General features: G+C 43.0%; 3 protein-coding genes and 1 long non-coding RNA gene across 6 annotated transcripts; 3 read left to right on the forward strand and 1 right to left on the reverse strand.

Annotated features, from left to right (window-relative positions):
• Positions 1-480: 480 nt before the first annotated feature.
• LOC309362621 lies at positions 481-5,005 on the reverse strand. The gene is made up of 2 exons (XR_014165042.1): positions 4,890-5,005; positions 481-692 (listed from the first exon to the last, which is right to left on the reverse strand). It is a non-coding gene; the product is annotated as an uncharacterized lncRNA (long non-coding RNA).
• On the forward strand, positions 4,891-7,498 carry CNBP (CCHC-type zinc finger nucleic acid binding protein). Of its 3 annotated transcripts, none has more exons than XM_081898249.1 (4): positions 4,891-5,004; positions 5,483-5,575; positions 5,670-5,909; positions 6,356-7,498. In XM_081898249.1, exons 1-3 carry the CDS (start codon positions 4,902-4,904, stop codon positions 5,897-5,899), a joined length of 426 nt encoding a protein of 141 aa, XP_081754375.1. In that variant the 5' UTR covers positions 4,891-4,901; the 3' UTR covers positions 5,900-5,909; positions 6,356-7,498. The 3 variants fall into 3 exon arrangements, with proteins under 3 accessions (XP_081754375.1, XP_081754374.1, XP_081754373.1); XM_081898248.1 differs by having other exon boundaries at positions 5,711-5,909; XM_081898247.1 differs by having other exon boundaries at positions 5,483-5,574; positions 5,707-5,909.
• Positions 7,499-13,499: 6,001 nt separating this feature from the next.
• On the forward strand, positions 13,500-33,724 carry ISY1 (ISY1 splicing factor homolog). Its single transcript, XM_081898352.1, has 11 exons — positions 13,500-13,626; positions 15,011-15,033; positions 15,384-15,435; positions 17,490-17,555; positions 18,409-18,451; positions 19,191-19,303; positions 20,064-20,181; positions 21,199-21,321; positions 30,910-31,022; positions 32,061-32,147; positions 32,969-33,724. Exons 1-11 carry the CDS (start codon positions 13,624-13,626, stop codon positions 33,074-33,076), a joined length of 849 nt encoding a protein of 282 aa, XP_081754478.1. The 5' UTR covers positions 13,500-13,623; the 3' UTR covers positions 33,077-33,724.
• A 2,566-nt stretch (positions 33,725-36,290) lies between these two features.
• LOC309362641 (haloacid dehalogenase-like hydrolase domain-containing 5) lies at positions 36,291-53,250 on the forward strand. The gene is made up of 8 exons (XM_081898345.1): positions 36,291-36,444; positions 44,329-44,538; positions 45,085-45,197; positions 46,039-46,132; positions 47,470-47,503; positions 48,597-48,771; positions 49,944-50,132; positions 51,683-53,250. The coding sequence occupies exons 1-8, from the start codon at positions 36,316-36,318 to the stop codon at positions 52,098-52,100; spliced, it is 1,362 nt and encodes a 453-aa protein (XP_081754471.1). The 5' UTR covers positions 36,291-36,315; the 3' UTR covers positions 52,101-53,250.
• The last annotated feature ends 1,372 nt before the right edge of the window (positions 53,251-54,622 follow it).

Genomic DNA, 54,622 nt, shown 5'->3' on the forward strand with positions numbered 1-54,622 from the left:
GGCTTCCCTGCCGATAAAATGTGTGCAGGAGTGCAGCCTTCAGGCATCCTGAGGGAAAATTTAAAAGTAACGCGGAAAACTATGCCGCTCCTGGTGTATTTTTGTACGCTGCGACATTTTTCAACAACCCCGACGCCGCCTTTCCCAATTCAGGTGCGACAAAAGGGCTGCCGGCGAACGAGCGAGCGCCTCCCGCGGAAAAGCCGAGAGGCCGAGAAAGGCAGCGAGCGGGAAAAGCGCCTCTTCTCGCGCTCTCCCCTCCCGCCCACTCCCTTTCTTCGTCCCTCCCCTCGGCTCACGCTAGGAGAATGAACGTAGGAGATTCCGGTAGGCGGACTCCTCCCCCATTTCCACGGTGCTGATTGGCCCTTTCCAGCCCTGTCGTCGATAGGCCACGCGGAAGAATCGGCGGGCGGCCATTGGCCGGGGGTGATCGGAATTAGGGAGCCGTGCGCACATCAGCAGGGAGGGTGCGCGGGGTCGTGTGCAAACCGCGTGTGGCGCAGCCAGCAGGGACTCAACGGCAGCGGGTGGAAGAGAGAGAGAGAGAGAGAGAGAGGCCAATTCAAGTCGCGCGCACGCGGAGCAGCGGAGAGGGGGGGCAGGAGAGTAGGAGCGGGGAGAGTCCATCGCCGCGCGGGGGAGGTCCAGCTTCAACCGACGACAGAACCGAAATCGAGAGAGAGGTAACCCTCGGTGAGGCAGGCCGACGGGGTTGGCGTAGTTTGAGGGGGGGGGATATTGAGTGAGGAGAAAAGCTCTCTGGGCGGGGTGAGGGAAGGAGGGCGCTGGCTCGTTCCGGCCTACTGCGCGGGAAAAGGAAAAAAACACCGTACTCGGCCGCGGTTGTTTCTGAGGAAGACGGAAAGAAGGGCTCGCTGAGGGCGCTCTGTGGTCGACCCCCTCGCGGGAGGGCTGAGGCGGTTGCAGGTAGGTGGGCTCCTCGTTCCCGCCTTCTGGGCCGGGAAGGAGACGGGGGCCACCTCCCGCGCTCGGGAGGGAGACGGGACGGGCGGGTCCTGCCCGTCACGAGAAGCGCTCGTTTGGTCTGGGCCCTGTGCAGGCCCTGCGCGCCTGCGCGTGAGATTTCAAACGGGCCGCGAGGGTTGGAGTTGGACGCGGACACATCATGAGGCGGAGGGAGAAGAGGCCTTCGCTCAGCACGCGAGGCTGCTCTCTCCCCCCCCCCCCCACGGCCGCTCCCCATAACAGTGTCGTCGTGGGAGTGTGTCCTCGTGGGGAGGCTCGGGACCTCAAAGCGAGGCGTTCCGCCTGGGGCCGCCCTCTAGCTAGTTGGGGAAAGGTGCTCGTCTCCGATGGCGCCGCCGCCTTCCCCGCGCGTCCCCCACGTGTTCGGCTGAGTAACTCGCAAGAGGAGCCAGCTATTTAGCCGATCCATTGTAATTCACGGCCGTGTCTGTGACGCTCGAAGATGGCGTGTGCTGCTGTCCGCCCATTGGTGAGTGTGGCGCGCTCCTCGGTCGCGGAAAGGCGGCGCGCCCGACCCTCAGTTGGAAAACAAGCTCCTCTGGCTCCAGTGGGACTTGATCTCAAGCAAGGCGGGTGTGCTTGCAGCCTTGAGACGTGTGTGAACCGCTGATCATTCTGCGAAAGTGTGATGCACTGCTAGGTGCTTTAAGTAACACGGGGGACAAGCACGGTGCTTGGAGGACTTGACAGTGTAAAATCCAGTGGAGACAGCCAAGGACTTTATTGTAGTATTCTGTATCACTTGAGTACTATTTAAAGGAATAGGCTGAGGAAGAGTTCGAATGAGCCAAGCAGTCTCTGTTCTGATGGAGAGGTCAGTTACTAAGGAACAATCTGGGAGGAGGAAGCCTGAAAAAGCAGGTGACTTAAAAAGTGGCACCAGAGCATTATTAACCAGAACTACTTCTAAAGTACATGGAAATCTTGCACATTGTTGATTCTGTTGCTATTGCTTGGGCAGATCATAACTAAATACCAAATTCCCAGTTGAATCCTGGCTGAAGCACGATTGTGAATTTTGTGTAACAGATGCTCTTCACTACTTGGTAACTGCAGGTCCTCTGAAAGTAAGGCAGTGGCATACTTGTCCTGATCTGGTCGCTTTATAGTGCTCAAGGAAGTTTATATTGATGCAGGTCTCAGTTGCTTATGCTACTATAATTTCATTTGCATTTAAAATGTTCTAGGATTATTAAGTGTTTGTAGCAGGTTCATACTGTTGCCCTTTAGGAATTTAACATATGTTTACTTTGTCATTTAAAGCATTTTTATGCTGCCTCATAGAAAAGTTATCTGGGTGACTTAAATTGCTTAAATAAGAGAAGAATTGAATACAAATAAGGCATAGAATCATGAAATCAAAGGCAATGTAAATATAACAAGCACAAGTTATTGCACCCCCAAAACTAAAACAGATTTAAAAACAGATGCCCAAGCTACATAATTTATTTAAAAGCCTTGCCTAGTTTGAGTGTCCCTTTGGCTGAACTGTTAAAGCTAACTATTAAATAAATATACTTGTCTGAGCTCCTAAGCCAGTGATGACCAAACTTTTTCCAAAGAGGGCCAGATTTGATGAAGTGAAGGGCCAACCAAAGTTGTTGAGCTTTTTTAAGGATTTTACCCCAGGAAATAAACTGCCACAGGGGCCTGATTAAACCGACTGGCGGGCCAGATTAGGTCCCCGAAACAGACTTTGGACATGCCTGTCCTAAGCTGTGCTGGGTCTTGACCTTTTCAACGGCAGCTATTAACTTTCAGAACTGAAAAATCTGGGCAAAGTCTACTGTGATAAATGTGGGACAAAAGGTGGAAAATAATTGCTTCATAGTGACAATAAAGATTTCATCAGAAAGGTATCAAATTGTGTTTATAATCATTTTCTGGTAAATTTCTCTTCATTGCCTTCACTGCATTTCAGAAACATTCTGAGTGCCTCTCACCATAGTGCAAGTTGGAAATCTGATCCTATCTATTTCCCATGTTATCCCTGAGTATTAGAGAACTTGAGCATATTCCTATAATGTAGGCGTAGTTCACCTAAGGGCCGCATGGGTGGTTGGTGAACAGTTAAGCCACTTGCCATTGGATATGGCCAAACGCAGTGTAGGGCTGGGCTATTATCATACACTCTCACTATTTCTTGATTGTGATGGGGAGAAAGGCATCTTCCATCTCCTATGAGTGCTCTCTGCCATTTACAAGGAGTAGAAGGCACATGAAGACGATGCTTCCCATCGCAATTGAGCTTACTCCAAGGCAGCAAAATTTGATGGTGGTCAGGAAATGTTGGGGGCGAGTGCCTTGGGAACCTGTGATCATTGTTAGAAACTCAGATGTGTAAGCTAAGTGCCAAATGGCTCCTTAAATTATAGTTACAGTCGCCAAAACGGAATTCCTAGTTGCCATTTTGGGGCCAGACTGCTCTAAAGTCATATTTTTAAATACAGTATTTGGTTCCAGAAATTCATTCTGATTCTGCAGATAAAATATAACAGATAGAACTCTACAGCATGTGTTGCTGGTGTGTGGAAACAAAGATCCATGGTGGAGGTGTCAGGCGTCATCCTAGTGCCTGGGCATCTTCACATGGTCGCAAGTGGCTGATAACCAGGTGCAAAATGCGCCTGATGATTTCAAACATTGCCTCTGATGGATCACATTGTAGGTTTGTGAGGGCTGCATGTGGGACATGACTCATGAATTGCCCAAGTGCTATACTGTACTGAGTTATTTCTTATTTAGCAACAGGCAGTAGTTTTACAAGGCACAAAATTTACCTGCTATTAATAGTTCATGGATATAAGCTTTTTTCTAACACAGAGATGGGTGTCTATATTATTATACTGTGCACCTGTTTGCCTTCTCTGGAGTCATTGAAATGGTGCAGGAAGGGGAGATTTATCTTGAAAGTAGAGAGAAGAAAAAGTAATAGGCTAAACTTGGAAGGAAGTGACATAAGGCATCAGAGATTTTTACCTCATGTGGCTCCTGGGGGGGATTATGTGTTGGAAAAATAGTCATGGGGATGGACTATACCTAAATGGAGCAGAGGGAAGATGAATGAACTAGAATGAATGAAAGGATAAGAAGGTATAGGAAGAGGTTTATGCGAAAGGCCAAATGAGGCAGTATGTGGGAAGAATTGTGGCTTGAGAGAAGAACTGGTGGAAGAGGAACAAAGGAGACAAAAGATAAGTCAGAGTCAGTATAGAGTGGGGAAGAGACACTAGTTGGGTGCTGACAGCAGCCTATGTCATATTTCAATACACACTCACAGGATGCCTGCTGAAAGATGGACATCTGTACCCCTGAGTTCCAGCAAGAATATGCCAAATAACTTAATAGGAAGGAGCTGACTCTTAAAATGTGACAGGAAGGGCTTAGGTGCTAGTTTTTGATTCATATGAATTGTATTGGGTATTCAACCCTGCTCACGTGCTGCTCACATTGGTAGCAGATAAAGATCTTATTGGGTGGAGAAGAACCAGCTACATCTCCTGAGCTCTTGGGAATAAAGGGAAGGGTGGGGAACTGTTACATTGCTTGGACTCCTTGTATGGAAGATGAGATAATGCCAAAAAAATGATGGTATATAAATGTAAACAATGAAAGTAGTACATGAGCAAAGTCAGATAAAGAAAAGTGAGGTTCACAACAGTAATTTGTAACAGGTAGAGTTGGATGTTATCCTCCATGTTAGGTTTAAGAGTATAGCCATTGGACTTAATATGCTGTATTATTAGAAATTTTGGGTTGTGTCAATACTGTGAAAAATGAAAGCAGTGTACATTTGAACAGTATTTATAGGTAGTTTACAAGTTGGCATCAAGCACTTCAGCTCTTGTAAATATATAAATACATTATTCTAACAACATTTTCCCTCTTTTTTAGGAAACCTAATTGCAGCAATGAGCAGCAACGAGTGCTTCAAATGTGGGCGTACTGGCCATTGGGCTCGGGAGTGCCCTACTGGAATGGGTCGCGGGCGTGGAATGCGAAGCCGTGGCAGAGGTATTTTCCCATCCCCAAAGCAAATTGTACAAATTGAAAGTAAACATTAGTTAGTCTCTTTTAACAACTCATTTGGTAGCCTAACCACAGCTGCTAGGAATTCCATGTAGGTGAATAAGTAGGTATGTGGAGGGAGGGACTGATCACCTAGTCCTTTAGGCTTTGAAAAGAGCCACAGAGAAATAAAAGTTTTCCTTCAACACAATAGCGGAAATGCAATGGAAGGGGCGAGCAGAGTCATTCCTTCTCTGCCAGTATCTCTGGGAGATGTCATGATTGGTTTGGTTTGGTTTTTTTACTGACCGACTGGTTTTTTGTGGGCTTATTTACACAGCTGCTTTAATTTTGTTGCTATTTGCAGTGCAGTATAGTGAGCAAAAAGAAATTGGTATGCTCTTTTTTGTCCCGTTATGTGATTTAACTATGGTACATGTAGTACCCCCACTGAATTGTTAAATGGCTTTATCTTTCTAAATAGGCTTCCAGTTTATGTCATCATCACTCCCAGACATCTGTTATCGCTGTGGTGAATCTGGTCATCTTGCCAAGGATTGTGATCTTCAGGAGGATGGTAAGTATTTCTAAAGTTTGGATGGGGAGAAACATTGCCAGTTAATTATGGGACGTAACACAATGTTAAGCACATATTCTGCAACTCTCTCCAGGTTTTATAGTCTTGTTTGTCTCCTTTTTCTTATTGTGGAAGCCTGCTATAACTGCGGTAGAGGTGGCCATATTGCTAAGGACTGCAAAGAGCCCAAGAGAGAGAGAGAGCAGTGCTGCTACAACTGTGGCAAACCTGGCCACTTGGCTCGCGACTGTGACCATGCAGATGAGCAGAAGTGCTATTCTTGTGGGGAATTTGGACACATCCAAAAGGACTGCACCAAAGTGAAATGCTATAGGTAAATCAACAAATGTGAATATTAATCCCATTATGCTGACCTTTAGGTCTCCTATAAACAAATTGTGTATTTACAATAAAATATATGGGGTTAGTTAACATTTGGATTACTTTTTTTGCAACGGTTTCTACCGTAATAAAATTTGTTTATTGATTTTCTTTCTGTGTCCCATTAAATTATTTTGTGCTCTTATCATAAACTCGTGATTTGTAACTTCTCAAGTTGCTAATACCTCATTGCTCACTTGGGTAAACTCCAAAATTTTTAGGGTCAACTAGGTTTCAGTAAGGGTATGGCTGTACAAGTGTAGAATGAGTTTATTTTGTGAAGAAGCTGAAAACATGGGACATAGGAATCATGTCTGCAATGTCCCGAATACTATACAGTAGTGTTTCTATGGATGTACTTTGTGTGTGGGACTGAAGTTCTGTCCTGTCTGATTGCAGGTGTGGTGAAACTGGCCATGTAGCCATCAACTGCAGCAAGACTAGCGAAGTCAACTGCTATCGTTGTGGCGAGTCAGGACACCTTGCACGGGAATGCACAATTGAGGCTACAGCTTAACTGTTTTCCTTTGTCGCCCCTCCTTTTTCTGATTGATGGTTGTATTATTTTTCTCTGAATCCTCTTCACTGGCCAAAAGTTGGCAGATAGAGGCTATTCCCAGGCCAGTGAGCTTTACTTGCCGTGTAAAAGGAGGAAAGGGGTGGAAAAATCGACTTTCTGCATTTAACTACAAAAATGTTTATGTTTAGTTTGGTAGAGGTGTTATGTATAATGCTTTGTTAAAGAACCCCCTTTCCGTGCCACTGGTGAATAGGGATGGATGAGTGGAAAGAGTTAAGTCAGACCAGCAAAGCCTCCCTGGGTTCCATGGAAGTGATCATATGCAGGAGGAAAACAAACTGGAAGTGTCTGAACTTCCACAGTAACTAATTACAATAATGGCCTTGGATTATCTGACCTCAATAACTGTTATAACACCGAGTATCTGTATCAGGCCTTACCTAGAGCGTATAGCTAAGTGGGATAAACAAAACAATGCACATGCGTGTTAATGGCCACGAGAGTGAGGGAGAAATCGAGAACTGAAGTAACAGTAATACAATAAGTGAATGTCTAATATGAGATAACAAGGTAATGGGAAACATTAAATATTTCAAATTAAATCAAACCCAGAACGTCAGTGCTTTAGAGCATACACAATTTGGAGCTATTCAGGACTTGCAAAGAAATGCATTTTCACAGAAATCAAGATGTTATTTTTGTATACTATATCACTTAGACAACTGTTGAGTTTCATTTGCTTGTAATCAGTTTTTAAAGTCAGATGGTAAAAGCAATTGAAGTCCTAGAATATAGAAATGTAATTTTAAACTATCAATAAAGCTGGAGGAGGAAGGGGAGTTTGGCTGAAGTTTTTTGTTTGGGGTTTATTTTTCAGATACATAGTACAAATTAACATTACAGAGGCAAATGTGGAAGAATAAAAGCTGAACATTGACTATTGTACCACAACTGTATTATACAAAGTTAATTGCTGTATCATTTAAACTGTAGAATTGTCAAATACATCACTTCAGCAGCAATATTTGCATTCTTTTTTCTCTGCATAGATTAACAAACCGCAGAATGATCAGTCATTAGGAAAATGATTTTATATATAGTATTCCTAAAGATACTGTCCAAGAACACAATTATGTATCTTGTGTTAAAATCCTGTAGTTTTTCAAATTGCACATTAGGAAAACTACATTATGGACAAAGTACATTTTGTGGTGGAGAAAGAAGTATGTGAAGAGTACATTTCATTCAAGTAATCACATGGAACTAGCAGTGAAGGGGCAAACTTGTAGGTGTGTGCCCCACCCTCGCATTTACCTGTGGTACCAAAGGTGGCTTATATCAAACAAATAAATGCTGTCAGCTGATATTGCAGTCAAAACAGGCCTGCATGGAATTTCTAAATACTTCCAACAGCAGCAATTAGTGCTAGAAAGCATGTCTAATAATATGTATTGAGACAATGACATCTAAAATAAGAGGAATAAAATTTCATCATGTGGAAATTTCATCATGTGGAAAACTGCTCCTTGTGTGACCAGCTCTTCCTTGGGAGAAAAATGGAGCAAGCAGGAGCCTACCTTTGGCCATTGTCAGTATGAACTAGGAGAGGTTAGGAAGTAAGTAATCACCCTCTGATTTTGCAGGTACTTGATGCTTTACTGCTGGAAAGTGATCTTGTAGGAAGTTGAAAGGGACCCATGCTCTGGTTAAATGATTTACCCAGCAATCAATGTTTATGTTAAGTCTTTATTCTATCCAATTACCTATCACATTAAAAGTTTCCACTAACTTGGGAGAAAAATTTTATGCAATTCTTCAGCCTTTATATTAGAAAAAATCACTTAACTGGCATGTTATTCGAGACCATGTTACTAGTAAGGGAGACGAGAATGTAGGCTGTAGTTGAGGTTGACTAAAGACAGAAGTAGATTCTCTTCTTGCCTGCTGGGGAGAAGATGCATGGATATTCAAACGGCAAAATATATGGTAACAAGACTGCTTGATCTATATCCCTTAAAGCTTATTGCTAGAACCAGGTCTCTGCCAATGACAACTTCTTGGAAGTCATTTCAGCTCTGAAACATCAACTGGATTTCAGCTATATGGAGGCTAATGAGACTTGGTAAAATTTGGTCAATGCACCCTAAGAATTGAACATATAGCACTGGGAAAAGGAAGATTCTGTATGGCTAATAGTATTCTGTGACAAAATACAAAAAATGGTCTGCTATAAACAAGCAAAGTACCATACGTGTGAGACCCTCTTAACCAATGTCCCATTCATTTTGTTTTTCTTTGGTGCAATACAGTGGAAAGAGCCTAGCAAAGTATATTTTGTCAGTTCCAATATAACACGATCATAAGCTGAATGAGTAATGCAGGTCTGATGTGTTCTCTGAATAAAGATATCTTTTGCCATAAAAATTGATTGGTACACACATTTTGATACTGAATGCACAGGTAGGGTAATTCTCAAATGACAAAACCTTCAAAAGAAGTTCGTGAATTTAGTCTTATGTAGAATTAATATAGCATACTAATAACCTTAACTGGGTGACAGCCAGTGTTAGACACGGGAAAAGTGAATTTGTCAATTTCAGTGGGTGTACTAAGGGCTGGATTTCATTTGATATGGCCCCTAGTTTTGAAATGCTGTTGAGCTAGGCCTAGGACATTATTACACATAAAAATGAAGATGTTTCACAAAAGCTGGAATTTCTGACAATCCAGTAAAATTATTCAAAAAACCTGGATAACAAAAAGGGATGTGTCCCTTCTGTTGACTCACCCAACCTCCCTTCATGCTAAGAAGAGAGTTACAACCTTGGTTTTACAGCTCAAGATGCATAGCACTACATTCAGGTCAAAGTAATTCGGGAGCAAAGATTCACATCGTTGTTGGTCGAAGAAAGTTCACATTTACAACTTGCATGAAAAACTTTGTTATCGGCTTTGTATAGTTCTATGTACATGCCTGTCATAGAGCTGATGTGGGGAACCTTTTTCAGACATTACATCACATTACCATCTGGGGCCAAAAGCTCCAATGAAGGGTAGGGCTTGTGCGAGAGGGTATTGAAGGCTTCATTACAAGAAATTCTCAATACCTGAATTTTCGGCCAGGCATTGCCTACATCGTTAGTGAATGCAAAGTTTCTAAGGATACTCTTCTTTCTCAATGTTGTGTTTTGTTCCTGTGCAATCACAGAAAATACAGCTTTGTATACAACCTTGCTGAACCGCTCATGGTAGGTTAGTATTTCTGTACTACAAATATCCTAAGATTTCTAGTTGGGTAAACATTTGTATGCTTGCTGCAATTCCTTGACACTGAAGCTGCATATTTACGCCTGGAAATAAGTGCCATTGAGCACCATGAGATAACATTGCAGAGTAAACAGAATTGGGCTTATGCCTTTTAATATCAGTAATAATTTTATCCTTGGGAATTACCCTTCAGCCTTAATTCCTTTGTTAGAAAACTTACTTTCCCAAGCAATACAGCTGCCAATTCATTCATACTGTTACAGCGGGTTATTCTCGGTTCTTGTGTAAATTTTTCCACAGAAATGTACGCTAACATGTCTCAAAATGATTTCCCCTATTTTCAATTACATATACCAGCTTGACTATAAAATGTGAACCTAAGGATGAGTTCACATTGATATGCTCCTAGCACTGTATGCACTTGACCAATAGTATGGTCTTAATTTACTTACGGAAGTTCTCCTTGAGCAAGATGGTTCAGGAATTGGTGGGGCCAGGACTCATACCTCACCTAAGCTGGGTCACACATGTGCCACTAAAACCTCATACATGGGTCCTAAAGGTTGAGGACTACTGTAACATGTCATATCCTCTTATATAACTTGCCCCCTTTCTTAATCCTCCATCCTTCTGCATGTATTGCATGGGCCTATGGGGAATCTACTGCTTCTCATTCTGCAGATAAAACAGAGGAATAATTATAGCTTATACCTCACCGTGTGGCAGTGCAAAAAGTACATTACTGTTAAAAGCGCCATGTAGAAAGTACTGTGATTGACTTAGTATGCCATAAACAATGACTTATCTCATCCATCATGACACCCATTCAGCGCTTTGAGATACTGTGTTTATTGAATGGTATTTCACAGTGCTTGCAAGTTAAACACTGAATAAAAGCTAGCATTGTTCTTATGTGGTTTTGCTTCTACTCATTTATGTGTATGGTTATCACTGGTGGGTATATCTTCACTGATGTTAAACTTCCTATGATCCATCATAATTTACGTGAAAATTATAATGCATTGGTAGAAAGATTAAATTTGTATGAGGAATTAACTCCTTCAGAGTAATTCTTGATCAGGAGAAATGATAGACTTAGTAGAGATTTGTTGTTTCCTATGGTTTATTGAACTTGAGCCATCACAACCTTTCAGTTCTCCATGAACCTTTAGCATGGATTATCTCCACATAGAACAGGTAGCACTACATTGGCTGCCATTCACATTTATCATCCTTGGGTTTCACAGCGTTTAAGAGGATGGAGAGCATAATTTATAGATAGGAAATCACGTGTCCAGTCATAAGGTAGCCAGGATCTCAGCAGCACGTCTCTTGAGACAGACAGATGCCAACAACAATGCAATTAAAGCTTTGATACTGTGCAGAGTTAGGTACATTTAAGAACACATATTTAAATAGACATAGGTATGCATAACACCACAGGATCAGGCAGTATTGCTGCTAGAATGCTAGATGTATATTAACATCTTTAGGATCATGCTGTAAAAACACTGCATTAAACAGAAGGATTTGTCCTCTCCCAGACCTGTAGTTTGACCAAACTGCGGGAGGCAGTAGAGGACAGAGGTGCCTGGCGTTCTCTGGTCCATGGGGTCACGAAGAGTCGGACACGACTAAACGACTAAACAACAAAAAGACCTGTAGTTATAGCATGCATCCATCAGATGGCAGAAGTAAATGCTTTTTGAGTTTGTGAATAGCAAAATAACTCCTAGCACCTTTGAAACTTAAAACAATAGTAAATAAGTTCTCTCTGTGGTTTTAGGGGAGGGAGGAAAGAAACACCAGCACCCCCACCCTATTGAGCTTATCATGCTTGGATTAACATTAAAATTCAGTTAACTATACAGCCGTTTGTTTTAGGTGTTCAAAGAACAAATATATTGGTAATTGTTACAATTGTATGACGTCATAGGCCATTATTCTTACCTCTGTATTGCAGAGGAAGGGGATGCTGATCACTGAGTCTGGCAAATGAAGTTATCTCAAGGTCCTCCAGTGAATCCCTGGCTCAATATATATTCTACTTTTGTTCTTTCCACGGCTCCAAGTGTACTGCTGACACTTACTATTGGATTTTCTGGACGCGACAACAATCTGAGACTCCTAATTTCAATTGTGGATTGAAACTATGTTCCTATTGTTACTGGTGCCTAAGCAATTCAGTCTGAAGCATAGTACTGGGCTTTATTCAGAGTAAAATATGTTTATAATTAGGCTGATAGTTGAATGTCATTGAAGATATTGCATGTGAAGGTAAAGCTGCAATATTTTATCCAGAGCAGGACAGGCAAAATTTTCACATTTGCCTTTTGTGGGGAGGCTGAAATCTTTAATATCCACCCATACTTACTGTGTATTTGCATAACTTCTAGGGTGATCTCAGACAAACCTACCATAGGAAAGATGCATCCTGATTGCTAGTGAGAGAGGAAGGGCAAACTACATGGATTCCAAAGACTAGAACAAAAGACAGAAGCAGACAAGAGAAAAACAACAACTCTTTAGGGCTACAGGGATTACTATTCCCTGGTGATTCCCTGGTGTTCAAACAAATCACTTACCAATCATCTGACATTATTCATTGGCTAAAAACAGTGACGGGAGCAGTCAGGCTGGCTCATTTCATAGAAATCACTTAGGTGGGTACCTGCCAATTTTTCTTCATAACATTGTTTCTAGGGGGGCTTGAGACTGACTTTAAAGAAAGCTCAGAGATTGGGCCCTCTGCCTGGAGGCACTAACTTCGCAAGTGTCATTGTGCTCATAGGCTCTAGATTAGCAACGCTTGCACTAGCATATACTGGGCCAGAGAAGGGCTGCTAACTAAGCAGTCTTTTAATATCAATAGAAGAAGGTGCACATTTGACACCTCCCTGTCAGAAGAACGGAATGTTTTATACGTAGGTGCATGGGCTGGGCAGTAGGTGTGCCTGCTGAAAATCTGCTTGTCACATAGGCTTTGGAAACACAGAACCTCTCCTCACCCCCGTTGTGCCAAATAATTATGCCTCAGCGGCTTCATTTTGCAATTGTATAGAGCAGCCACGATGCTTTTCAAAGCATTGCAACTAGGACTTTACTCTCTGCGTGTTTTTAAAAAAACGACGTCCAGGCTTCCTGAACCTCAGCCCTCCAGCTGTTTTGAGACTACAATTCCCATCATCCCTGACCACTGGTCCTGCTAGCTAGGGATCATGGGAGTTGTAGGCCAAAAACATCTGGAGGGTCGAGGTTCAGGAAGCCTGACGTAGACAAAAGGTCGAAATTCAACAAAGCGCCGATTCTCATCTCTGCATCTCCATCGGCTGAACTTCCTCTGATTACTAGGGGGGCACGTAACAAAAAGTCGCTGCACGGAGCGCTCCTTTTCAGTGCTCTTCCATGACATACCGAGCAAGCTCGGTCTTTCCTGGACCGTGTTTTCCCAGCGAGGGCTGGCTCCGATCGGGGCTCAGGGTCTGCCTGGGTCCGCTGCTGCTAGGAGAGCAAACAGAAGTCAAAATCATGCAGCATGAAAAGCCCTGCTGCAGGGTGGGGAATCAAGCGCTTTTGCAGCAGAAACTGCAAAAGGCGGTATACAAATTCAATAAGCACTGTGAACTTTCTTGCCCCGTTTCCCTCTTAGCTGTTGCCTCATTAATTTCTCCCATCGCTTCTTGCCCCGCAAGAAAAGCACCCTGAGACCTAGAGCCGGAAGTTGCTGCGATTGCAGCAGCCCCCGCGCTCGCTTTAAGGCCAGCCTCTTCCGGGGCGGTGTCTCCTGCGCGCGTGCGCCTGCACCGCGTTGCCGCCAAGGAGCCGTTTCCGCCTCGGACCCGCGATCGGCGTAGCTTTACGTTTCTGCGGATCTTCCGCCATGGTGAGTGAATGGGCGGGCGCTCTCTCGTGTTTTTATTCGCGCGCGCCCTCCTCCGGCGCCTCAGCCAAGCCGGTGCTTTTCTGGGCATCCTCCGGGGGCTTCATTCCCATTTCCTCTATTTCTCTTTACTTATTTCACAACAGTAGCTTGCCATGTCCCCCCCTTTTGGGGGGGGGGCTGCAATATTTCGGTATTGTTGTTTTTTAAAAAAGAAACAGCTGCTGCAAGAGGGCCTGAGCGCTACAAATACAGTGCAACATTTTCAATAGACAAAAATTGCTGTAAGACCATTTCATAGCTTCTTGTTCCTGGAAATGATGCTGAACCTGTTGAATTTCTGCCTCTCCTGAGGATTTGCCGTACTGCTTTGTTTTGGAATGGTTAAAACGGCTAAACACGTTGCATACATAAATAAATGCATGCAGCAGTCTCTTTTATATTTCCCCATAGCTGTCATCTCTTGGCTCCGGGTAACTTCACACCATCAATTCTGCTTCATTCCTCCCTATAGTGACACTCAAACCCATCAAGACCAAATGAGTTCTTCAAAAGGAACAGACAGCAGGGTTGTACTGGTGTGGCTAAAAATTGAGGGTGGTATCTGCTTCAAGTTACAGACTCCGCTAACCCAGAAATAGTAGCTCGGGTTAAGAACTTTGCTTCAGGATGAGAACAGAAATCATGCTCTGGGGGCACGGCAGTAACAGGAGGCCCCATTAGCTAAAGTGGCGCTTCAGGTTAGGAACAGTTTCAGGTTAAGAACAGGCCTCCGGAACAGATTAAGTATGTAACCAGAGGTACCACTGTATTCAACTTGAGAGCAACATGTTTTATAGTGGGAAATGCATAAATGTCCATATTCTTCAACTGCTTAATTAACTTTAATGATCGAACAATTTCTACTCTGTGTCTCAGCTTCATAAATGGTGGAAACAATACCTCATAATTTTTTATATATTCCAAAACAGTTGACTGGCTCTTTTTCTTTTTGAAGACTTTAGCAGCTGCTGGAACTTGGTTACTGATGCAAAAAAAGTCCTCACCCTCCAGTGAATGGTAACATGGTTCCATTCACGTGTCACAAGCAAATTCTGGCTATGAGTTGGGATTTGTTGAGAATGAAACCAACTGTGGTCCCTGGTTCAGATGTAATAAAGAGCCAGAGATGGTAGTTGTTTTCTCCCAGTGCAAGTGGGAAGGAGCAAATGATTCCTTTTAGAAACATTCACAGTGATCTATTAGCTATAGTTCATCACAATGTGTGGGCGGTAGTATTGAGAGGGTTGTCTAATTAGGTATAATATATATCAATGTGGCTCTAGACTTATGTTTTACTGGTATTCAATTCTCAAATAAAGCCTATTCTCCCACTCTCTCATTTTAGGCTCGAAATGCAGAAAAGGCCATGTAAGTAGTCTGAATATTGATATTTTGTCACTGAGAATATTTTCAGCATATTCTAACAGTTAAGCTGCCTTCTGCCTTTGATCCATAACCGTTTAAGAAATATTACTTTGCACTTCTACAGCTTACATTATGTTAATCTTGGTATTCTCTGCCTGTGCTTATTAGTTACATTTTGGACATGGTGTTTCAGACTGTGACAAAGTATTCCTAAAACACACAATTTTAATATTTTCTCCATTTCTTTATAAGGCTTATGTTTGGTTCTTCCCATGCTAAATCGTATAAATGTATGACATATGAGTATTATGATTGCATATTGTCTGTCTGACATGGAACTTTCTTCCTTTTAGGACGGCCTTGGCGAGATTTCGCCAAGCTCAGCTAGAAGAAGGAAAAGTTAAGGTAAGCCAGAAAACCAGTTTGGCTTCTGAGGAGGAAGATTTATGGAGCAGTTTCTAATAATGTAGGGGTAGATCAGAGTTTCTCAAGACCACTGAAAGTCGTATGCAACCATAGCAGGCAAACTGTTCTCAAACATTGGAACGGATGCATTAATACATGACTGTTGACCTGGTCATATGTTTCTGCTTATCTTTCATTATTCTGCAAAGGAAACTGGAAGTGAGTCTCCAAACTTTTGCCTCCTTGATAATTGTCTTATTAGAGAATCAACTATTGAGCATTTTGTTCTTGGCGTGATTATGAACTCGAGTCTTCCACATGATACCATGCTGTACCAATGGACAACCATGTGATGTCTCATTTTAACTTTTACAAATCAATGCCTTTTCTATCTTGTAAAACAATAGAGCTGTTACATTTTGTTTTATGTTTGCGTATTGCTGCACTCACAAGCTGAGGACAGGTTGCGACATAAAACAAATATAAAAAATAACCTGTCCTGCTAAAAGTGACAAAGGGAGTGATGGGGCAAAGGAAGGTTAACTTTAGGAAAGGCAGGAAAACATGAGTGTAATCCTCTACCAAAATCTGTAAGGAACATTCATTCATCTTCTGCAGCCCTGTTTTTCCCCCTTTAGATTTCAAAACAGTGATTCTCCTCCCTGTCCCATTCTCATTGAGGTGGATCCAGAGTGTCTATTCCATGAATGGAAAGGCTCCTCTCTTCTCTAATAGACATCAGACCAGTTAGAGGAAAGGGAAAGAGGTGATTATTGGTAATTTCCACCTCTCCTTCACCCTGCAAGCTCCCTTTGCCATCTTCCCCCACTGTTCTGGGAAGTCCAACTGTCTGGAGCATTTGGGGGGCAGGGAGGGGTATGGGGAGAAAGAAGAGCTGCCCAGAATTGCTTCTTCCACTTGTACTTGCAGAAGTGTCCTGTTAGCAGAGTTCCACTGCAGGCAAGACAGTCCAGCTCCACCTAAATATTAAATACTTGTTCAACTGTCAAATGTCCCCAATGGCGTCTGTAGTTTGGTTGTCCAGATAAAAACTACAGGGTAGCAGTGGTGGCACCTTATCTATAAAGCAGTCTTTGGCATCTGTTCTGACAAGAGAAAGTATTAAGGTAATAGCAGCAGTGCAAAATTAATGGCTGCCTCTATTGTGACAGAAGGGCAGACATGATTATAGTGGGGAAGGGGGTAAATATTTTAGACCCAAGAACTCACTGTCTGATATTTTGTTAGCCTACATTAAACCTGTAAGCTAGGGATAGTATAAAGTGTTAATCATACTTGGAATAGTTGGATATCACATAGGAAAGGTTTTACTGCATGTTAAAGCTCATAAAACTTGTAAAAAAATATAACTGCCGCTAATGCCAGCAATTTCAAGAATTATGATTAAAAAAAAACAAAAACCCATGCAAACTGCTTAGGGAGCATATTTTTGTGGGAAAACAGTGTGAAACTGAAAACTTATGTATTTTTAAATTTTCAAAATAACAGCTAGAAAGTCAAGGTGGCTTCCAGAATCTGAGCGTGAGACAACAGGAATTATCTGCCCCCTCCCCCTTGGGGTTGAAAGAGGAGGGAAAGAATTTTCAATCCCGAGAGATATTTGGAATAAGTGCCCCCAAAATGCTGATGGACCCTGAAGCAGTCTTATTTAAGACTTGCCCTGTATCTAAGAGATGTTTGCTACCTTATATTTGGTCAAAGCAGCTTGACCAGAAAAGGGTTTCCAGTATTCCTGAAAGCTTTGACTCTCAGAAGGAAATTAATTTCAGAAATCCAGAGCAGCCACTGGTAGTGCCAGACTGTGTCCAGGTTGTTGTATGTGGTACACAAAAGGAGGAACCAATATTCTAATGGCAGTGTGAGGCAAAAGAAATTAGACTCTTACTTTGTGCATACTTGGAACTATTACAGAGATGTGGAAAGTATCGGGAGTGAAATGTTGAGAGTTGCATTGGCTGTATGTGCAGACAGTGAAAATACAGAAAGTACACAAATCTGAAGATACCATAATCATATTTCTTTGTTTCAAACAGGAGCGAAGGCCTTTTCTTGCTTCAGAATGTAATGAACTGCCAAAAGCTGAGAAATGGAGGCGGCAGGTATTTGCTGTTGTGGATTCTGAATAACAATCCTCTAAGTATATAAATGAACCCCTGATAACATAGTTCCAACTTCTGTCCATTTATTGAAAGACAGTCATACCTTGAATCTCAAATGCCTTGGCTCCTGAACAAATCAGCTCCTGAACGATCAAAACCCAGAAGTGAGCGTTCTGGTATTTGAACGTTGTTTGGAAGGCGAACGTCCGATGGGGCTTCTGATTGGCTGCAGGAGCTTCCTGTAGCCAATCAGAAGCTGTGCTTTGCTTTGCTTTGCTTTCCGAACGTTTTGGAAAGCGAACAGACTTCCGGAACAGATTCTGTTCAACTTGGAAGGTATGACTGTTCTCATGTATTTCTCTGCTTTGTCATGTAAACAAAAAAGTGGACAGGGCTGCAAGAATTGGTCTGCACATGGCTGATAGCAGCAACTGGTGGGTGGGGAGCTGTGGCAAGGAGGAGCATGCTCTATTACTCCTCCCAGTCTGCCACCTGAGGCAAGGGGCTCACTTTGGCTAGTGGCAGGGCTAGGCCTATGCACACCATGGTATCATTATGTTAAACTACAAACCAGCTGTTGTAGTTTAACAAAAAAGTTCCAAAGTTTTAAATCTATGAACTGTCAAAATTGGTTGACTGCAAAACCATTTCTAGGTCATGGGAGAGAAAATGTTGGAAATGCTCTTTTTGAATAATGATTGCATGATGCAGTACCTTAAACAAATAGCTTAAAAATTATTATTCATTATACAAAAACTTTTTAAAGGTATTGCGTCATACAGCCTCTAAAATAGATGCTGCTGATTTGTTTGAGGAAAAAAGTAATCGTCGTATAATGTCTCCTTTTAAACAGATTATTGGTGAAATTTCCAAGAAAGTGGCACAAATTCAGAATGGTAAGTTCCTAATGCAGGGGCGGTGTTAATATTCCTAATGGAGGGGCAGGGTTAATATCCTTATGAGCCTGCAGATTGTACTTTTCACTAACATTTCTTACACTTGAGACTTCTTGTTATCTCTGACCCTGAAGAGCTGCAACTGCTCTGAGGTCTAGACTTGTGACAGCGAACTGATAAAAGGAGCAGTAGCCTTTGTTGGAAAGGATGCTGTGATATCTGAATTGTGAATCTGGTATTCAACAAGCCTATCTAGCCAAGCTAGTCTTGGGTCAACCTTCTTGATCCTGATGTGCTTTGAGTCTTTGGAATAATAACTGGCTCTGGTGCTTTTGATATCCACACATTAAAACTTACTTTCATAAGAAGGCTACTATAAAAGTTGTCTAAAAGCAGAGGGATTGATGTCTTCATGTGACAGAGAGAAATAAAGCAATATGAATGAGCAGTATTCTACAGCAGTGCTACTCAAAGTGATGGTCCATGGATCGGTGCTGGTTCATGAGCCATCAGCTGTTACTCTGCAGTAACTCCACCTCAATCCAGGTTGGGTAGGACACTTCAGGGATCAAATATGGCCTTGTTCCCTGCCTGGCACATTGGGGGTGGAAAGAAATTGCCAGTCTACCACATCAGATAGTTTGAAAAACACTGTGCTACAGTACCTGGAAAAATTCAGAATAGAGAGTGTATATCTATGACTGAAATAGCTATTTCCCTCCCATTTCCTTTAAAAAAGCTGGCTTAGGTGAATTCAGAATTCGTGACTTGAATGATGAAATTAACAAACTCCTAAGAGAAAAGGGGCACTGGGAAGTCCGGATAAAGGAGCTGGGAGGACCCGATTATGCAGTAAGTATATAAAAATTATTAGATTCATATGTAGGAAAGTGCAAACACAATGCAAATTTATCTGTTATAATTTGATAAATAATAACCACTGCCTGGTTCTTATCATTGGGAATCTCAGGTGAGATACCCACACAGTGGCTCTCAATACCATTCACCACACGGATGCAGAGAAAGGTTCAGATAGTATACTGTTGCAGAAGATAAGGTTCAGTAAAACATTTCTGGACATGGATAGATACAGCTCGTGGGCTTTTCCAGATACAGATACCTACAAGTATAAGGTATCTCTCTTGCTTTAAATAAGTTCAGCAATTCAAGACATAACACTGAACAAGTAACTTGGCTAACTGACTAACAGACAGACAGATAAACTACAGAGTAACAGACTACTGAGCTGACATATTAATCACAGATATAGTCTGGGCACTGGGCCATTACCATAGCAACTATGTTGGCTGACCTTGTGATTAGCTCATCATGGGGTGATTGACACTCATGAAGGAAATTAACCCATTCTCATACCCAGTTATTCCAAGACTTGTGTAAGTGGATATCTACATAGGTAACTCAATAATTCAAATGTATTGTTGGGTCTTCCATGTTATAAATCGTTTTTGTGAAGTTCTCCAGATTTGACCATGCCAATCTCGGTCTGCCCAAACCACATGAAACTCTGCCTGTACTCACAAGTTCTGTCTAATTAGCCACACAAGAGGAAACACTAAGCATTGTGGCTTTTACCCCTTTCTTCCCCCTCAAGAGAATTGGTCCCAAAATGCTTGATCATGAAGGGAAAGAAGTTCCAGGAAACAGGGGTTACAAATATTTTGGAGCTGCTAAAGATTTGCCTGGGGTCAGAGAGCTTTTCGAAAAAGAACGTAAGTATTTTTGTGCATGTGACATATGCATTCGAGAAATTAAATCTTTTTAAAAAGTTTTTATTTATACTTTTCAAATTTATACATTTCATTAATTTTACAATCATTTTAACATTTCAAAGTTTGACTTCCTTCCCCCTCTTTCTGTGGTTCCTTACATTTATTTTTTAATATCTCCTGCATATCCAAATTCATTTAATTTGCTCATTTAATTATCTACTTTAAATATATACTCTTATGAAACTGCAGGTTATTACAGTAATCCTGCCAATGTTTTTATCTGTTAATATTCAATAAACCATTTCCATTCTTTTATAAAAAGTTTGTTATCTTGATTTCTTACTTTTCTGGTAAGTTTAGCCATTTCTGCATATTCCATAAGTTTTTGTATCCATTCTTCCTTTGCTGGGACTTCTGCTTCTATCCATTTTGGGGCGAGTAGCATTCTTGCTGCTATAGTCACATGCATAAATAAATTTCTATACAATTTAGGTAGTTCTGTCCCTATAATTCCCAAAAGAAAAGCTTCTGGGTTGTTGTTTTTTTTACAAAGGTTATTTTAAACATCATTTTCAATTCATTATGAATAGAGAAATTAAATCGAGTATAAAATTTTACAGAGTAGCACACGTTTTCCCATAAGACGTGTTGGGAGTTATTTTCCAGTAGTTTCCCCTCAGTTTAATGCAAATGGTAAGAGGAGGAGAAAATACATATGCAACTGATTGCCCTGCTCAATTATTGCAGTGTAATTGCTACTGCTTATTTTTTTATTTAAAATTTACAGTTTTAATTTAGAAACATTCATGGAATAAGCCCTGGCATCTCCAGGTAGGGCTGGAATTTCCTCTTTCTTACAGTCATTCCTGGCATGTTTTACCCAGTGGCTTGGATATACTATAGGTGTCCTTGGCTATTTGGTAGAATCTTAATGACTAGCTAGTCATAGCAGGTAAAGCTATGTGCTTCCATTTTCTCTTACTTGGGTGGAGAGTGACTTTGCATTTGTTCCTTCAGCCCTTCCTCCTCCCAGGAAGACACGAGCGGAACTCATGAAGGCTATTGATGCAGAATACTATGGCTACAGAGATGAGGATGATGGTGTCCTGGAACCGTTGGAGCAGGAACATGAAAGGAAAGGTAGGCATGGTCACCCTCGGATCGGTTGTTGCTTTGCTTAGTGTCTTTTACAGGAGACCCCTGTAAAGTACAGGTAACTTCTACCTGTAAGACAAAGAAGTACAGTGGTACCTTGGTTCTCAAACGTCAAAAACTCAGAGGTGTTCTGGTTTTCGAACGTTTTCCAGAAGCCAAACATCCAATGCGGCTGTCAGCTATTGTTTCCAGGGCACCTTCACCGATCAGAAGCTGTGCTTTGGTTTTCAAACATTTGGGAAAGTCAGTCAGACTTCCGAAACGGATTAAGTTTGGCACTTTTGTTTTTGTGACTGTGTGGAACCCAGCCCAACTATTGATTGATTGATTGATTGATTGATTGATTGATTGTGTGACTGTGGAAATAGATAAATGACTATCATCAGTGCAGGTAAGAAATCCCCCCCCCCAATAATCTTCAATACTGTCTTATTAATTTTATAGTACAGTACATTGATTATTGCTTTCATTTTATGGATCAGTGGTCTTGTTAGATGGTAAAATTCATGTTAAGTTGCTGTTTTAGGGGTTGTTTTTAAAAGTCTGTAATGGATTAATCCATTTTTGCATTACTTTCTATGGGAAAGCGCGCCTTGGTTTTGGAACGGACTTCCGGAACAGATTAAGTTTGAGAACCAAGGTACCACTGTAAAACAGTTCAGTTCTTTTCAAAGGATCTTATTTCTGCTTCTTATTTAAGAAACGGTAGTGGGCATGTTGTTGAGGGCACATCTTCCATTTTGGCATACGCTGTGTATTAAATACTTCAGTAGTGTTGCTTCTGTCTCTCCATGTGCATTCTTACATCACGGGCGTGTGGCTGTTTGTCTGTCTTGCCCTGTACTGACAGCTCTGAACGGCAGGGTCTGAGGCACAGTCTTTTCCATCATGTGCTACTTGATTTCATCCCCTCCCCACCCTTAGAAAAATAATAATTAGATGCCAGGGATCTATGAATGTGTGACCTTCTGCATGTGTCGCTAAGGTATATCCCATTTCCCAAATTAAGATTCTGTTAAGATTTGTTGACTGAATATTTGCAGATCAATTTAGAAGCCAGTTTTAATCAAGCTTGTGTTTACCTGTTGTTCATATTATCCACTTTTTATACTGGATAAAATAACATGTAGTAAGCTTTTGATATGACCTTATATTGCCCTGAAGTCAAATGCGAGACGCTGTTATTTTACAAATTTTGTCTGAGAATTCAACTAATTTTTTTGGCGCTTGCTAACAGCACTCCTGTTTAGACAAGCTTACACAGGTGCTTAGAAAGCTGAGGTAATTTTAATCTGTTTTACTGTTTTAACTCTTGTATGTTTTAAAACAGGGTTGTGATCCCCCTCACCTTGATTTTACAGTTTTATCTTTTGTAAACCGCTTTGAGAGTTTTTGTTTTTTTGCATAAAGCGGTATATACATTATTAAATAAAAAAAATGAGTTAATCAGTATTGGAGCTTTTCTACTACAGAAGTGCAGGTTTTTTTCCTCCTAAAAGGCAGTCAGATGTACGTACTAGTGATATTGGTCTTGTTTTATTCAGAAAATACATCTGAAATTTATCTGTTCCCTCATCTGGATCTGCTTCCTTGGCAATTCGCTCCAATAAATAGATCTTCGGTTATGCTGATGATAATCACATGGGGACAGAGGAAATTAATTCAAGTCTTTTGGAAAGAAATCAGCCTCAAGAAAATTAGATGAGCTACTAGAAGGAAATAACTAAGCTGCTGCTGTTGATTATGTCAAAGCATTATAAGTTGACATGAACTATACCCCAACAGAGTTGCCTTCTTGCCACCATTTTGGTACTTTTAAGTAAGATAAATCTTCTGCTGTTTTGCTTATTGAGTTCAGAAGATTGGTTATTGCCCTTTGAAAAATGAATACGCTTGTAATTTTACTTAGATTGTTTTATCAGAAGAATTTCATTGACATACTACATTACCTGGGGTTTGAGGTTTGAAGGCTGTACATTATGAGAATATGGCTTGCTAGGCTCTGTAGACCTTATTGTGGGGAAGAGTTGTACATCTCTACAGAAATTAGCAGAACTTCTTGAATTACTCTTACATATCTAAGAGTATAAAATTCAACACCTGTTCAACTAATGACAAACTGGCGTATAAGTAGCACATGGTTCTGAAAGTAGCATTCATCAGTTCTCCACAGTAAGTTCATGCCTTTCCCAAGTGTGCTTTGATCCTGCACCATGGCTGTATCAACCTTCCTTTCATTTCCTGAGACTAAACCCTAGTGTTCAGCTAAGTATCATTCTCATTTCACAATTTTGAGTCTTGCTGTACTCTTCTCATTTCAGCCTGTTACTGTATCAAATGATGATACAAGCTGTCTGAACTTATGAATATTTACTCGGAAGTAAGTTCCATTGGTCCCAATGACACTTACCTCCAAGTTAATATGCGTATGTTTGTGAACTACAATTTGGTATTAGTAAACCCATTGCGTTTTCCAGTAACTTCTTCCCTTTTTTCTAGACGCTTGCATTGTTTGTACAGAAGGCATATAGAACAACAGGTGTGGTTCAAGTGTGTTTTTTAATTACATACATAAATTTTAAGATACACATCATGTTCTTTTTCTCCTTTCTAACTATGGTCCCTGGTTTTGAAGTGTCTTTGTATAGTTTGCTTGAAATATTTATTTTGCCAAAGGCAGAAATGATGATCAGAAAGTATGAACATTTTACTTCAGCTAAAGGAGAGAACAGTGAATTGTGACATGTTTGAACAGGTCTCTTTTAGGCAGTTCTTAAAAGCTAGATTTGGCAGCAAGTTTTGGAACACCCAGTTCTGGAGCTATATCGCAAAGTTTGGCAAGCTGGAAAAGACTCTCCTAAATATGCAGGGGCTGGTTTTTGGTAGCTTGTTTTCCACAGCACTAATTTCTAGTTTTTCTCTGCCTTTTTCTCTGCCCTGGTGCTCCAACGATGGTATCAAGCTTGCTTGTTGCCTGATTCCTGGCCTATAGTAGATGGTGCTATAAATGCAGGAAGCAGGGAGGTTGAAACTTCCTGCAGCAAAGTATTTTCCATCTTGAACAAACACTCCCTGATAGAATCTCCACTGCTAGAAATGGATCCAGAGCTGCCCCAAACCTACTGTGTTACTCTCACTCAACTGTAAATGTTACAGCAGTACAGAATTGCTTGTGGTTCTGAGCCATTTAAGGCTTTGTAGGTCAAAACAAGCACTGTGGGTTTGGGAACTCATTGGTAGCCAGTGCAGGCGTGCCAGGATCAATGTAATATTCTTAACCTGGCTGCTGAATTTTGCACTAGCTGAAGTTTCCAAACCATCTTCAGAGGCAGTCCCATTGCCGTAATCTAACCTAGAGGTTACTTCATTCCTTAATGAGTTGTTAAAAATAGTATTAAAAACTGAACACATACAAATGTATGCTAGTGAAGTCAGCCTAGCTTTTGTGAACAGGAGTCACACTTCATAAACTTGAAAGAATTCTTTATGTATGCAGTACAGGAAAGGCAAACCATTTTAAAGTATAGTAAACCATTTTAAAGTATAATAAAGTTCAGGCTTTCTCAGAACTTATCATAGCACTGGGTAAAAGGGAAACAAGGTTTAGAGGGAGACATTGTCAGTTTCTATCTGGATAAAGTTGAGTAATGTGTGCTGCAGACTTGAATCACAGTGGGGGACAGGTGCCGGGCAGGAGGGATGCTTCCCTTACTGTTCAGCTGACAGAAGGCTATCAACTGAGTGACACCCTTGGATACCCACCACCCCCATTTCTAGCCCAATCTGTTGTAACTATAACCTGAGTAAACCCTGCCCATAACTCTTTGTAGGATTGTCGTAAGTTTCTGCTAATTGTACCCTTCTAAATGCCTTCTCCAATGCTACTGTTCCCTTCTCAAGGAAAGAAAGTTCAAACAGTGCAAGTAAAAAACTGATAAGTACGTGTCAGGGAACTGACATCTAAAGCGCCGCAGGTGCAAAGGCTCCCTGAGGTTGAGAGAGCAGTAGCAGCGGAAGAGGGAACCAGTAGAGGGCGAGCAAGAACTCCAAGGGAAAGTGAGTCGGAGGGATGGCTCAGAGACGCTTCAAGCGAAACCAGTGGGGAGGTCTCAGGACCTCCTATAGGGACACCCACACCTCGACGGAAACTGTCACGCCGAGAGGCCAGACGACGTGTTTCCGTTAAGGAGCTTTTATGTTGGAAACGTTTCCGAAAGCAGCCACTTTCGGATTCTACTAGTGATTGACGCAGCCATGCTGGAGGGGCTCCGTCACAGGCAGAGGTTTGAAAACCTGATCAAACTCTGAGGGACTTGCATTTTACGCACAAGCAGCTCATCGTCCCATCATAGCAATCCGAAAGTCACCGAAAGCCAGCTTGTGCAGAGAGAAGCATCATGAGCAACCCAGCCGGAACCGGGGGAGCAGGAGCAGCTGGAGGGGGTCCAAGCCTGGAAGAAAGGTACAGAGCGTTGGAGATCCAGTTGGCGCTGCAAACGGCGAGGCTTGAGGAGAGGAGGGCTCAGGATGCAGAAAAGGGAAAGGAGAAAACCACCCCGCTCGCCAGAAAGGTACCAGGATTGGTGCAGAAATTCGGGGGGGATCCCAGGAACTATCATGCCTTTAGAACAGAGATGCAATACGCTCTAAACTTGCAGTTTGATGACTTCCCCGACGAGGAATCGCGAGTGGCGTATGTGATTGGCCATCTCGAATCCGGGGCGAAAGATTGGGTTAGACCCCTGATGGCAGCGAATAATGAGATCTTAAAGGACACGAGGAAGTTTTTTCGTGCCATGGACCTGATGTTTTCCAGCGATATTGAGCAGGGGGTGGTGCGAAGGCAGTTAATGGCTTGCCAGCAAGGAAGCAGATCTGTCCGTGAGTACTGGACTGAATTTACTATGCTGATTCATAAATTGGGGTGGGACCTATCGGCGGAGCCCATCCAAATGCTTTTCGAAGAGGGGCTTTCTTCAACCGTCAAAGATGAGCTTTCCCGGGGGCCCAGGGCGGAGTCTATGGACCAATTAACCAAATCTGCGCTGGCCATAGGAGCGCGCCAGGAGGCGAGGGCTTTGGAAAGGCGGGAAGGGAAAGGAGACCGTTGGAGGGAGTTCCGCATTCCAGACATTCCAGAGCCATCTTTCCCGCCGGCAGAGCCGATGGAAGTTGGAACAGCGCGGGCGCGCGCAGTTTCAAATCCCAGTGAAGGGCGGAAGAAGGAGGGAAAGAGCGCCAAGAGATGTTATCTCTGCCAACAGCCAGGGCACTTTGCCAGAGTCTGCCCACAAAGAAAGGAATGGCAAGGGATGGCAGGAGCTGTTGGGGGAAAGGAAGAGGAAAGCAAGGAGCAAGTAAAAGCCAACGCCTGGCTGCCACCGTCGGGGCACAGCAGCCAGGCCAAAGAGCAATGAAAGTGCCCATGCCAGAACCTCCCAGACCTGCTTTAGTGATAGAGGTGTTACTAGAACTGCCAAACGGACACCCACTAAAGGTCAAGGCGCTTTTGGATTCAGGCAGCTCCTGTAATTTCATGAGCAAGGAGTTTGCGGCTGAGCACCAGATACAGACCATCCCTTTAAGTAACCCCTTGCAGGTGACTACGATTGACGGCAGAGAGCTGTTGGGGGGAGAAGTTAGCCAACAGACTGTCCCGATGATAATGAGAGTGGCAAGGCACACCGAACAGATAGCGTTTAATGTGGCCATCCTGGGAGGAGCGCCCATCATTTTGGGGATGAGCTGGCTGGCGCTACACGATCCGCTAGTGGGCTGGCATCAGAGGGTGGTCTCCTTTGGGTCAGCGCATTGCCTAGAACACTGCAAGGAGGGGAAGGTCTCGGGAGGAGACAGAGTCACCCTAGCGGGGATGGAAGTGATGGGCAAAGGGAAGGTGCCCCCGCAATACGCAGATCTGAGCAACGTATTCAGCGAAAGGGAAGCAGACAAACTGCCACCGCATAGACCCTTTGACTGTCAAATCAACCTACTCCCAGGGGCCCAACTCCCAGTAGGCAAGCTGTACGCCATGTCAGACAGGGAGATGCAGGAGCTGAGGGAGTTCATTGACAAAAACTTGAAGCGAGGTTTCATCAGAGAGTCCCGAGCGGTGGGGGGCAGCCCAGTGTTCTTTGTGGACAAAAAGAACACAGACAAACCGAGACTGGTGTGTGACTTCAGGGCCCTCAATGCAGTGTCGGAGCCCCTGGCTTTCCCTATGCCCCGAATTGACGACATTTTGACCAGAGTAAGGAAGGGAAAGATTTTTACAAAACTGGACCTGCGGGGGGCGTACAATCTGATACGCATAAGGAAGGGAGATGAATGGAAGACCACCATGTTTACCCCTTTGGGAGCCTTTGAATACCTCGTTATGCCCTTCGGTCTACAAGGGGGCTCCGCCTGTTTTCAAGCTTTTATAAACCACGTTCTGGGACCTTTGCTCTACAAGAACTGTGTGGCCTTTTTAGACGACGTGTTGGTGTATTCGGAAGATGAGGAACAGCATGTGAGGGACGTTCGAGAAGTGTTGGGCAGGCTGCAAGCCAACCAGCTGTGGGTGAAACTGGAGAAGTGCCAGTTTCATACCAAGGAGGTGGAATTCCTGGGGTACCGCTTGTCAGACAAGGGATTGGCCATGGATCCAGGCAAGGTTCAAGCGGTACTGGAATGGAAGACACCGAAGACCAAGAAGGACGTGCAAAGATTCTTGGGGTTTGGGAACTTTTATCGGAAGTTCATCAAGAACTTTGCCCACTTGACGGCGCCCATCACCGACTGCCTCAGCAGCAAGAAGAAATTTGTTTGGACGGTGGAGGCGGATCGAGCCTTTGAAGAACTGAAAAGGGCTTTCGCCTCGGAAGAACAACTTCTGCATGTGGATTTACAAAAACCCATGAGAGTGGAAACAGATGCATCCGACCGGGCTATAGGGGCGGTCCTTCTTCAACCGGGGAGGAGTGCGTCGGAGTGGAGACCGTGTGCATTCTTCTCGCGGAAACTGAATAAGTCCGAGAGGAATTACACGGTGTATGACAGGGAACTACTTGCCATTCACGAAGCATTCCGGAGGTGGAGACATTTATTAATTGGGGCACAACACAAGGTGCAAGTGTGCACCGACCACAAAAATTTAGAGTATTGGAGAACAGCTCGAGTGCTCAACCAACGACAAGTGAGATGGGCACAGGAATTCTCCAAATTTAACTTTGAGATTTGTTATGTGCCAGGCCCAGAAAACGTCAGGGCGGATGCGCTCTCACGCAAACCAGAATATTGGGAAGGGGAGGAGGTGATCGAAGAGAGACATGTCATCCCGGAGGACCGCTGGGTGTGTGGGGCGGCGCTGGTGGGGCAACGGGAACTGGTGGAGGAAACGGAAAATGATGAATATGCCCAGGATAAGCTCAGAGGTCTCAGGGGGGAGGGCGAGAGCCCCGGAGGTTTTGAGGAAAGAAATGGGGCATTGTATTACAAAGGGGCACTGTATATACCCGAAGGTGAATTGAGGGGGAGAGTACTCAAGCAGTTGCATGATAGCCCCACGGCGGGACATTTTGGGCAACACAAAACCATGTGGTTGGTTACCAGGGAATTTTGGTGGCCTAAGGTGAGGGAAGATGTAAGGGAGTATGTAAGAGGGTGTGACCAATGTCAGCGAGCCAAAGGGGAAAGAAGGGCGCCAGCAGGGTTATTAGAACCTTTACCCACACCAGAACGGCCTTGGGAAGCGATATCAATAGATTTTATGACGGATCTGCCAAGGTCCAAGGGGAAAACAGCCATCATGGTAGTAGTAGACCTGTTAACTAAGATGTGCCATTTTGTAGCATGCTCACATGCAGTCACAGCGGAAGAAACGGCGAAGTTGTTTGTGGAACATATCTTTAGGTTGCACGGGGCTCCCTCGAGGGTGATCTCAGATCGAGGCAAACAATTAACTTCCAGGTTCTGGAGGAAGCTCATGAGCTTGCTACACGTGGAAGTTAATTTTTCAACTGCCCGGCACCCTGAAACCAACGGGCAGGCGGAAAGGGCAAATGGCATTCTTCAACAATATCTTAGGTGTTATGTCAATGACAGAGAGAACGATTGGGTCGAAAAGTTGGCGTTGGCAGAATTTGCCTACAATAATGCGGAGAATGTGTCCACAGGGATGAGTCCCTTTTTGGCTAATTACGGGTGTCACCCCAGGGCATTTCCAGGGGAAGGAGGGGAGAGATGGAGCGTTCCAGCGGCTGAACATTTTGTAGAAGAGATGGAAGCCATCCATCAGCAGCTCCAGCTCAACTTAGAAAGGGCCAAGGCACAATATAAGAAGCAGGCAGACAAGAACAGAAGGGAAGGTGAAACCATAAGGGTGGGGGATCAAGTGTGGTTGTCAACCCAAGGGTTGCCGTTCAAAGGGGGTTGTAAGAAACTGAGGCCCAGAAGATTGGGACCCTTTGAGGTGATTCAGCAGGTCAACCCGGTAGCTTTCAAACTCCGATTACCCAACCACATGAAATTGCACCCAGTGTTCCACAGGTCGTTACTGTCACCATACAGGGGGGGACGTGAAGGGGAGCACGTCAAGGGACCAGCCTTGGAAGAGAGGGAACGCCGCAACCATGTAGCGGAAATCCTCGATTCCAGGTGGAAGGGTAATCAGGTGGAGTATTTGGTGGCGTGGGAAGGGGAACCGGAGTCAGAAAACACCTGGGTAAGTGCAGAGGAAGTCAATGACGAGGTTTTAACAGAAACGTTCCACCAAAGGTTCCCGAGGAAACCTCAGCCTATAGCAAGGTTTAGGAGGGAGTATTTCGGCACCACCGATGAGGAAGAGGAAATGGAAGGGTTCGTGGAGTCGGAGTTGGAAGATGGAGTGGACTCTGATGACGAAGAGTACCTAGAGAGTAGGAACAGCAACAAGTGGAAGGAAGTGTTCGCGACGTCGGAAGATGAGGGAGGTTCTTTCAGGGGTTTCACCTCCTCACCGCCAGTAGGAGAGGAGACGGGAGGGGGTGAAGGGGGCCCTGGAGGGGAGGTGGATGTCAGGGAACTGACATCTAAAGCGCCGCAGGTGCAAAGGCTCCCTGAGGTTGAGAGAGCAGTAGCAGCGGAAGAGGGAACCAGTAGAGGGCGAGCAAGAACTCCAAGGGAAAGTGAGTCGGAGGGATGGCTCAGAGACGCTTCAAGCGAAACCAGTGGGGAGGTCTCAGGACCTCCTATAGGGACACCCACACCTCGACGGAAACTGTCACGCCGAGAGGCCAGACGACGTGTTTCCGTTAAGGAGCTTTTATGTTGGAAATGTTTCCGAAAGCAGCCACTTTCGGATTCTACTAGTGATTGACGCAGCCATGCTGGAGGGGCTCCGTCACAGGCAGAGGTTTGAAAACCTGATCAAACTCTGAGGGACTTGCATTTTACGCACAAGCAGCTCATCGTCCCATCACAGTACGTTTGTGGATTCACCAAAAGTTGACTCTTATAATTGACTCTGAAATGAAAGAGCTGGTGCTTTTTGAATTGTACTTGGTCAACCTCTTAAAATCCAAATATAAAGTACTAGTTTTTTTACTTGCCCAGTTATTGCAGAAGCAGTGGAAAAATGGAAAGCAGAGAGAGAAGCACGACTTGCAAGAGGTGATAAAGAAGAAGAGGAGGAGGAAATAAACATCTATGCAGTAAATGATGATGAGGTATTGTGCTGCTTTCAGTTCTGCTAATAACAGCATGCCATGAATGTAGAAGAATTCATTAACAGTAAAAGGCAGAGTGGCATAAACATTAGCAAACTTGGATAGGCCTGCCCGTTTCAGTGTCTGTGCATTTCAGTGTCTTTATGTATGTGATAAGTGCAATTTCTTTTCTACGTGGATAAAATGTGACTGTCAGAAGCTGGGGTGTGTTTCTGAATTTGGAATGAAACATCAAGATGAATCAAGTCTTAATTTAGGCTATGCTTCCTGCTGTGTACTGGTTACACACAGAGCATGCATGAAGCTTGCTGTGGACTTATAGCTGTGTGTTTGTGTAGTTTAAAGAAAACACTTTGGCTTTTTATAATGGAACTTGAAAGCTAGTCAGTTTGCATTTGACCAAGTTTGGAAATGTAGTTAACAAAAAACCTCACATATTTTCCAACTTTGGAGAAATCTGATTTTTAAAGCAGCTCAGCCCAATGCCTGTTGTCTGAATTTGTATAAAATGGGTGCAGTAGGAAGATCTAGACTCCCCCCACCCAGCGGTTCTCAAAGTGGGAGTGGGGAATGAAGCGGAGACTTTCTTTCCTTCGTTTACTTCTTCCATGCATGCACTTCACCTTATCACCTCCAGCATCAGGGCTGGAAAGGAGAAATGAGGGGAGGCTTTCAAAGCCCTCTGTGATGTATTCCGTTCTCCTTTGCACCTTGGCATTGGAGGTGTAAAGGAGAGCATGGGGAAGATTGCAAAGGGCTTTGTGATCCCTGTGTTGGAGGTGACCTCAAAGAACAGCACAGGGAGCAAGAAGCAGTTCCCACTGAACTGAAACTGCTTCCCTTTCTCTGAGCAAGGTACACTCCTATCTACTGCCCAGCACCTGATATTCTTTCCTACAGGACAGTTGATGCTCATTGGCTTTGTGGCAGGAGTGTGGACAGTCCAGCTAGAACAAAATCAGGCGCCTGGTGTTGACTTTTTCTTCACTGGCATAATGCGTGTGGTTGCATAAACTGAATGTTCTAAATGTATTGCAGTCTGATGAAGAAAGCGGAAAGGAAAAAGAAGGAGAGGACAGTCAGCAGAAGTTTATTGCTCATGTCCCAGTGCCATCACAACAAGAGGTAAGGAACAAATAGAAAATGAAAGTTGTACAGGTACATTGAACTTCCAGAGGAATAGCTACGTTGGCCTACTCCAGGGGAAAAAACGTTCTGTGGCACCTTTTTGTGGCTACTGTGTTTTCTCTGTCATTCCTGACTTCATTAGTGCATTTTGCAAATTTATGTGAAATAACTGGAGCAAACATATACAGTTTAGCTGAAAAATAAAGCCAGACTAAGGTTCAGAAAGTGTTTGTATCTCAGAAAAGAATCATTTTGCACTTTGATAACTATAAAGGGGTTGTTCAGACATAACCATGTGAAACAACGCTTAAGTGTTACAAGAATGAGCCTTGGGATTCCATTGCTCCTCCCACTCAGTAAATTAGAACTTCTGTTTCTGGGCTGCAGCAAACCATAATGTGCCTGTTGCAATGAAATGGTAAACTGGTTTTCTGCAGTCCCAATTCAGAAGGTTCTGAGCATAATGTGCAATGAAAAGGAAAGTATTGTGCTGCTGCACTAGTGAGAGTTCTTGCCCTGGCTTCCACCAGCACATCCGGTTAGTTGAATCCACCCCGATACCTCAGCATCTTTGCAAGGAGAGTTTGTATCAGTTCTGGAAAAGTGGTGATACAGCATCCTAAAAGTCACTGGCAACTTAGGTCAAGGAACATCAGACTTTGGCCACAGCAATAATCTTTTGACACCTCTTTTCAAAGCTTTCATTAGGTAGTTCCTTTTCGTTGCCAGCATGTACGTATAAGCTATTTTTACTAAATCATTTGCAATCTGTGAAGTTTCAGTACTTTATTTTAAGGCTGAATGTTTTTAATCTGCAGATTGAGGAAGCTCTTGTCCGAAGAAAGAAGATGGAACTTCTTCAGAAGTATGCCAGTGAAGCTCTTATGGCTCAAAGTGAAGAGGCTAAGAGACTTCTAGGACTGTAGCATGTGTTGAGACAGTTCTGTTTTATAATCCATCCTAAAGCATCCTGGGAGCAGTTGCTTAAAGCACATTGGTTCTGCAAAAATAATGTACACTTTACAAATGCTGGAAACAAAGGGTGATTTCTTTCCCTAAGCACATTTCACTGCAAGCATTTTACTCTGCCCTATTCTGTACAATTTTTTGTTTTCAGCTTCAGTAGTCAAAACTCAAAATAACTAGCCAGCTTGCCTTTGAGTTGTCCTTTTCTAGCTGCTTTCCTTTTTGCTTAATTTCTTTATATGGCATTTTCAGTTGCTCTTAAATTAGAAATTAGCATTCCAGTATGCTTCTCCAGTCTCAGTAAAATACAACAGCATTTAGATAATCCCATAGTTAGCTGCTCACCCTAATTGCCTACAAATTTGGAACAGAATTGAAGGCAGTTGTTGCAGTGTGGTGTTGTTGTTTTTTTAATGTTTGACTTCACAGCAGAACTGAAGCGCTCTGCACAACTAATACAGCTTTATGTAGCATGCTCAAAGCTCAATGTCAACACCCACTTGGTTGGATTTCTGAAATGCTGGATATTTCAGCAACTTATATTGTAAATACTGTTTCACCTTTGTAATATCACACGGATCTTTTCAGTAAAACAATTTTTATGTAGACACATTTGTTCATAGTTTTCACTGTGGCTTGAAAATACGTCTATTTCTTTATGGGAAAGTCATGAGACTAAAGCCTCTTAGCTGCCAGAATCTGCTTTATCACATGAGCAAGGGAGGTTTCAATAAACAGAATCAAGAAATGTTAGGACTCCATAAATCAATACCAATAAGATCATTATCTGAAATGTATGTGCATGGAACCCATTTGAAAGATGTAATATTGCAGGTGAAGCCGGTACACATTTTATGGGCCATTTTCCCAAAGGAATATTACAGTGCAGTCACTGTGTGTGTGTCTTGTATTAGTCCAGTTCACAGGTAAAGCATGGGATTTATCATGACCTACTTTCCTAAAATAGCTTTTACAAACCAAAAAATTATGTAAGCTAGTGTGGCCACTAGTACTCATGTGTCCTTTGTGTGCTTATTGTGGCTGTGAAAGGGAGTTGAACAAGATTTATATTAGGAAAAGTCAACCAAGGAAAAGCATGGATTCTAGTGATTTGGCAGCTACCAGCACCTAGAAGACCATTTGTATAAGATGAATCCCCAGTGTTATTTTCAGAACTCTTAATTCCAATGTCTTCAGTTTGCTCTATAGGCTTGTGATCTAGAAATCATCAAACTTGCTCAGGGGGATTGTTTAGTACAGCTTCATTCCAAAACACAAAGCATACAGCAAGAAAAGTAGCATTTGAAATGGAATGAATGAGTGGCGTCCCAAACATCTTAGTCACTGCTATAATGCACCATAACTTTTAGTAGTGAAGTCTCTCTGTTTTCTACATGTAGTTATCCTACATGCATTTATCCTATTCTTGGTTGTAATGAATTTAACATTAGTCCTACACATTAATAGTTTCCTTATGCTGCTTCAGTCCCTTGGGCACAGTGTTTGATTTGTTACAAGTACAGTGATACCTCGAGTTACATACGCTTCAGGTTACAGACGCTTCAGGTTTCAGACTCCGCTAACCCAGAAATAGTACCTTGGGTTAAGAAATTTGCTTCAGAATGAGAAAAGAAATCATGCTCCGGCAGCGCGGCAGGAGTGGGAGGCCCATTAGCTAAAGTGGTGCTTCAGGTTAGGAACAGTTCAGGTTAAGAAAGGACCTCCGGAACAAATTAAGTACTTAACCCGAGGTACCACTGTACCAGTTTGGTATGGAAGCTATGCCACCGGTCCCTTTTCATTCGGGCAACTTGTGCTTGTTCGCAACATTATAGTAAATAAAATTAAAAAATGACTCTAAAAATCCTTGGAAATACCAGAAGTTTAGAAAACAGTTGTGTGGGTGTAGAGGAGTAATGTATTCTATAATCCTATAGGATTACTGCAAGGCTATAATCTTTATACACCTGCCTGGAAGCAAATTGTTATTGAACACTGGGTTTTTGTTTTTTTAAAAGAAATACATCACTGGTCTTCAAGTGGTGGGGCCCGGATCCAAGGTTGATTGCAACAGGAGGACTACCACCTTGCAGATATAAAGGAAAGGATTAAGAAAAGGGCCCCCAAATGCGTGTTTGGATTAAATGTGGGCCCTGGGCCTGAATACGTTGATGATTCCTGGTATACTGTACATACATAAGATCGGGCTTGAAATGTAGATTTGCATGGTGTTGGACCAGGGAGGTCCTTGCCTTGCTGCTGCACGTTGCCATTACTCCCATTTCTGCCTTCCTACTCCTTTGTGTCAACAGTGTGCATTAGTGTGCGGAGCTGGAGGCAGAGGATAAGTAACCAGGCATAATCCATATAACCCACTGCAGCAAACAAAAAGGGAGAAAAGAGCCAGCATGACCTAATGGTTAGAGCGTTAGACTGACCTAGGGGAGACCAGAATTTGGATCCCCACTGAGTCATGAAGAGTGACCTTGGGCCGCTCACCATCTCTTAGCCTTACCTACATCACAGGGTTGTTGGGAGGAGCTATGGAACACCACCTTGAGCTCCTTGGAAGAAAAATGTATATATATATATTTTTAATAGATTTTTATTGGGGTTTTTAGAAAAGAAATACAATAATAATAAACAGTGTTGCTTTGTTTTTACAAAATTTCATAACATCCTTAGACTTCCTCACGTCTCCCGCTCCCACTTGCATCATTAATAAGTTTTTGTCAAGCAAATTATCATCTTATTTCCGATTCTGTAACCACTTATTTAAATACAATAAAGAAATTCTCCTACAAAGTTTGTTTCTCTTAATCTCTCTTATCATCAAATTCTGGGAAGAAAAATGTATAGAAAGGTAATAAATAAATAGGAAGAAACGCGGACTGGGGGGGCGGGGAGAGAAAACACTGCTTTACACTTGGAACTTCTGCCAAGGGAGGGCGGCGCTGAAGCAGACGCGGCCTGGCTGGCGAAACGCGGAGGCGGCGAGGAAGCTCCGCGGGGCAAGTCGGACAGGCTCCACCCCGCGGGGCTGCAGCGTAGGCAGAAGGAGGAGCCTGCGGGGAATGAGGCGAAGCCGGTGTCGGCTGTCGCTGCTGCCCGGCGCGGCGCCGGCGCCCGACTGGACACTGGCAGGAGCGAGACCCGACGGAGGGGCCGCCGCCGCCGGGCTGGGAGCTCCGTCTCCGCCATGAGGGGAATGCTGCTGCTGCCGCCGCTCCTCCTCCGCCGGCCTCTGCCACCTCCGGGGCTGAGAAGGCTTTGCAGCGCCGCCTCGGCTGCTCCTGCCGCCCCGGGGAAGAGCGAGGCGGGCTCGCAGGTAGCTCGCTGCACTGAGTGGGGGTCGGGGGCGCAGGGCTGGGTCTGTTTCCCGGGCTGCTCCTGTGTTTCGGGCAGCGGGCATGGGATGGGGCGGCCTCCCTCTCTCTCCGAGCTTCTTTTTTGAGCCGTTGATGGAGGGGTTGGATTGTTTCATTTTTCTTAAACAAAAAGGAAAGAAAAACGAAAGAAGCTGATGAGGGAGGGGGATGGAACCGAGAAGGGGGAAGAGGAAAGGGGTCTTGTTTCCTTCCTTTGAGGCTTCACGGTCTTAGCTTAGTGCTGTATTAACTTTTAACTTGAGCTGCTGCTTTGTTTGTTTTGTGCTCTTAGTCTGCTCCCTCTCCACCTCCTCCTCCTCCTCCTCTTTCGTAAGTTCCTTGGGAATGCTGATTGGCCACTGATTCACCTTTTATGTGAATTAACGGGCTGGAAATTTTTGTTGTTGTGGGGCAGGACATTTTATTAAGCGTTCATTCTTTTCAAGGTACCTGCCTCTTCTTTTTGCCTCTTTCCCCTTCCTGTCTCCCTTTCTTTCTTTCTTTCTTTCTTTCTTTCTTTCTTTCTTTCTTTCTTTCTTTCTTCATAGAATCACAGAGTTGGGAGGGACCCTGGGGTCATCTAGTCCAACCCCCTGCAACGCTGGAATCTCAAAACGCCCATTCGCCATCCAGTTTGAAACCATACTTAACCTTACTTAGCTTTGCAAATGTGATGACAGCTTTATTGCTGCACCACTAGGACCTCTCTTTTCAACTCCCCACCCCCATCACCAGCATCACTTCTGTTTCCTTTTTTTCATATAAGACAATGTCCATCCTTGAGGATGGGCTGCTGCTGCTGCTGCTGCTGCACACTGGGGATGCAAATCTTCCTTCTAGGGGAGGCAGATTCAACAGAAGTCTTCTGTGCTTCTGTGTTTGGTCTCTCAAACAAGCATGGGCAGCAGCCAGAGGAGCAGATGGGGGAGCAGAAAGTGTGTGGTCGGGTCCTTGAACCCACCTCTGCTACTTGCTCACCTGGCTTAGCATCAGGGACAAGTACAAAGCCATCTGCCAACTCTACACAATCTTTGGGCAGGCAGTGGCTGGGTTTGAATCCCCCTGTGCTGCTTAGATCTCAGTTGGTGAATGGAGGCTGTCCTGGTCATCTTCAACATTGCTTGCTGGTCATCTTCAACATTGCTTGCTTGCCTGCCTGCTGAGAAGCAATCACTGCCATTTGGTAATCGCTGCTGTGCAGTGGTGAGTTCTCACAATGTGCTAGGGCCTTCGTAGTTGCCTAATGGTGCATACCAGCCTGCTTTCCCCCCTTTTCTGGCTTTTTAAAAATTACTCTTCTCTTCACCTGTGGTGTCAAGACTGATCTTAACCATGTGAAGGAATGAGGAGTCACCCCCTGGAACATGTTCTTTTTCTTGTTAAAGGTAAAGGGACCCCTGACCATTAGGTCCAGTCGTGACCGACTCTGGGGTTGTGGTGTTCATCTTGCTTTATTGGCCGAGGGAGCCAGCGTACAGCTTCCGGGTCATGTGGCCAGCATGACTAAGCCGCTTCTGGCGAACCAGAGCAGCGCACGGAAACGCCGTTTACCTTCCCGCCAGAGCGGTACCTATTTATCTACTTGCACTTGACGTGCTTTCGAACTGCTAGGTTGGCAGGAGCAGGGACTGAGCAATGGGACCTCACCCTGTCGCGGGGATTTGAACCGCTGACCTTCTGATCGGCAAGCCCTAGGCTCTGTGGTTTAATCCACAGCGCCACCCGCGTCCCTCCTTTTTCTTGTTAGTACTTCTCAATTCTGGAATGAGAAAGTGACATGGTAGAAAAAGGGCTGGTTCCAATTCCTGTCTTATTGGTAGATTTTCTGTATGAGTATATATACTAATAGGTTGCCATAGCAATTAATATGTAACTCTTGGCAGTTAAAACACAGTCTTCTTGCTGCGCAGAAGCATAATCCAGAATCTTTGGTCATGGAGCACTTTTGCTTTGCAGAACAAATGGGAAATTAAGAATTTGTGGTTGGTGCGGCCTGCCCTCTACTTAAGGACGCTGAGCATGACCACATCCTTAAAAAATAAGTATGTAGAACACTTGCTTAGTAGCTACATAGTATTTAACTTCTGAATAAACAGTCACAGGGCTGTATGTTTCTCAGCCAATGTTATTGACCTTACTCTGGTATACCAAGAATCCATGTTCAGCTCAGTGCCAGTTTCCCAACATCTGACTATCTCCATATGGGCAGCTGTCAATAGAATGGCTAAGAGATCACCCACCTAGTTTTGACTACCCACTGACCTGCAGGAGCTTTCCATATTTTCAGGCAGGAGTCTCTTCCAGTCCTATGTGGACATGCAATGGGGCTGAATGTGGGACCTCGGCATGCAAAGCACATGCTGTGCCACTAAGCTACAGTCATTTCCCAATGGGGTTTCCTTGTCAAATGCATGACAAGGAAATTAAGTGCCCATGCTGCTTGGTTGACAGTCTAGATACAACATTAGAATACATGACCTAGATATGTCATTCTAATAATGCTTGACCTCAGTAGTCATACACTGTTTCCTTTAATTTGTTTATTTTACATAGAACAGCAGGCTTTTAACACCCAATGGTTGCTGGAGGGTCCTGGTCTTGGATTTGAGAGGACACGAGTGAAAGCTTTAATATGTTTGCATTACATTCAGGTGTTTTTTAAAAGGAACTTATCTCCTTTTTTATAAAAAAAAAAGATGATAAATAAATGCTTTAAAAAATAAAGTGATTCCAGTGTAAATAAAACAAAATAATGGTATTTGAGTATGTGCTGCCTTTTCCATCACCAAGAACAGCTATTTTCCCTGTCATGCTGTTTATCTAGAGTATAGCACAGAATCACAGACTAACATTAATGTCAAAGCAACCCCCCAGAAGCTGAAGAGGCTTGCTTATGCAACAGGTTAATCTTTTAATAAACATTCCCTTAGCTTGTTTCAGTTTTATTTACATATGCATGGAGTAATCCTGAAGAGAAAAGCAAATTTGGGATATGTTTGCACCTGCAGTGATTGCTTTAGTTTTGTTATGCAAGCTGGGCATTTGAACTGCAGGCTCCTGGGATTTGCAAAGGCTCTGGAATAGCGCTGGTTTAAATGCCCAGCTTGAATGGGCTTGGTTGCCAACAATGTCTGGAGGACCATAGGTTCCCTGTCTCTCTTGTATACCTTGCAAGAACTGATGGCCATATTATTTATATACTGCATTTCCTACAAATAAATCTTTGTTCAAAGCAGTTCACATAAAAACAGTGTAAATGCAAAAGTATGATACATTATAAGAAGTATAATATCCCTACAACATAACACTGAAAAAATCAACAATTAAAAAGTTTATTTAACATAAATCAACATTATAGCAAATGCACACAGTGCAGCAGCAGCAGTTATTTCTTTTTTTCTTGGCAATAGGAAGTTGAAGCATGATGGCTGGCTATATGAGGTTGAGATGTGTTGTGTGAGTAAATAAGTTTGAGAAAGGATTCTTTGTTTAGGTTAACTAGTTCTCACTCAGACTCTGACCCCAAATTAGCCTCACCATTCTACATGTACAGTATTGTGGGATGGTTCCTGAATACCGCTGCATGGCTGTATATGCAGGGTAAAAGGTAAGGAGGGAGCGGGTGGCACTGTGGTCTAAACCACTGAGCCTCTTGGGTTTGGTGATTGGAAGGTCGGCAGTTCGAATCCCCACGACGGAGTGAGCTACCATTGCTCTGTCCCGGTTTCTGCCAACCTAGAAGTTCGAAAGCACACCAGTGCAAGTAGATAAATAGGTACAGTTGTGGTGGGAAGGTAAATGGTGTTTCTGTGTGCTCTGGTTTCCATCACGGTGTTCCGTTGTGCCAAAAGTGGTTTAGTCCTGCTGGCCACATGACCTGGAAAACTGTCTGTGGGCAAACACCAGCTCCCTTGGCCTGAAAAGCGAGATGAGCGCCACACCCCATAGTCACCTTTGACTGGACTTAACCGTCCAGGGGTCCTTTACCTTTTACGTATATACAGGGTATGTGGTTGTGAATTAAACATTGCACACTGCGCCGGCAACCATCTTCATGATCCCAGAAACTGAAAAAGTGTAACTGTAAACTGCCCTGGGATAAAAAAAAGTACAGTATAAATCAATATGGAATAAATATTATGAAGGGAGCATATAAAGAGTTCAAATAAATAAGCAATCTGAATGCTAATTTGTGTGAAGTTGGAGTTCAGATCTAAAGAATTACAGGCAGCAACAATTTCATGCGGGGGCTCTGTTTCTGGCTCCTGCGTGTGTTAGCAGAGTCTTCCACCGCCCTGCCCCACACCTGTTTCCACCACCATTCTGCCGCCTTCTGGGTCCAAAAGGACCCACATGCCGGTGACCACGCGTCAATTGGACGTGCCTAAAATGGTTGCCGCCTGTAAACAAGAAACTTAAGAAATATAAAGTGTGTAGATTGATGGTGTGTTGAGATGTTTCATATGTGAAATTTGTGATAGATGTTGGGCGATATGGTAGGGTCCTACCTTATTTCATATAAGCCTGTATCATGAATTGCAAAGGAGACACATCAGTGGGTCATAGACTCCCAACAAGAAAGGCATAATGTACTCACACTTCTTGGGATTCTTTCAACTCCTATTTTTATTGAAAGCAATAAGGTATTTCAATCAAATGACGACTATTCATATCAGGCATCAGTTTTATTTGTTTACATTTGTAGTACAGTGGTACCTTGGGTTAAGTACTTAATTCGTTTCGGAGGTCTGTTCTTAACCTGAAACTGTTCTTAACCTGAAGCACCACTTTAGCTAAGGGGGCCTCCTGCTGTTGCCGTGCTGCCGGAGCACGATTTCTATTCTCATCCTGAAGCAAAGTTCTTAACCCGAGGTACTATTTCTGGGTTAGCGGAGTCTGTAACCTGAAGCGTATGTAACCCGAGGTACCACTGTGTTTACCTTCCTTGAGGGTGGTTGGGTAACCATTGAAACACTCTTATAAATTCAAATGTTACTTAAAAAAACCCCACAGCTACTTAAATTCAGCCACCCTTGTGAACTGAACCCTTGTCTCCTTTGTGCATCTGTGTGGCACAGCCACAAGCACTGTGACATTAAACTTGAAAAGGGATGGAGTAGACAGATCCTGGAGGAGTTTCCTTTGTTGCTGTGAGTGGCAGATTGCAGTAAGGACACAGCAGTGTTTACAACTGTGAATGCTTCCACCTTCCATAGCTTGATGTTGTAATGTCAGACAGGGACAAAATATTTTTGAGAATATTGTGACAAACTCAGAGCTATTGATGAAGCATTGAAACCTTTGCATGAACAGATGGTAATCTAGCGGCAGATTCAGGTAGGTAGCCATGTTGGTCTGACGCAGTCAAAATATATTTTAAAAAATAAAAAAAAATTGTCCCAGTAGCACCTTAGAGACCAACTAAGTTCGTTTTTAGTATAAGCTTTCGTGTGCACGCACACTTCTTCACGAAAGCATACACCAAGAACAAACTTAGTTGGTCTCTAAGGTGCTACTGGACAATTTTTAAATTTTAAAAAAATATTTTTTTCTAGCGGCAGTTGGTTCTGCACAACTACAAGCTAATATCTGTTGGTATATTTGAAAAATGTCTGTACCTTGTTGTCAGGGAAAGTATCACCTTTAAAAATAAGCAGATTTTAATTTGAATACTTCCGTGATCAGATGTTTTAAATAAAGTTTTAATGTGTACACTGTGTTTGTACTAGTCTATTCTAGTTGAAATGTAGTGATTCTCCCTCTAAGCTTTTCGTGACAGAGGAAAATCGGCTTATGTTGCCAGAAAAGTTAAACTTAATTTTCTTTCCATTTTGATTACACTATTCTGAGGAAAGAGAGACTAAATCCGTAAGATCTGCAGATTGTGTTGCTTGCTGACTATATTCCCAGTAGAAGTTAATCCAGCCTAGAATCTCATTAAAAACTGTTCCAAGACTTTATGCTTTCACTCCCTTATTAGAAAATGGACAACAAGACATGATAAGACATTTGCTAGAATCAGATTTGACCATATGGAAGAAATAGAGAGTCAAAATTTAACCTTTTGACAGTGGCGGAGTATATGCCTGCGCTGCCCAGGGCAGGCGCGCTCCCAGGGGGACGGGGCATGGAAGTTGCCCTCCTGCGACTCCCACGCCTACCGCGAGCCACCGGGGGAAGAGGGGAGCTGCTTTGCCACTGGTGCAAGGGGGGGGGTGACATTCAGTGCGCCGCCTGCCTGTGACTCAGACTCCCACTCCTACTGTGAGCAAAGCGGCAAAACGACACAGCAGCTCCCACTTCCCCCGACGGCTTGCTCCACTTTGCTCACGGCAGGCGTGGGAGTGCGAGTCATGGGTGGGCGGCACACTAAATGTCACCCCCCGGTATGACACCTGGGGCGCTGCACCCCCAGCACACCCACCTTCTTCTGCCAGTGCCTTTTGATTCTCCTTTAGTCTCAATAATATAACACTCTTCCTTTCGCATAGCAGCCGAATCATCTCTCCTCCCCCCCTCCAATCTACTCACAAGCACACAGAATAAATTCTCCTGTGTTTTGGGCTTTTTAGCCTTTTTTTTACTTTTTAAAATAATCTTTATACCTGTGGAAATCTCAGGATCCCCCCCATATCTGCACCTCTTGTTGGTGGGTGATGCTGTTTTGGCTTTGTAAGCAACTGCACACTCACCCCCTTAAAAATGGGAAAAGGTTGATTTTAAAGATGGGGCCAATACATTTTTTATAGAGGGAGAGCATTTCTCACTATCCTAGGAAAACAAAAGTATATTTTTGCAAGGAAACCCCAAAGAGGGGCAATATCACCGAGCTGGTCATTTCCTTTATGCATGTGAGAATATGCAAGCAGCACACGTAATTACGTGTTATCCATTTCCAAGGAGCAGTCTTCCCAACACCGACTCTGGAGCTGCTTTTTAAACTTGTGCAAGTCCACATCCTGCTTGACTTTAGTAACATCGTGGTGTTTGTTTGGTGCTTCCTTAGTCCTGTAAGCCAGGCTTCCCCAACCTTCAGCCCTCCAGATGTTTTGGGCTACAATTCCCATCATCCCTGACCACTGGTCCTGTTAGCTAAGGATCATGGGAGTTGTAGGCCAAAACAGCTGAGGGCCAAAGGTTGGGGATGCCTACTGTAAGCCATTAGTGGGAGATTTGCTGACTGACCTAAATAAATATTTTGTTCTTGTTGTTAATTTCTTGCCAACTGTGCCCTTTCTAACTGGCATAGAAGGAATAATATATTATTTGAGTATAGGTTGAGATGAAGCAGATCACATAATTAATTTAACTGGAAATATTTATAGCACATATAGCATTTGGCCTCTGGCATTAACCACAGCTTAATTGTTCTTTATCTGATACGCATCCGTTTCATTCTTCAAACATGTCTTAAAATGTTGTCTAACAAAATGGCTTTTCATGGCCAAAGAATGTTATTGCTAAACCTTAGAAGTTACACCAATGTGGGATTTACGGTGGTGGTGGTAGGGAGAACCACACATGGAGGAAAGGCAGGAGATATATAACAAACAAATAAATAGTACAGTGGGCGCTCGGGTTGCGAATGTGATCCGTGCAGGAGGCACGTCTGCAACCCGCAGCATCTGCAACCTGCAGCGCCGCGCATGCGCGGGTTGCGATCCAGTGCTTCTGCGCATGTGCAAAGTGCGATTTAGTGTTTATGCGCAAGTGCCGAAACCCGGAAGTAACCTGTTCTGGTACTTCCGGGTTTCGGCGCGTCCGTATCCTGAAAACGCACAACGTGAAGCGTCTGTAACCTGAGGTATGACTGTATCATGAATGCAAGCTTTCTTTTATTTCAGCTCAACATACAACCTACCTTTGGCTTTCTGTTTGACATTGATGGAGTATTGGTACGAGGAAAGACACCAATTCCAGGCGCGAGAAAAGCCTTTCAAAAACTACTTAATTCTCAGGGAGAGTTTTCGGTTCCTGTAGTATTTGTCACAAATGCAGGAAACTGCCTTCGTCAGAAGAAAGCAGACCAGTTGTCTCATATTCTTGGAGTGCCAGTGAGTAATTTTAACGCCTTTTGTATGTGTGTGTGGTTTTTTTAAAATCACATGAATAATGAAGGAATATATCTGTTTTATAAATAGTCTACTTAGTTCAGTAGTTCTTGTCTTCATAAAGACAACTTTAAATCTCAGTTCCAAATCTTACAGGTGTCTTTTAAAATAGATGCAATATGTTCCAAAAAATTTCAAGGGGTTCTCTTAGGGGATTAAAATGCTTATCAGCTTCATGTTTTACAGGGCAAATTGTGTGTACTTCTATCCAAGTAACATTAACCTCATGAATTGTAAGCTGATTTCTCATTATTGTTTTGCTTCAGAATTTGTATATGGTTTAATTTAAACCTTACCTCTGAAACAAGAATCAGATGCTGGGTGTGGAGAGAGACTGAGGCAAGAACTATTTTAAGCACTGATTGTGTGCCATGAAAACAGAAATCTGATCTGAATTAATTTTTCAGTACTATTTTCATGAGCAAAGATGTCCAAGGTAAAAGAGAACATATTAATTAAGGAACTGATCTCCCATTCTTTCTCTCACAGATTTCCCAAGACCAAGTCATGATGTCCCACAGTCCTTTGCGAATGTTCAGACGTTACCATGACAAATGTGTTCTTGTGTCTGGACAAGGGCCTCTTCTTGATATTGCTAAGCAGTATCCTTTGGAAGATGTAGCTTATTCCACGTTACAGTGGTACCTTGGGTTACATATGCTTCAAGTTACATATGCTTCAGGTTACAGACTCCGCTAACCCAGAATTAGTATCTCGGGTTAAGAACTTTGCTTCAGGATGAGAACAGAAATTGCGCGGTGGCAGCAGTGGGAGGCCCCATTAGCTAAAGTGGTGCTTCAGGTTAAGAACAGTTTCAGGTTAAGAACGGACCTCCAGAACAAATTAAGTACGTAACCAGAGGTACCACTGTATATGGAAAAAGCTTTTGGTTTTTGGTTTTTTCGTACAGTGATTAATAGGTGCATCTTGTAGTTTATGCTGTCCATGAACTCTGATGAAATCAGTCAGTTCTTAAGTGTGGTCTTGAAATATAAAACGCAGCAAGGGAAATGAGGGGCAGGCAAAGAAGAGGAAACATTTCCTATTTTCTATATTAACCTTTCCAGTTCCTGGTTGCTGCCTCGGTTTCTTGCTCTCTTTGAGCAGGCAGTATCTGGCTTACACAGAGAGGCTGCCACTAACAGCTTTCCAGTCACTGTTGTGGTTATGCTGTGTGTTTGTGTGAAAGGGAGACTGCAAGCTTGTTCTGAAGCCATTGTGGGTTCTTGTCTTGGCTGCAGGGAATGAATACAGCAGGAGTGAATCCTAAAGTAGTAGTAGTAGTAGTAGTAGTAGTAGTAGTAATTCTTGGTTGTGTGGCTTGGAAAAAAAGAAGTTACTGCCAAATCAAATTTATTGCTTGTTTCATAAAGCAGAAATGTACATTCCAGGAAAATGTTGCAATAAAATTGTATTGTTATCCATAACCAAATACATTGCTAGTGTTGGATTTTGTCAGCCTATTACAATCGACAGGCTGCGAGAAAACTTTCCCTTATTGGACATGGTTGACCATGACAGAAGACCTAAAGTTTCAGTAAGTATATTGTTTACTACAAATCATGTCTCTTAATAATTGATTTGAGAGCTTTGTATTGTCCTTAACAAAAATGTTCTACCTATCAGCCTGGTTTGGCCCTTGAAGTCTCTCTGACCGCTGTTCATGTGCTCATAAATTTAGGATGTTCTACTAGCTTAACTCCACAAAATCTATTTCAAAGCAGTTGCTATATAGACAAATGAAAGACAAATTTAATTGCCTGTATATTGTCCACAGCATTTAAAAGGTTGTACAGTTTGTTCTGAAGGTTACCCAATATTGACTGATCTCACAATAGATTAGGCTGCAATGAAAAGAGCAGAGGAGAAACATGAGGAAATGTTTCCAAGAACTAATGAAAGCGTTGCCCAAGTATCGTGTCAGGTTGAAGAGGACAGGAGGGTTGGACTGAACCAGACTAGTTCAGGAGGAAGGGGCTGGGACACTGACCAGCCCTTTAATTACCTGTACTTTCCTTTGTGGAAAGTAGTCATGTGTAGCTGCATTACCTTGTGAAACTTTTTTTAGGTCACTCTTTCTTAGGTGTGTGTCCTTTCTTATGCTGGAGTGAGCATTCACAGACATCTAAGTTCGTTTTGGAGGAAGGAAAGGAAATGGAAGAGGATGATCAAATTTCATGGGGTTTCTATAAGAAGTTAATTTGTCTGGCCTGTTTGGAGGATGGTATCACAAGCCTGCAAGGAATAATCAGATGAAAAGTGTCTGTTGTATGCTTGAATCCCATCATGAAAATTGTGAATTTTAACTGTGAAGGGAGTGCAGGATTTTTGTTTCTGTTGACAACAAAATGACTTTGATTGTTATTAAAATGTTTTTTTTAAATAGAGAAAAGAATGAAATGCACAACGGCATCTTCCCACACCCCAGTGCTATCTCATCCTTACACTTAGGATATTGTGTTGCTGAGTATTGTGCAAAGAGTAAAATCCATTTGGGCGCAATGGTAATATGCAAACGTCCTGAGCATGCAAGGCAATGCTGCACTAGACCCAGAGGAGTGAAGTATTCGTTGTGAGGCAATTTTGCCCCCCTAAAACACATAGCAGGGGTTTGCGTTAGTGGGTGAAGGGGCTCAAGCAATTGTTTCAGCTGCTATGGAAACCAAAGCAACAACCAGCAGCAAGCACTTTTCAACAACAGAGGTGCCGTTCCAGTTCCTTGTTGCTATAATAGGTATACGTTTATTTCTTAGAAATGTAAGTGGGCATGCGAAGAATTACATCTGAACAGGACTTGTGTGCCTGTCAGAGTCAAAGAAAAACCCCAGGATGCTGTTCTTAGTAATGATAGCTTGTTTTTTTTCCCCTTTGCAGCATCTGCCTGAAGTGGAACTTCCCAAGATTGAGGGTCAGTATGTCCTGCAGCCCATGATTTCTAAGTGAAGTAGAATGCATAGTGGCTTTCAAAAAACATACTACTTTGATGGCCTCTGGGGCCGGTTGTGATGAACCTGACTGGTAGGCGCACAGCACTTGGCACGTAGAGTTTATATTCCCTTGCTCTTTAACACTAACTTACCTATTTGTCTCCTTTCAGTAAGTTCTCTTGTAACACTGCCATTCTAGGCTAAGCCATGATGCTGTCAGTGCTATCTAAGTCTTAGCTTTACAATCCCTATTCCAAATTAGAACCTGAAAGCAATTAGGTAGACCCTATGACCTGTGCTGGTTGTGTCACTACTTGACTAGGCATTAGCTTACTAAACACCCACCCACTCCCTGGCCAGAAAAAAAGACGGTTACTAAAAACTGCTGTATAAAACAACCTACATACGTAAACAAATCTTCCAAAACCATATTCCATACTACAGAAATTACCATTGCCATTATTAATTTCATTTATGCAGCACTTGCCATGTGGCATTCTGAAGCGATTGACAAAATCTTAGCTAGGGGTGTGTTTACTTTACATCAAAGATGTAAATTCTTGCTGCACCTTTGTACAATAGTCTAGCCCTGTTCAGGCATTCAGTACATGTGGGTACCCAACACATAGATGGGCTTGTGGGAATGCCCAGTTCTAGCCCTGACACATTGATAATTGACACACCTGTCAGCCGTATCTCCAGGAAATATGTGTTTGGTGTCAATCTGAAGGGGGCAGATTCCATGCTCATACAGGGTTGCCATCTTTGTGGAGAAAATCCTGTATGTTGAAACCGTGTGTGTAGAAGCAGTCCACTTCAGACAGACACTGATCAAGCATTAGTGAAAGAATGGAATGAAGGTAACAATGGACCCTGGAGTTTTTCATGATTTCTGAAGACGAAAGTTGATCGAAGACAATATAGCTGCAAATAAGTTACTACTCAGTGGAATTCTGCTCTATTTATTTTGGGCTTTGTACCATCTCATGGAGCGTAACAAGGACAGAATTGTTACACTGTGGTAGCTGTGTAGACTTGTGTACCTAATTTGTGTCCCTGTTGATTGCCTTGCAGCAATTGTTCTATTTGGTGAGCCAGTGAGATGGGAAACGAACCTGCAGTTGATCATAGATGTTCTTTTGACAAGTGGCTATCCTGGGAATCCATATGCTCAGGCAACTCACCCACATATTCCTGTACTGGCTTGCAACATGGATCTAATGTGGATGGCTGAAGCCCAGTCTCCAAGGTAGGGCAAGGGCAGTGAGTGCTGGCAGATTTTTCAAGATATGTACAAACAGCAAGGGAGAACTCTTGGTATCTGAAGAGTTCACCAAGCTTATCAGCATACAACACCGAAAATGTATCATCAATGTCACAAACATTCATAATTCCTTGATTCGAAGAGCGGGCCTCACTGATCCATAATGCTCAACTTACTTATGAGGCAAGCATTATGACTTTTGGAAATACCTCAGTTTGGATTAAAATCTGAGCCAGAGGAGAACTTCTCCCATCCCATCTGCCTGTGCACTTACCTGCCTGTTTCTCTGTCAGTGGGAAGACTAATTAAGAACCAAAAACAATCCCTTTCACGCTCCTGATGATGCCTGTCAAACACCCAGTGCTTGGGTCCCTGTCATAGGAGCATTGCAGGTTGCAGGGGGTGGGGTAGGGAGGATGAGATGGAGATTTCTCACTAGCACAGCTACTGTTTCCAGGGAAGGGGGTTTGAGGAGGGTTGTGCTTCTCCATTCCCAGTAATGCTATAGGGAACAGGACCCATTTTGATTTGTAATTGTGCTTGGAATTAACTGAACTACTATTTTCTGATTTAGGGGTATAGTTTAATTTGCCATGTTCATGGGTGGGTGGGTGGGTTTCCCATCACTACAAAATATATGCAACTAGTGGATATTCCCAGCGCTGCCTGGGATTTTTTAGAGCAGGGGTCAGCAACCTTTTTCAGCCGTGGGCCGGTCCACCATCCCTCAGACCAGGTGGTGGGCCGGACTATATTTTGGGGAAAAAAATGAACAAATTCCTATGCCCCACAAATAACCCAGAGGTGCATTTTAAATAAAAGGACACATTCTACTCATGTAAAAACATGCTGATTCCAGGACCATCTGTGGGACAGATTGAGAAGGCAATTGGGCCGCATCTGGCCCCGGACCTTAGGTTGCCTACCCCTGTTTTAGAGACCAACAAATACTGCTTTTAAAAAATGGATAGCATAGTGTATGTGTGTTAGCTACTCACCTGCCTATTTATGTAAAATGGAATGGAATTAATTCAGCCTTCACAATCTACCTCAATAGAAGTTGGACAAATGGCTTTCCCTTTTTATGTGATATTTTGTTTTTATCCTGGCTAACCATTCATTCTCACTGTCTAAGCTTTATTTTCTGTATATTTTAGGTTTGGGCATGGAACATTCATGGTTTGTTTGGAAAACATTTACAAAAAGATCACTGGCAAAGAGCTGAAATATGAGGCTTTGATGGGAAAGCCTAGTGAACTGACCTATCACTATGCAGAATACCTGATCAGGACACAAGCAACTGCAAAACAATGGAAGAAGCCTATTCAAACCCTCTATGCCATTGGGTAAGATGTTTCTCATCGTAAAATATTCCTGTTGCAAACAGCAACTCATAAAACTTGTTAAAATGAATGAGCCAAAACTCATGATTTGCCAGTCAGTTGAGAAGGGGAACGTTTTAGGTAGGCTATTATTACGAAGTTTAAAAGTGGTAAGGGACTGGAATAAATAAATGTGATTCTCCCCCTGAAAACCTGTTTAAAACTTATCCAATGACATAGCAGATTGTCAAAACCACCCTTCCTCTTTCAATTTTAGCCAGGCAGTAAATAAGTGAAAAAATCTGCTATATAGTTGTACAATGTCTGGCTCCTGGTGAATCTGAAACCTCCTTTTCAGATCTTTTCATCTGTGGTCAGTAGCAAATAAAGTCACCTGCTTCTGTTTGCTTAAGCAGTTACAGCCTACTTCTCTGCATATTTTCTCAGATGAAAGTCTCACTGAGTTCAGTGGTCCTTGATCCTAATTATCTGCATAAGCTTGTCTTTTAGTTCACATGGTGTTGAAAGATCATGGGCCAAATCCTGCTGATTTCACCTTGGGAGGACTGCATCACAATCATTTTCGGTTATGCCTTTTTGGTTAATCACTTATGCTGGGATACTTATTCAGATTTGAGGTGGTTTTGAGCTTCATTTTGCTTTCCGTTAATGAAGTCTAATTGCATCCGCTCTGTACTGAGAATATATTGGCTTGCAGTGGAGTGAAAGAAGCCCATCAGAGGAGAACTCTGCTGTTGTAGAGAGCTCTGGAGGACCCTGAAGCTCTGCTCTCAGTCACTGTCAGCCTCTCTTTTCCTCACATTCTGCTCATGCTTTTCAGTCTTCACTCCTGTGATACTTTTTTTTGTGGGGGGGGGGGACACCTTTAAAATGTTAAGATTCCGAGATGTCAGCTTCTTGACTTCTGTTGCCATCTGGTAAAATATATGCAGCCTTGGCTATACTGGTTCAGTGTGGGGATGTGTGCGAAAAGTATGAATGGCTTAAATGTGGTAAAATGTGTGAACCTATATAACATGTGCATATTTCACTAATATTATAGTATTTGTTGGTTTTCACATCATTCCTCTTGACTTGTTTGGATGTACAAAAGATTCTATGAACCAGGGTGAAGTTTATTTTCCCAAAGGCAAGGAGAAACCCTCTGAGACACAACAAAAAAAATTCCTTCCAGTAGCACCTTAAAGACCAACTAAGTTAGTTCTTGGTATGAGCTTTCGTGTGCATGCACACTTCTTCAGATACACTGAAACAGAAGTCACCAGACCCTTCTATATAGTGAGAAGGTGGGGAGGGGTATTACTCAGAAGGGTGGTGGGCTGTGTCTCCTCTGAGACACAGTTCATTGGGCTTTGGATCCACAGAGCTGCTGGACCAGGGGTGAGATGTCCAGAAAGGGAGCTTATATGTGTGCACTTGTAAAGCCCGTAGACTGCCGTATGCAGAGGAGAGTCTGTGTACTGTAATAATGGAAATAGCAAGCTCTATCAGCAGGTGCATTGGGCATATACCCGAAATATGTTTATGCTGATGTAACTTTCTTGACTCCCTAGGGATAACCTAATGACAGATATTTATGGTGCTAATCTTTACAACCGCTACCTTCAAGAAAAGAACTCGAGACGAGGTTCCAAGGCACGTATCCAGGCCAAAGCTGCCGGGGGCTCAAGATCTGCCACAGTCTCTCAGGAAGAGGAACTCGAAAACACTTGGGAAAGTGAATTAGCATCTGCGACTGCCACAAGCTGTAGGTCTGTCCTTGTTTGCACTGGAGTTTACAACCCTCACACAGAGGTGCCCTCTGACACGAGGGAGTGCATAACTGAGACTGTGTTTCATGGGCACAGGGATTTTAGGTTTGATCCTGCTTTAGTAGAACCAAACCACATTGTTCCAGATGTTGAAGCTGCTGTTGACTTAATCTTCCAGCTAGAGAACTTTGCGCCAAATGAAAATTACAGGACTCCTTAATGACTTTCTTAACATTGTGTATTCTGTGTACTTTTTCTTCCTGAAAAACCAAACGGAAGCACTTAGGGGCATATCCTTCCTAACATGTTTATATTTTTATATGTAACACTTCTAATACACTCCTGCTTGTTCTAACAGCACCTTCCTTTGATATCTAACTTCGGTTTCTGTGCTCTGATATCCCTTTGCCTCCAACACTCACTGTGCTTTTTATATGAATTGTTTTCTGCATGCTGACTTCACTATTTAGCCACAGAGTTAAATCTAATGCTCTGAACAGTGAGGAAGAACATCAGCTGTGTTCAGCAGTCAAGGCAAGTCTGTTTTAGATAGTGTGTAATGAACTCTATGCAGTTCCGAGTTTAAAGCAGGGGTGGCTATCCTCCCAGATCCTGTTGTACTCCAGTTCCCATGAATCCCAGCCAGCATGTCTTATGGTAAGAATTGTTGGGAGTTGTAGTCCAATAATGTTTGAAGAGCCATAGGTTAGCCAACCCTGATTTATATGTTTATTCCTAAGGGATTATAGTGTTTCCCTCCATAACATCTTGCTTTCTTTTGCTACGAATTCCATCCAAAAAAATCACTGACTCATTGTATTCTTTTCTCTGTTTCCTTTATGGAAAATAGAATCGGCACTTCAGGGGAAACGTTGTGTTCAGTGCTTTTCTTTGGATTTCAGCTCAAGCTCAATTGACTAAAATTATGGCATAAGCCATAAGTTTGTGCAAACACCAATGGGCTGAATGGGATTTGAGCGGTATAATATTTTGCTCAAATCCCGTTCTAAAGAGCTAAAAGTTTCTGGTAGGCTTTATCCCTTATCTGTCTGGATTTATCATTAAACTCTTAAATACACTCAAGTTTTATTATTAATCACGGTGTTTCTCCTGCACTGAACTGCAGAATGCACAATAGCTGTTTGAGCTACTTTCTTAAACCTGAAACTCCAAACCACAGTGGCGATGTTGAACATGCTAGTGAGGTTCCTTCCCTCTGCAAAGTATCATGTATCTGGTCTTTAATGGCCATGTATCTCATGGATGTAAAGTTTTAAATAATAACTTATTTCTTACATTACCAGTTTTATAAAGCATTGTGTTTAACTAAAAAAAAAAAACATGCCCAGTAAAGTATTTTCTATTTAAAACTGCCTACAGATCTTTCTTTCTTTGTGCTTTCTGTATACCTTTGTCGCTCAATAAAATCTGTGTAGGTGTGGCCATGGTTAAAGACAGGTGCTGGGTTTGCTCATAACTCCATGTCATAGTTAAAATAAATCAAGATTTGTAAGCCAACAACAAACCGTGGTTTCAGATTTTTAAGGTACTGGGCAAGGTTAACACATGACCCAAAAGCACGGTCCAACCATGGATTCGCTTTAAGTGTGAACCAGCTGTACTGCGACTGAAGAACATTTAAGAGCTTGTGAGTGGAAGAGACAAATTTGCTAGTATTCCCTCCATTATCCATTAGAGGGCAGTAGAGCAAAACAGCTTGTCTTAACAGCTGTTCAAACTACAAGCAAACAGAATTTTATGCAGTATTTAACACTTACTCTTTGGTTCTGCTAGTATAGAGCTGCACTGTATTGTATGTTGCATTTGACTTTTAGTACCATGCTCCACCGAGGACATGACAAAATATGAACAACAGCACCGACAGAAGAACATCCAGAACTGATTTATTAACCAGTGTCATTCATATTCAGCTCAGTGAGTGGAAAGTTGAAGCAACAGAAGGGCAATATGGCCCCAGAAGGACTAGGAAGTTTCACAGTCAGCCCAGCAATTGCTGACAGAAATCAGCCATGTTCTCCATTCTCCCTTCATTACACTCTGCCCTTCATAGGGTGACACCCAACTGATTCATGGCATCTACTTCTCACCAGATGTAAGCATCACACAGATTAGAGGTATATTGAATGAAAGATGCAGCTATTTCCTAATCCCACATTCTGTTGCATTTATTCCAAATTGAAAGAGTCCAATGCCCGCAAGTTCATGAGAAGCTGACGGTGGGCTTTTTATTTCAATGGGTTTTTTGTTGAGTACTTGGGAGTATATATGATTGAATATAGCAGTCTGGGAAATCTTGGGAGCCTTAATCTGGGGTACTGCCACATGATGCCCCTATCTTAGATGGCTTTAAAATGTGATGAAACACATCATAGAATCAGAGTTGGAAGGGACCTGAGGGTCATCTTATCCAACCCCCTGCAATGCAGGAATCTCAACTAAAGCATCCATGACAGATGGCCATCTAACATCTGCTTAAAAACCTCCAAGGAGAGTCTACAACCTCCTGAGGTAGACCGTTTCACTGTTGAACAGCTCTTACTGGCAGAAAGTTCTTCCTAACAGCACACTGAGTTGGGTGTCAACAGGACTGTACCCAAACCGAGAAGCCAGGAGATAATGAGATGGTCAAGTATTCTAAGGTTTAGAATAGGTGTCACCAACATGGTGCCCATGGGCCTTCCCTGGCACCAGAAGGCTTCTGACTCCCCCAAGCTGAACTTT

The sequence above is a fragment of the Podarcis melisellensis genome (genome assembly GCF_964234715.1).
Source record: "Podarcis melisellensis genome assembly, chromosome: 2".
In the NCBI taxonomy this organism is placed as follows: Eukaryota; Metazoa; Chordata; class Lepidosauria; order Squamata; family Lacertidae; genus Podarcis; species Podarcis melisellensis.

Excerpts from the sequence above, each read along its gene's own strand:
- ISY1 (XM_081898352.1), top strand. Across the intron at positions 19,304-20,063 it reads TGGGAGGACCCGATTATGCA|AGAATTGGTCCCAAAATGCT; the intron begins GTAAGTATATAA and ends TTCCCCCTCAAG. Across the intron at positions 31,023-32,060 it reads ATGCAGTAAATGATGATGAG|TCTGATGAAGAAAGCGGAAA; the intron begins GTATTGTGCTGC and ends AATGTATTGCAG.
- CNBP (XM_081898247.1), top strand. The coding sequence starts at position 4,902 with ATGAGCAGCAACGAGTGCTTCAAATGTGGGCGTACTGGCCATTGGGCT. Across the intron at positions 5,005-5,482 it reads AATGCGAAGCCGTGGCAGAG|GCTTCCAGTTTATGTCATCA; the intron begins GTATTTTCCCAT and ends CTTTCTAAATAG. Across the intron at positions 5,575-5,706 it reads ATTGTGATCTTCAGGAGGAT|GAAGCCTGCTATAACTGCGG; the intron begins GGTAAGTATTTC and ends TTTCTTATTGTG.
- LOC309362641 (XM_081898345.1), top strand. The coding sequence starts at position 36,316 with ATGAGGGGAATGCTGCTGCTGCCGCCGCTCCTCCTCCGCCGGCCTCTG. Across the intron at positions 44,539-45,084 it reads CTCATATTCTTGGAGTGCCA|ATTTCCCAAGACCAAGTCAT; the intron begins GTGAGTAATTTT and ends TTTCTCTCACAG. Across the intron at positions 47,504-48,596 it reads GGAACTTCCCAAGATTGAGG|CAATTGTTCTATTTGGTGAG; the intron begins GTCAGTATGTCC and ends ATTGCCTTGCAG.